Raw genomic sequence first — 63,592 nt, forward strand, 5'->3', positions numbered from 1 at the left:
CTAAATGGACCTATACAACTTATGAATAATAATCTTTATAAATATGTTAGTCAAAAATGTTCCCAGCTTCATTATTTGAAAGTGCTCGAGCGCTCTTCCTCAAGACTATATTCAGGAAAGGTGTCTCCTCAGATTACCTCAGATCAAAGAGCATGCTGGAAAGTAGTCACTTTCACAACTTCTTATTAAAAGGTTTAAATGTAGTTTAAATGTACTGAAAAGTAGAATATTTAATTGTCTGAAGTAACAGGTTGTATGACCGTGGTTTTCAAAATATTTTAAAATATCAAATGATAGGCTTTTTATTTTCTTTATCACAGAATTATTTAAAGTTAATTTTAATTACAATATGTAGCCAGTTGGTTAATTCATTATGTAGCAAATGTAATGAATTGTATTGCATTTCTCTTTAATTAACCGGTTTCATTCTTATATATAGGCTTAGTGTGTGAAGATGCCACAGAAACAAGTTTTTTTGTTAGTATTCCTAAGACACTGAATTAGCCTTAACTATAACTCAATGGCTACAGGACAGGAGGGAACTTATAACTCATTACTTAAAAAGTGCACAATACTGACAAGATTACAGTTGTAAGAATTAATACTGCTTGTATTTATTGAATGCCTTGTAGTTTAGTTATTTTTTGTTTTTCGGTTTAGAATTGATCCAAGACATGTCCAGAGGATTCCTGTGGTTCAGTTCAGGAACTCAGTCATTGAGAACTTAGATCAGAAGTTTGTTGTTTATTCTTTTAAATGTTACATCGACTATTTGTGAATACAATTGGTGCTTATTATTCCTTAATAATGCCTCGTAAAGTAAATATTTCAAATTAATTAAAATTAAAATTGTAAAAAAACACATTCCAAAATTGCAGAGACCTCTCCCCAACACAATTTTAAAAGTATGCAGAAGAAAAAAGATTCAGAAAGAAATGCACGTTTAATTAAATTACAGAAAACAATCAGTTTTTCATGCCCCAAATGTTTTAAACCTTTTTTTTATTTTTTTTATAGAAGGCACAGAAGTCTGCCAGGAGTCTAGAAGAAGTCAGCAGCACAAGGTCTTCTTTTCACTGCGGAGGCAGTCATGGTCTTCAGCTGAGAGCTCAACCTAATGGCTGGGGACTTGAGGACTCCAAACAGGGGCTTCTGCGTGGGGTCAAAAGCAATACGTGATGTTCCCTCTGGACTCACTAAAATGCTTTTGTCTGTTTTTTTGAACTCTGTAAGAAGGAGAACAAAGAAATGGTTTCAAAATATACACAGTGATTATAGAAAAAACATGAACATTTTGGATTTTCAATTTCCATTTTGTTCCTCAACCCCCAGGTGGTTAATATGAAACCCCCATGGGGGTGTTGCAAGGAGAATTACTATATATTACACAGCAAATCAAAATTATTCTTCCAATTTGTTGGATAATGTGAGAAAATGCATCCATGCCTGAACTATAATTACCTAAATATCTCAGCATGTAATGGGTCATGGCTTTGCAAATGTTTTCTACTACAATACTACTGTGATACCCACTAGTTAATTCCTAAATTTGTTAGTTAACCCTGCAAATATAAATCACCCAAGAATGTCTGTGTTTTGCTGGCAGTCATTATGCTAGAGCCATTCCAATCTAAATCAGTCTATGTTGTTATTCTAATTTCCCCAAGCAAGATGTTCATTCTTGCCATCTGTAGGAAGTTTGACACAGGATGAGCTTACATTTCCTTTACCCTATGACCAGCAATGTATGTGTACATATCAATACCTATAACACATTAATTCCATTTAGTGGTCATAATCTAAATCATTGATCAAGCATCACAACCCCTGTCAGTATAAAAATCTGAATTTTAGTCTGATCAAATATTTAAAAACTTTAGGTAGTATAAAGAAATCACTACTTAAGCTGTGCTAAACTCAAATAGCCCTATAATAAATAACAGATGCATTCACTTACACATTACATAAACCCTCAATAAAGTTAGTAAATCATAAACAGATACAGCATGTATTCATTAGCTACACAAATAAAACCTGCTCACTTACATTCTTGTTTTTATTTTGAAAAATTGAATTGATTGAAAACTTCTGAATGTCCTACAACGATTCAAAAACAGTCTTATTAAATCCTAAAGTTACCCATGACAGTTGTAGTCTTTCCAACTCTTGAATCGCATCCCTTTTTATAACTGTGGCTACATGGCTGTAAGCAAACTTCCTTCAGGAAACTACCAGGCATCACTCTGTCAGCTTGTTTACATGGGGTGCTGTTCATGTTGCACAGACTTTTGTCATTCTGCACAGAATCTAACCATTTAACTAATGAATGCTCAGACTTCAGGCAGATTCTGTGCAGAAGTCTGCTTGTCGCATCCTATGTAATACATAGCTCTCAAGTTTTCAAACCATCAATGCATGAGATTTGTCTTTGAGATTGCGATGTAAGGACACATAAAATAGACTGAATAATCCTAATTGTTTTCACATATTTAGTTAATTTTAGCCTACACATGGGCTACATCTCTGAAATTGACCCATTACTAACTGCTAATGAATTAAGATCTACTCCCTAAAGCACCTAGGCTGTAGGGTTATCTGTATGAATTTAATGCTATTGTGTTAAGAATAACTTCATTCTAACAATCATTTCAGCTGCAACCCCAGTGGAAAGTGCACCTGGCAACAAGTCCGGATGAAATAGAATATTTTTATATCAAGTAGTGTGCATTAATACTTCTTATCATTAATACACAGTACAGATGTGGTGTGTAGCCTACACTTATAATAGCCTATTCATGTGTTCACCGCAAACAGAAAAAGGTAGAGTGAAAACTGGAGGAGGGCGGAATATCCGGAAGTCATGGGTTGAAGTACCTAATATTGCAGATAGTTTGTGTTGCTAACAAATACTGAATGTACAATGTCGGCACAAGGTAGAGGGAAGGCTGAAGCACGTAGAGAGAGAGGACGGACGGTCGGTGTGGTATTTGTCCTGCCCCTCCTCCACTGTGATTGGACGGCTAGGTAAAAAGTGACAGTGACGAGGGCTGCGTTTTACCCAAAGTTGAACATTTTTCAACTCTGCGACCAGAAAAAAACACCTAGTGCTCAGCGTGAAAAAGACGCTCAGCGCCACGTCATGCTGCCGGCGATTTTAAAAACGTGGCGCTCCCATTGCAAACAGTTGAAATAATACGCCGACTTCGGTGGACACATGGCCTAAAAACTTACCCACCTTTCATAGTACGGGTTAATTGGGAAGTTACACACAACTTCACAAAGTTACTCCTGAAGTTACCTGGATAAGCCAGTTACCTCGCTTCGTAGTACACCCCTCAAGTATTGCCCCCCCCCGCCCCCCGCCCCCCCTCGAATATTCATAATGTGGGGGGGATGAAAATGTTGTGGGGGGAGAGATTTTTTTTTTTTCTTCCTGCATCAGAGAATGATTGACAGCATTAGAGCTATGAGTCTCAGCTTTTACTGTATACCAGTCACTTGGCAAACAACAGTTTGTACGGCAAACAAGAGTACACTTCATATTATACAAAAACACGAGTTGGTACAATTTTTTACAATTCCTTGAGTAAAAAAAAAAAAAAAAAAAAAAAAAGACGAAAAATATTAATCAATTACCTATTTTCAGTGACAATAAAAAGACGAAATACTGTAAAAAATAAATAAATAAATAAATAAATAAAAAATAAACGCCATTTTACTTGGCTAAAATGCGTCAAACCGAAAATTAAACCAGACTAATAGACATAAATTACAATACTTTTCTGGTCAGAGCTGTTTCATGTTCTAATAATCATGCATGTGTTGACTCGGTCATCGTGTTCGTGTAGCGCAGCTTAATCGCAGTTCTGCGTAGCTATGTGCTCCTACACCAATGGGATCAGTGGGATTCTGCAGATCTGTGCAGAACTGGGGAAATCTGCACAACAGAATGGGACAGAATTGTACCCAAGCCTGTTACGCTAAACGTTGAACACGCTTGATGTGGTTTTCTGTATTGGGTTTAATGTGAAGTTGATACAGATTGTGTGAAGTTAAACACCTGTGTTTGAATACAGGACTGGTAAGTGCAGGTAATCAGTAAAGTTAGGATCTAATTGGTTAACTTATAAGTTATACAACATGAAGAACAATTCACGCTGGGCTACAGTAGGGCTTAACAAAATGAAAAGTGTTTGAAAATTATATGTAAATGGAAAAGCCATTTTAAATTTGAATAAATATAAAAATACATATTGGATGATCATATTTGCATTTTGACAAAAAAAAAAAAAAAGTGTGTGGAATGTGGAATGTTAGGGCTGTGGACTCTGGAGTGGAGGCTTGTGGGTTCAATCCCAGCTGGGGGACACTGCCGTTGTCATGGTCCCCTAGCACTCCCCCTCTATCCCCACTAGGGGACACCATTTCCCTGCCTTCTCCCTGCTCTCATCATTCAAACAGTCTGTTTACATTCTGTACACCCTTGTGCACTCTTGCTTCCACCCTCTGTTCCCATTTGCCCTGCACCTCCCAAGCCTGGTTTCCTGTTCCCTTATAATCCCCTCACTTCCCTCAGTCTGGGCAAAGTTTTGCCAGTAGTCACTGCAACTCTGAGCCTTCTCCTTGTGTCTGCTCCCCATAGCCTTGTTTCCCCAGTGTCTGGCATTTTCCGTGTTCCCTTTACCTCCTGCCTGATTTCCCAACCACGACTCCGTCTCGCCTTTGCCTGTCTGTACGCCTGATCCCACGACCAACGCCTGTGACCACGACCACGTTTCTGCGTTTCCTGTATTGCCCTGATCTGCCAGCACCCAACCCGTGCCTGTCTGACCATCCCGCGATCCAGCACTGCACTTGTTAGTCCCCAGTTCTTGAGTCCCCCCGGGAAACGTGACAGCTGTTGTACCCTTGAGCAAGGTACTTTACCTAGACAGTTCCAGTGAATGCCCAGCTGTATAAATTGGTAAAATGTAAAAAGAATGTGATATACTGTAGTCTAAGGGTGTCTGCTATGAAAATTGAGTAATAATAATAAAAAATGAAAATGGGATGACATTTGCATTTGTGTAAAGTCCACTATATGCTTCTATACTGTTCTTGTAACTTATTATTTTCAAAACATTTGAATTACAGTAATTTGTGACTTGATTTCAAATACATTTCAAGTCAAATCAATGTTTATGCTTTGCATCCATTCACTAATTGATGTAAACATCTGGCATCAGACAAAATGCATAACGGTCATAATGAAGTAAAAAAAAAAGTGGACTTAACCGTGACAAATTACATTGACTGAAACTAGACTAAAATTACAGGAGTTGTCATCAAGTAATATTAACTAAAACTAATGAAAGATGAAATGACTAAAATGTGACTAAAACTGATAAGCATTTTAGTCAAAAGACTAAAACTAAATAAAAAATAGCTGCCAAATTAACACTGGCTGAGTGTTCATTTTATCCTTGCATGAGTTAACCTTTGAGGCAACTATTATGTCTTCCCCCGGGGAAGAAAGTAACAAATTACAACTACTCTCGTTCCTGTAATTGAGTAGCTTTTTTGTGTACTTGTACTTTCTTTAGTCTTAGACAGACAGGGAGGAGATCAGCTACATTATGTCGGAAGATATAATCTCAAGTGCCATGTGGGATCACAAAGAAATTAGTTTTATTAGCAGCATGGAGTGAAAACCACGTACAGAAACAATGACTGCTTACTGTTAATATCCGAGTGTATTAAAAACTTGCCGAACACTGGTTTCAGAGGACCCTGGTGCAGTGCCGTGACTAGTTAAAAATAAACTGAAGGATAATAATCGGATTGGTAGCAGCCAATTTTATTAACATTTTATGAACAACTGGACGCTGTTTCAGACTGTTGTCTGTGGATGATGTGCAGTCTGTTGTATAACAGCCCCGCAGAGACAATCAGTTTGAAGGCAAACACGTTAACATGTGTCCATTGACAATTTAAATGAATTAATAAAAAAAAATACAGCAGATCTGGGTTTCCCTATAAAACATTAAGGACTGGTTTAATAAATGCGTCCATAAACACCAATAATTGAAAGATGCACACTTTAGTTAAATTAACCTGCTATATTGTAGCTGCTGTTACTGTATGATTAATCCAGAAATGTGTATTTTGTATTTTTGTTAATTTACTGTAACTTGCCCTGGTTAAGGACATCTGCTAACTAAATTAAAAATACAGCAAAAAGTGTTGTTTGCAGTTAGAAATCTGTAAGAGTAATAAGTTAAGGGAGTCAAGTTGTGCCGTTTAATATGCATATCTAATAGCACTTAATGATCACAATAATAACAATAATAAATAGCAAATATTTATTTTATTGTTGCACATGGAAATGTTTTCTTACATCAACGTAATGCTTGTCTGAATATAATGTTGTCTATACACGTTTAGTTCTTCTTAATATCTCTTAACAGAAAAGTGTATATATTATGCGGTCTCCAATCACGTAAAGCATAAAGAATAAAATAGACGCAAAAGTCCTTTCCACATCAGGCTCTATCGCACGTAGTGTTGTTTTCGGTCTTTGTTTTTAAAACGAAACAGTTCTTTCATTGACGTTTTTTAATCTTTAAAAATACAGACTGTTAATAAATGGATATTTAAAAGTAAATGTTTTAAAGTTAGTTTCTTGCAACTTACTGTAAAAAAACTACGTTATGAACTTGTCTGTCTGATACACACATATATACATATATATATATACATACACACATATATATATATACACATATATATACATACATATATATATATATATATATATATATATATATATATATATATATATATATATATATATATATATACATACACACACATATATATATATACACACATATATATATATATACATATATATACACACATATATATATATATACATATATATACACACATATATATATACACACATATATATATATATACATATATATACACATATATATACATATATACATACATATATATATATATACATATATATACACATATATATACATATATACATACATATATATATATATACATACATATATATATATATATACACATACATACATACATACATACATATACATATATATATACATATATACACATATATACGTGTTCCTTCCCCACTCATTTCAGATAACAAAACAGCAGACCGTAAATATTTCAGCGTATGTGATTCTCATGTTTATTCATTCTTATATGTTACTAAATAATTTAATTAAATACATACACCATGTTTCAGCTGTAAACTGCCGAAATTTATAAGTTATAAACACTTCTCCAACCACGGAACCTGCAGTTTATAATCTGGGCGAATATTGTTCGTGCTTTTGTTAAAATTGGATTAATCCATATCGATGTCAAAAAAAAAAAAAGGCTCCGTGCGAGACTCTTTTACCGCCAGTCGTTTGTTTGTGACTGGGAGGGTTTATGCAGAGCATGAAATAGATGGGCCTACATTAGGAGTCATGACAGAGAGGATGACTGAAAGGCTACTGCCCACAATCAGGAAGCAAGCACAATTTCTTAAAGTCCTGGAAGAGCTCAAGATTAGTGCTGCAGTTCCTGTTGTCAGGTAACAGACGTAAGCCAATAGATGTTACTACGTCATAAATTGTAGTCTCTTTTGTGACTATTTTCTTGTGGAACATAATTTAAAAGTCTCTGATTGCACACAAGATTTGAATCATGCTTCTAACAACTTTAATTCAGTGATGAATATTTTTGTTTTTAATTTTGATGCACAATTATTTGTTATGCTTTAGAGTCCTGCCAGTGACTTATAATGAAAACCTGCAAGTTCCACTGCATGGTGCAGGTGGAAATCTTGAGGTTGTAGGAGCTTTGCCCACGTTTCCACCTTTGCTGAGGACTGCCCTGCAAAATCAGGATGCTGAATTGAAGTCTGCCAAAAAAAACAATCAAAATGACATTGCTGCAAGTGCTGTTTGATCACCTCAGCCATGCCACAATGTAAGTTAAAATACATTATATGTTAATGCACAGAGTATGATCATGTTGACAACACAACTAGTAAAAGCTTTTTCTTTTCACGTGACCCTTTATATATATATATATATATATAAATATATATATATATATATTTATATATATATATATATATATATATATATATATATATATATATATATATATATATATATATATATATATATATATTTTTTTTTTTTTTGCAGTAATGTTATGTTTAGGGTCTGTAAGCATACTATATATTTTAAAAATATTATTATTCAGTAAACTAAAGACTGAAGAATAGCAAAAAAATCAGATATGTGGCAATGTATAATTATATATTATACATTGTATATGGGCACCACACTTCAAGAAAGACATCGCTGCTCTAGAGGCAGTTCAGAGGAGAGCAACCAGACTTATTCCAGGTCTGAAGGGAATGTCCTATTTGGAGAGACTGAAGGAACTGAACCTTTTCACCCTGGAACAGAGGAGACTACGTGGGGACTTGATTCAAGTCTTTAAAATCATGAAAGGCATCGACCACATCAAACCAGAGGAGTTTTTCCAGATCAGCAGGGACACACGGACCCGGGGACACAAATGGAAATTGGGCTTCAAGGCATTCAAGACAGAAAACAGGAGACACTTCTTCACACAGAGAGTTGTCACAATCTGGAACAAACTCCCCAGCAGAAAATTTGGAAACATTTAAAAATAGACTGGATAGGATCCTTGGATCACTCAGTTATTAATGGACACCAAACGAGCACAATGTGTCGAAAGGTATCCTCTCGTTGTAAACATTCTTATGTTCTTATAATCCTTAGTAGGTAAGTTCTTAAGTTCTTGTTTTTGTTAATTGAAACAATGAATTTGTAATCTAGTGCATTTTTATGTATTTATTTTCTCCAATAGGATTCACTTCATGAATCTTAAAAAAAATACATTTAAAAAGGAGAGACAGTCTCTTGTAAATGAAATAGAAGTGCAAAAAATGTAAAATAAATTCAAAGTGGCCGGATCAGGTCGAAAGCGGCAATCATCCAGCCATGAGCCAGTAACACTCAAGCGAACTTGCAGGCTAGTCGTAATGGCATTGTTATTAAATAAAATTTTGAATGGAATGAGCATGTGGGAGCTGAACATTGAGACGATAAATGTTTATTCATTTTAATTATTATCATTATAATTTTACTTAATCTGTACTTGCTGTAGTTGTGAATTTAAATTGTTTATTACAGTCAAGAGGAGAGGCCAGTGACTTGGGAGAGGATGAGAGGAGTATTGCAGGCCATATCGGAGCAATGGCAGCTGAGGCTGAAAGAGCAAGGCCCAAGTCTAGAATTACTAAAGGAAAAGATGAGGAGCACTCATGGATTTCACAGACTTTATAGTCATAACACCGCTGAACAAGATGGCACCTCAAAATCTGAAAATAGCGCTTACATCGAAGTTGAAGGATCAGTGTCTTTACCTTCTTCAAGACTGTCAGGATGAACGTGAGCAGAAAGGTTAATGTTTCTGATTAGTAAACCTTATAATCGGTCTCATACATTCTGAATTACATCATTGCACCAGTTTGCCTTTGACCTATTCAAATTACTTATGAATGCTGAAAAATTACTTTTTAAAAATGTATTTTAATATTCATGTCAGACTTCATTTTTGTGTGTAACTGGTCTAAGCTACTCAATCTTTGCGATATAAAATACCAAGTCTTTTACAATTGTTCATGTTTTAATTTAATTATACAACAAATATTGAATGTATACTCACATTTTTTGCCAAAACCAAATTTGTTACCTTGTATCAAGGGTATGAATTATCCTGGAGGGCACGTGATAATGACAAAATTGTAATACAGTACATCAAAATATGACGAACTACATTTACATAAGAAGGGATATCAAAAGTGCATTTTTTGTTCTAGTTGATTGAATCATATAGCCAGTTTACTAACTGACAGATCAAATATTACCAAAATCAGAAGACACTGTAACCCATGTAGACTGGATTTGGATCCCATGTAAAATGTCCATGTGTTTTAAATATGTTCTGTATATTGCCTTTCAGGACTCCAATTGGGGGCTGCGATTTTACTCTTGCCATCCCTCTTCAGAGAAGATGAGTCTCTGTTGTTTACAGTTGAAGAGGTACATATCAAACTCAAATTAGAAATAATTCAATAGATTTGCACTGTTTTAAAGGTTATCTTGGGCAAAAAATATATATCATAGGTATATAAAATGAAAACTATTGTATATTTTAAAAAGATATAACTTTGTATGTTTTTTTTCTCTAAAACACATTCAAGCTTACCTTTAAAGCACTATACATTATTTTCAATTACCTGTAAATCTGATCTGTATTTTGTCTTCTTAATAGAAGATGGTCTCAATGCATCTCAACATTATTTACTAACAGACATTACTCTTATCTTAGTTGTATTCTGTGTATTGTTTTATTGTAGTGCTACTGCCTTTCTTGATCAGATTTTACTTGGAAAAGTGATTTTATTCTCAAATGTGTTCTCAAAGTCACATAAAGTTTAAATAAAAAAACATTATTCAAACAAGAACATGATTTATTGGTTTCTTAGGTGCCAGATGTGCCAACCCCTATAATGAACCTGTGTAATTGTGCTGAAGGACATCAACTGAAGGCAGAGAGAATTTAGCTGCACATGGACAGCATGCAGGTTCTCAGTGAGGACCCAAGCATAGACATCTCCTTTGCATTGAGTGCAGTCTTCACACTGTATTATGTGTTTGGCATTGAATACCCAAAGGGGTTAAAGAAAACTATGCAGTTTTTGGAAACTTTCATATTTAAGATGAATGATGGCAAAAACATTCCAATCACTCTAAAGAGAGTATACAATTCACTGTGTGAATAAGCAACCCATACCAGATGGATTTCCCCCTGAATTGAATATAAACATATAAATGTGCTGTTTGTTTACATTTTTACTTCAAATTTCTTGTTTTTGTGTTCCAAATTGAGTCGTTGCTGCATACAATTTGTGGAAATGTGTGTTCTGTGTTCCCATATTATGTGTGTGTGTGTATATATATACACACACACACACACACACACACACACACACACACACACACACACACACACACACACATCTATCCATCTATATACACACATACATATCTATCTATCTCTATATAAATATACACATATATATCCATACATATATATATACACACTCACCTAAAGGATTATTACGAACACCATACTAATACTGTGTTTGACCCCCTTTCGCCTTCAGAACTGCCTTAATTCTACGTGGCATTGATTCAACAAGGTGCTGAAAGCATTCTTTAGAAATGTTGTCCCATATTGATAGGATAGCATCTTGCAGTTGATGGAGATTTGTGGGATGCACATCCAGGGCACGAAGCTCCCGTTCCACCACATCCCAAAGATGCTCTATTGGGTTGAGATCTGGTGACTGTGGGGGCCAGTTTAGTACAGTGAACTCATTGTCATGTTCAAGAAACCAATTTGAAATGATTCGACCTTTGTGACATGGTGCATTATCCTGCTGGAAGTAGCCATCAGAGGATGGGTACATGGTGGTCATAAAGGGATGGACATGGTCAGAAACAATGCTCAGGTAGGCCGTGGCATTTAAACGATGCCCAATTGGCACTAAGGGGCCTAAAGTGTGCCAAGAAAACATCCCCCACACTATTACACCACCACCACCAGCCTGCACAGTGGTAACAAGGCATGATGGATCCATGTTCTCATTCTGTTTACGCCAAATTCTGACTACCATCTGAATGTCTCAACAGAAATCGAGACTCATCAGACCAGGCAACATTTTTCCAGTCTTCAACTGTCCAATTTTGGTGAGCTTGTGCAAATTGTAGCCTCTTTTTCCTATTTGTAGTGGAGATGAGTGGTACCCAGTGGGGTCTTCTGCTGTTGTAGCCCATCCGCCTCAAGGTTGTACGTGTTGTGGCTTCACAAATGCTTTGCTGCATACCTCGGTTGTAACGAGTGGTTATTTCAGTCAAAGTTGCTCTTCTATCAGCTTGAATCAGTCGGCCCATTCTCTTCTGACCTCTAGCATCAACAAGGCATTTTCGCCCACAGGACTGCCGTATACTGGATGTTTTTCCCTTTTCACACCATTCTTTGTAAACCCTAGAAATGGTTGTGCGTGAAAATCCCAGTAACTGAGCAGATTGTGAAATACTCAGAACAGCCCCTCTGGCACCAACAACCATGCCACGCTCAAAATTGCTTAAATCACCTTTCTTTCCCATTCAGACATTCAGTTTGGAGTTCAGGAGATTGTCTTGACCAGGACCACACCCCTAAATGCATTGAAGCAACTGCCATGTGATTGGTTGGTTAGATAATTGCATTAATGAGAAATTGAACAGGTGTTCCTAATAATCCTTTAGGTGAGTGTATATATATACATATATATATATATACACATATATACATATATACATATATATATACATATATACATATATACACATATATACATACATATATACATATATACATATATATATATACACATATATATATACACATATATATATACACATATATATATATACATATATATATATACACATATATATATACATATATATATATACACATATATATATACATATATATATACATATACATATACATATATATATATACATATACATATATATATATATATATATACACACATCTCTATATACCTATATCTCTATCTATATATACAGTGAGGGAAAAAAGTATTTGATCCCCTGCTGATTTTGTACGTTTGCCCACTGACAAAGAAATGATCAGTCTATAATTTTAATGGTAGGTGTATTTTAATAGTGAGACAGAATAACAACAAAATCCAGAAAAACGCATTTCAAAAAAGTTGTAAATTGATTTGCATGATAATGAGGGAAGTAAGTATTTGATCCCCTATCAATCAGGAAGATTTCTGGCTCCCAGGTGTCTTTTATACAGGTAACAAGCTGAGATTAGGAGCACTCTCTTAAAGGGAGAGCTCCTAATCTCAGCTCGTTACCTGTATAAAAGACACCTGTCCGCAGAAGCAATCAATCAATCAGATTCCAAACTCTCCACCATGGCCAAGGAAGTCAGGGACAAGATTGTAGACCTACACAAGGCTGGAATGGGCTACAAGACCATCGCCAAGCAGCTTGGTGAGAAGGTGACCACAGTTGGTGCGATTATTCGCAAATGGAAGAAACGAAAAATAACTGTCAGACTCCCTCGGTCTGGGGCTCCATGCAAGATCTCACCTCGTGGATTTTCAATGATCATGAGAACGGTGAGGAATCAGCCCAGAACTACACGGGAGGATCTTGTTAATGATCTCAAGGCAGCTGGGACCATAGTCACCAAGAAAACAATTGGTAACACACTACGCCGTGAAGGACTGAAATCCTGCAGCCTCCGCAATGTCCCCCTGCTCAAGAAAGCACATGTACAGGCCCATCTGAAGTTTGCCAACATCTGAATGATTCAGAGGAGAACTGGGTGAAAGTGTTGTGGTCAGATGAGACCAAAATCGAGCTCTTTGGCATCAACTCAACTCGCCGTGTTTGGAGGAGGAGGAATGACTCCAAGAACACCATCCCCACCGTCAAACATGGAGGTGGAAACATTATGCTTTGGAGGTGTTTTTCTGCTAAGGGGACAGGACAACTGCACTGCATCAAAGGGACGATGGACAGGGCCATGTACCGTCAAATCTTGGGTGAGAACCTCCTTCCCTCAGCCAGGGCATTGAAAATGGGTTGTGGATGGGTATTCCAGCATGACAATGACCCAAAACACACAGCCAAGGCAACAAAGGAGTGCTTCTTCTTGAGCCACATTAAGGTCCTGGAGTGGCCTAGCCAGTCTCCAGACCTTAATCCCATAGAAAATCTGTAGGGCGAGCTGAAGGTTTGAGTTGCCAAACGTCAGCCTCGCAACCTTAATGACTTGGAGAGGATCTGCAAAGAGGAGTGGGTGAAAAATCCCTTCCTTAGATGTGTGCAAACCTGGTGGCCAACTACAAGAAACATCTGACCTCTGTGATTGCCAACAAGGGTTTTGCCACCAAGTTCTAAGTCGAAGGGGTCAAATGCTTATTTCCCTCATTAACATGCAAATCAATCTACAACTTTCTTGAAATGCGTTTTTCTGGATTTTTTTGTTGTTATTCTGTCTCTCACTGTTAAAATACACCTACCATTAAAATTATAGACTGATCATTTATTTGTCAGTGGGCAAACTTACAAAATCAGCAGGGGATCAAATACTTTTTTCCCTCACTGTAAAGCCCGTACATCATGCCATGGTGGGTAGCCAGCATCTACCGCACAGACCTGCGCCTGTTCAATAAACCCTTAGATAACTACACATCTTTTGAAATTCACTAATAGTTAGTAGGCTTCATCATCCTTTTCAGTTGATAGCGTTTCTTAGGCCACCATGCTTCTATTCAATTTTTATGACTAAATTTAGCGAAAACTTATCTAAATTAATATTTTGGGGGACTTTAACATACTGATATTAAAGAGGACCCCCTTACGGTTTCCTGTCCCTACAAAACCCACAAATGTCCACTAAAAATATATATTTTCAAAATGTCATGTACACATTGGAGGAAGGAGTGACTGTTTTCAGTAATGCTTCAGTGTAGAATTCCATAGAATTTAAAAAGTATGTATTTTTCACTCAAAACCTTTTCGCAGGTATCCATACATGTTGAAGATTGTGTTTTGTATTCAATTATAATGCTTAATTCCTTAAAAAAACAATGTTGCTGTTCTGTAACAAATTACCTGCTTGTGAGAAATTATATTTTGTTATTTACTATGGTGTTGTAGTTTTATAGTTAGTTTTTTCTACCCAGTTATCAGCATAGTGTTCAGTGTTTGAAAAAAGAAAAGAAAAGCCCATGGGTTATTCTATATAATTTATGTATTCATTTATTTGTCGTGGTATCGTTTTGGTATCAAGTTTAATTTCGTTATTGAGTATTGTGATATTAAATCTGGTATCGTGATGACAATATTACCCATCATTAAAAAAAAAAAGTGAATTAAAACCTGCAGCACTAAGAAAAAAAATTGCAAAGTGTACCGACTTGCTAAACTATAGTGTGAGAGGTAGGGCTGAAACGATTACTCGAGAAACTTGAGTAACTCGATTATTAAAAATCATTGATGCAAATTATTTGCATCAAAGCTTTGTTTAATCCGTACTGCTCAGTGTTCACCGTTTTGCACAGATTATTACTGTTGCACAACGCACTTACGCTGTGGATACGTGAGGTAATCGTGATTTGATGGTGCAGATTGCAAAATGGAGGAAGGGAGAGAAAATACCAAGGAGCGAGGCAAAGACACAGGCCATAGAAAACGACAAAGTGTCCAAGGTTTGGGATCATTTTATGCTGAAAAAACTCTGTACAGTGTGTCTATTGTTAAACCGAACTTGCCTACCACAATAGCATGACATCTCAGCAGAAAACATCCAGTCTACGCGTCCAGTCCACAATGTGGACTAGAAACAAGGTAACGAGAACATTAGCATTTCAATATGATTGCTAGTTGAGATAGTGAAGAATGTGCGTTAATTACGGCTATATGTAATGGCTAGTTAAGAACTTAAATCAATATGTTGGCTAGTTATGATGTCCCTAAGTTAGCTAAGTTTTGCTCAAGAAAATAACCAGAGAAAATAAAATGCTGCAGTCAATTTGTGAAAGTCTGAGCTTCATTCATGTTATTATGATCTCACACACACACCATATCTACCTCATCCAGTAGATACGATCCTGCCAGAAGTTTTTTTTGGGCCTCCTACAAATGCCACAAAGCCTTCTAAGACAGTAAAGGGTTATGCCTGAGCTGTAGTTAGGTTGAAACTTGTAGTTCTGAAAGTTAAGCTAAACCAACTTAAAGCAATGTTTATGTATTAATTATTTAAATGTATGCCTTAGTTTTAGGTTGTGTTTAGGTTAAAGTATTTGTTTTTGCATTTCAGAAAATGTTTTCTTTAAAACCCAGAATGTTATATGACACTTAAATGCACTAAATGGGTTTAGTTTTGACAGATATTATATGCAATTTAAGCAATACAAATTTAGATTTTTCTAAAAAGGAAACCAATACGTTGTTCATTTTAAGAGATCCGTCTTTTCCCTTTTGTACATTTACTATTGCTCTTTAAGAAGTCAAAAGTATTTCTTATCCAATTACTTGATTAATCGATGGAATAAATCAGTAGAATACTCGATTACTAAAATAATCAAGCAGCCCTAGTGTGAGGTACTGTACACAATTTATTTAATCACATGCTGCAATCTGATGGATCACTGTGCAGAAGAAAACCAACTGAGCCACGTGTTCAAAGACATCTTTGAAAAGACCATTGGTGACATTAGTCAGAGGCTGCAGAGTATGAAATTTGCAGATATGAATAGCAACAGTAGTGAAAACAATAGTGTTGGTCACTTTCATATTTTGAAAACATACATTTAGAATTCATTCTGAATACACATTAACATAACACAAAATGTCAGTACCCACACAAAGCAATTGTTTCATAACACAAAATCAGTCAAACCTGCGGATAAAGGTGGAGCCGTTGTTGTAATGCAAGTTGTAGTGCAAAATAGATTTTGAAAAATTTTAGATTAGATAACATTTCTAATCTGAGGGATGACAACTTCTATATTGAGTTAAAAGCTGCCCCTACCTCTAATGTTAAGGAAAAAAACAATCTAAGCTTAGATCAAGCCTGTAAAAATTGTTGGATTAGTAAAACTCAAATTTGATTTCTTAAATGTAGACCATCCAGTCCGACCAGCATTCTGTTAACTCCTGAAAATACATAAAGATCCAATTGACCCCCATTATCATGTGAATTTCCATGTCTTGACACTTTTAGGGAAGGAGGTAATCATTACTATATTGGTAACAAACCTTCCTGTTTCTGAGAGTCAACCACAAGGTTACAGTAGTGGTGAGGTGGAAATGGACTCATTAGCTATATTGTTGATAATTCAGTAGCCAATATAATCTGCTAGCTTTGCATATTAATCAGTATTTAATGCATATTCAGTTATTGTTCCTAATTATTCCCATATAACTACTTTTCTTTGTTCGCTTTCAAGCTCTTGACCTATTAACCGCACATATTTTTACCCAGAACCTTCGCTGTCGCCCTACAGCCATTCCAGGAAATACCATTTGGATGGTTCAATTCAAGAAATCACAGGGAATCTAAAATATCAAATGTACCTGCCGTTTTGTTATTCTTCAGCCCAAAGGTGACTTTCTTAGACTCTGACTTTGGCGTCTGAAATCCCTGCAGAAAAAAAAAACCTGTTAACAATTTTTGTAATCAAATACCTTCAACAAAAATAATTCACTGCATTCATCATATTTCAGTAGTGGAGTGGACTTGCTCTGCAACAATGTATTCTGTCAATCTCTATCTTCCACCAAAAGCCTACCTCCGAGGGGCTGACGAGTCATCCCCACCTAATGCCCGATGACGTACCATTCCCTCCAGAGGGCCGGCAAGGCGGCCCTCCTAGAGGCAAGACTGCACAGCACCACCTAAGAAATTTCTTATCTTCTTGCTGCAGTCTCATAAATTATACTGCCCGGAGCAGAGGCAACCATTAGGTCTCAGCCCTACGCCATGGACCCCCAGAGGTTTATTTTGTCCTATAACAATCTGCAATCCTATAGAAGTTTGTTTTTCTCTTCTCCATCTCTAATGGTTTATTTTATCGGTTTATTTTCAATCTATATATATATATATATATATATATATATATATATATATATATATATATATATATATATATATATATATATATATATACACATACATACACACACACACACACCTATACATATATATACATACATACACACACACATATACATACATACAAAAGTATTTGATCCCCTGCTGATTTTGTACGTTTACCCACTGACAAAGAAATGGTCTATAATTTTAATGGTAGGTGTATTTTAACAGTGAGAGACAGAATAACAACAAAATCCAGAAAAATGCATTTCAAAAAAAGTTATACATTGATTTGCATGTTAATAAGGGAAATAAGTAGTTGATCACCTATCAAATCATCAAGATTTCGGTCTCCCAGGTGTCTTTTATACAGGTAATGAGCTGAGATTAGGAGCACTAAGACACCTGTCCACAGAAGCAAACAATGAATCAGATTCCAAACTCTCCACCATGACCAAGACCAAAGAGCTGTCCAAGGATGTCAGGGACAAGATTGTAGACCTACACAAGGCTGGAATGGGCTACAAGACCATTGCCAAGCAGCTTGGTGAGAAGGTGACAACAGTTTGTGCGATTATTCACAAATGGATGTATGTGTGTATATATATATAGAATACATATATACCCATATCAAATCTACTGCTAGATGAAGACCTTCCCAAGATCGAGAGAGATACACAGGTGGAGATCTATAGATACACACACATACCTGTGTTTTTTTTACTGCAGTACAAGGGCTTCCTTTGGCTTTTCTGAAGAACAATGGTGCAGGTATGGAGGGAGTTTCAAATTTCACAAAATCAGTCTCCGGTTTTGACTTGGGATTTTTGAGTGACTTTTTGGCGTTTCCGGAGATCAAAATGGATGGGCTGTCCTACAACAAACAAGAGAAGATTTAAAATATCTGTTTGCAAAACAAACCTTGACACTCACCATCTATGTTTTCTGTTTCTACTGATTTCAATAATTTATGAGAACCACGTCTAGAGGTGGGGATATATTAAAAGCTGTAGTAAGTGAGCTGCTTGGACAGCCAATAGTGACTTACAATTATCTTTTTGTTTTTCTTGCCCTTGCTTCCTCTATGGCCATTGAGATTGCTGGGCTCAGTCTCCACCAGCTTCCTTTTCTTTTTCGATTTTACTTGGCTCATTTCCTCCTGCTCTGCTGTTGCTGATGTGAACGGAACCATGTCTTCTGCACCTCTGTGGTCTGTAGAGATGTGCACCTGTGTGCTCTCCATAGCTGTCTGAATCATCTGCCGTTGCTTCTTCTGCGTTCTCTTAATTTCAGAAGAAGTCAACTCCTCAGGGACACCTTGTTGTTTGTATTCTTCCTGGGTCTGCAGACACTCCTGCATCTTCACTTTCTTGAGCTTCTCTGTATTCTGCTTTTCTCCATTCCCTGTCTGCCCAGTCACATCACAGACATAATCTTCGGGGCCAGCCTGCTCCAGTTTCCGTTTCTTCTTCTTGTTGGCCTTTTGAACTAAAGGTTGAGCGTGCACTAGCTTTGACTCAGTAAACCCTACAGGACCTGGTTCTTTGCTCACCACAGGAGATTTCAGTAATGTATTCTTATCCATCTCAGACTTTCTCCTGCCTTTTTTCTTTCTTTTCTTCTTGGTCAAGGTATTAGTTGCCTCAATCGGCTCCATGTCCTGCAACATAGATTCATTTTGTTCCTGCAGCATGGATGTCTTCACAGCAGTTTTCTTTTTGCCTGTCAAAAAATAAAATGTCATTCTTCATTATGGGGTATGGACAAATTAATGGTTTAAATAACAGTATGTGCTGGTCACTTGTGTAGACAGGGCTCTACAGTGTGAGCAAAAAAATGTTGTGCGAATGCATCTCATTGGAATATCCAGTGCTAAGTAAAGTTAGCATTCGGATGCTTTTGCCTTTCACAATGACTTGTAAATGCGATATGGGATTTTCCATTTGGCGAGTAAAGACAAAGTGCAGAAATAGACTGAACTCTGTGCCTGATATGCGCGTTGCCCTCTCATCCTGCACACATGACTGGACTGCGATATTGAAAAAAAAACAAAAACAAGCAGCCCATTGTCCCATCAATTTTGTAAATACATGCACACATTTAGACAGGGCTCACCAGTGAGCAAGTGTGCGCAGCCACACAGGACAAGACGTCTCCAAGGTTACAAACCTGTCAAAACTAATGTCTTATACATCTTATACATGTTCTGACCCCAGAGCAGTTCTATCCTACCAGCGCTGGTTTCCAAAGCCTCACTTCAAGCGGAAGTAAATGTCCCAATCAGTGAAGACAGGACTAAGTAGAGTGACAGTGCAGAAAGCCTCTGAGAGGTTATAATTATTTTAAAGAAAAAACCAGGAGAAAGTAATTATAACGTTTGGAAACCTTGTGGAAGCAATCTGAATTTAACGGAGTCTGTACTCGACTTTGCAGGAGAAAAGCCAGGCGGGTAAACTTTCAATAGTGGTAAGAATATACTTTTGCTTTCTTGCAGTCTGGTGAATATCTTGGGGGAGTTAGGTCTGTGCAAATTAAAATGGTCTATATTTTGTCTATGCAGATATAGAGATTGAATCGATGCTCAAGTTTCATAAAGTCAAAGACGTGATTACTTTGTTTAATCTCCGACCATGGTCAATGGCTGAACCGTTTCTGGAATAGTGAGGAAACACTGGAGGGGGGGCGAATAGTGCGGTCACACAGGGTGCACAATTGGCCAGGGTCAAAGTTGCATTTAGCCCTTTGAACAATGGATCTGATGTTGCATCCAATATTTACCATCGTGAAAAGAGAAAAAATAACTAGTGTGAATCCGTATCCCACCTTGCACACTGAGGCCGTCACTGTCATTCTACAGAGGTGCGTCAATGAGTTCGATTCGATCTGATCCGATCCGATTCCACGTGCGTTAAAAATTACATTGACCAATGGAAACAGTATAGATACATGTGGATTGATGGAACAGCTTATCATCTGCTTGTCTAACCATGAAGAATGAAGTTTACAACAAAGCAAATAATTGGACCGAAAATATATGGCAAGCTATGATGGAGGAGTAGGACACTACTGATGTAGCTAGAATTCTCCTAGAAAGTGGGAAAGCACAGATAAATCTAAAATGTGACTTACATTATTTAGAAATATTTGCACTTTCAAATAAACAGTTAAATGTTGAACCATGCATTCTGCTTATGTTTCTTTATGGTCAGGTGTCCTTTAGAACATAAGAACAAAGTTTACAAACGAGAGGAGGCCATTCGACCCACCGTGCTCGTTTGGTGTCCATTAAATCTGAGTGATCCAAGGATCCTATCCAGTCTGACTTTAAATGTTCCCAAATTTTCAGCTTCTACCACATCGCTGGGGAGTTTGTTCCAGATTGTGACTACTCTCTCTGTGAAAAAGTGTCTCCTGTTTTCGGTTTTGAATGCCTTGAAGCCCAATTTCCATTTGTGTCCCCAGGTGCGTGTGTCCCTGCTGATCTGGAAAAGCTCCTCTGGTTTGATGTGGTTGATGCCTTTCATGATTTTGAAGACTTGAATCAGGTCCCCACATAGTCTCCTCTGTTCCAGGGTGAAAAGGTTCAGTTCCCTCAGTCTCTCCGAGTAGGACATTCCCTTCAGACCTGGAATAAGTCTGGTTACTCTCCTCTGAACTGCCTCTAAAGCAGCAATATCCTTCTTGAAGTGTGGTGCCCAGAACTGTACACAGTATTCCAGATGAGGTCTAACTATTGCATTGTACAGTCTTAACATTACTTCCCTTGTTTTAAATTCTACACTTTTCACAAAATACCCTAACATTCCGTTTGCCTTTTTTATTGCTTCCCCACATTGTTTGGATGGAGAAAGTGAGGAGTCCACATAGACTCCTAGGTCTTTCGCATGCATTACTTCATCTAGTTCTATTCCTCCCATAGTGTAATTATAGTGGACATTTTTTATTTACCTGCATGCATTACCTTGCACTTGTCCACATTGAATTTCATCTGCCAGGTGTCAGCCCACACAACTGAGTATTATCCAAGTCCCTTTGAATAGCCTGTGCTGCCGAGATTGTATCTGCTGAGCCACCTATTTTAGTATCATCTGTAAATTTGATAAGTTTGCTAACTATCCCAGAGTCCAGATCATTAATATAGATTAGAAAAAGCAAAGGCTCCAATAGCTATGTTTCTTTCTATTTCCCCTCTTTGCTTTCCTGATCCCTTTCTTAAGATCTCTTTGCAGCTCAACATATTCTTTGTATTTTGTTGTCTCCATCCATTTTGTATGCGCCATACAACAGTTTCTTTCTCTTCATGTTTTTTTGCATACCTCTATTAAACCATTTTGGCTAATGTTTGGTCCTCAATTTGCCAAGTTTTGGAACAACTTGCTCCTGAGCCTCAAGTAGTATATTCTTAAAATATAGCCATTTATTGTTTTGTTTCTATACAGAAATTCATTAATTACAATGCCGTTTTTAATAATTATTTTGCGGTACGAGTGCAATGCATTGTATTGTTTAGTGCTTGCTCGCTACTGTTTTGCTGAAGTTTGTCAGATTTACAAATGTGTATGTGGTACAGTAAGTTTTGAATATGAACTTACAAAACATCCAGTAAAGCTGCCGTAGTCTTATGCAAATATACTATGATGTGTAAATTAACAATATATGCTACATACTATTCAGTACAGAGGCATTGCATTTTCATTCACAGTACTGTACATAACTATTTATTTTAACAAACCGTATTTAATACTGTACATATAAAATACGGTTTTGTGCAGCACTATAACATGAAGTAATAGTTTCTAATGCAATAAACATTTATACTACTTTACATACAATGTATATGTACTAGATTTTACAGTACTGTACTTTTTTAATTTGCTGATGTTGTGCAGCTACAGTACAATACCTGGTTATTGCATACCTCGGTTATAACACATTTTATGGTCTCAAGGTGCTATGCTGTATGAAAGTTTCACTGTACTTGATGTTGTACATTGCATGTGATTTGTTTTTCAAAGCCTAGTTTTGAAATTCCTCACAAGAAACTTGTTAATTTCCGATTTTAACAGTTTTGGTGACATTTGCCATGTCAAATATGTGGCATTTGAAGTTTGATGATGGGTAGCTGGCTGTTATGTTCTCTTAAAATCCACATGAACAACAGCCTAATAATATCCGGACCAGATTATATAAATGAAAGCTTTTATATTTTACTTTGGGTAATATTATATGGAAAATGGTCTTAAAGGCATTCAAGACTGAAAACAGGAGACACTTCTTCACATAGAGAGTCATCACAATCTGGAACAAACTCCCCAGCGATGTGGTTGAAGCAACAATTTGGGAACATCCAATGATCAGATCCAGCCTATTTTTGAATCACTTATCTCAGTTATTAATGGACACCAAACGAGCAGGATGGGGCGAATCCTCTCGTTTGCACACTTTATGTTCTTATGATAGTAGAAATCGTATGCGAAAAAAAGGGACACAGAAGCTGAAAATCACCCGATCTGGTTGCAACTCTGCTCCCCCATCCCCTTCATACAATGAAGTATGAATCTATACATTTTGAAAAAGCTCATTATTTACTTACATGTGCTTCACATAAAATGACCCCCCGTTTCTCAAATGCAGTATATATTTTTGGGAATATAATTTAGTGAAGTACAAATTGGGTTTAGTGTATTCATTTATATGCAAAATTATTGTATACTGTATATTTTGAAATGTAGAATTTACACAGTGACATGTTTAAAGCAGAAACCGATAAACTTTCAGACATTGACAAATTGAAAATATGGAGATTTAAGTGCCATAGCAGATTCGTGTGGTGACGCTGCTTTCAATTTGATTAATAATAATAATAATAATAATAATAATAATAATAATAATAATAATATGCACAAAACATAATAAACCTTTGATGACGCATTGTTGTTGAAAAAAAATGTGGTTTTGAAATCAACAAACTTTCCTGCAAACATACTGCAATTCTTCTGGAAATAATAAGCAGTTTTAATAACACACAAAGATGACCAATAAGTTGATAATAAATAAACCTTATATAAACCATATACATGTATGTATTTATTTACTTTTAAGGTATACATCAGTATTCTGGCCGCCCTGCTGCTGCATTCCAAACTGAACACTCTGAGGGGCTGAGCGGAGCTGTGTTTCGTTGCCGCTTTTCACCAAATGCTGGATTCGCACCATTTGACAATGTTTTGGGGTGTAGATCATACAAATCGATAACAACGTAATCAACTATATGATCCAAAGGTCAGACAAGGGTCTTGTACTATGTTAAATACAGTGGTTAATTATATTTTTACTTTTGTTAAGTTTTAAAACGTCATTTTAATGACGCTAGGTAAAGAAAATCCAAGATGGCGGCAAGGATGAAAAGAAGCGACGTATTTGGTGCTTAAAAGCCATTTTGGTGAGGGGTAAAAGCTCAGTTTATTTATTTATTTATTTATTAACAGTCCAAGTTAGTATATAATCTTGCCTGATGACAAGTCAGCGGTGTTATTTAAAAAAATTAAAACACGTTTGACATCCCTAATAGAAGCGCCGACATTTCGAACTACCTACAAGCGCCAAAGCCGGTCATTGTAACCGATAGCTCTTTAACAGCTGCGATATGATAATCAAAGGCAAACCATCGTATAAAACTCAGAAGTTTTATTCATGGACATCAAATCCAACATTTACATAGCACAAACCGAGTATTTAAACTGAAATATGATCATAAAACATTGTTACTATCAATAACATCAATACACTTTTTTTCTAAATATGCACACTGCAGTCAAAACAAATAACTATATAGCCTACAATAAGCAAAAAGCTCAAAAACTGCATACAATAAGGGAATGAAACAAGTGTAAACGTAAATATTGGAATAATGTTCAAAAGCAATATTTTATAGTTCAAAAATAACTATTGCCTTTATCAAAACAATTGTACACTAAAGAAAACAATTTTCAACACCGTGTAAACAGTTTTCAACATACAGTGCATGTATTCACTATAGCTTTATAGTTCAATGAACTATTTACTATATATTTAGCCTGCACACCTGACAGCTCGGTACAGTCCATGTTTCTCCACTTTCCCTGCATGAGTGCGTACCACACACTGCATTTTGACAGCCCTCTCCAGGTGAACACTTTTGCTCCACGAATATATAGCATTGCAATAAATGCTCCTCCACTCATAATGTCCATGCATCATTATTTTGCGTGCTATGTGCCTGCGCTATTGCACTCTGTACTATGTGCAGTAGCAATCGCGTATTGATCAGTAGAGTGATAGCACTCGGTGCCATTTGGACCTGGCGTTTCACTCGCAATGTTTTCACAACACTGAAAAAACCCACGAATGATCACTGTCATTCCCAGTATCACTGATGCCCCCTGAATCAGTCATGTTCATATACACAGCATTTCCAAAACTAGCTCCCTTCAGTCTCAGTTTCAAATCCATGTTTATTTGCAGGGTAATCACTGTATCCACTCAATCTGACTACATTTGTAAGAAAACACCTGCTGTACAATGAGTGTGTTTTTCAAACACATGAAAGCCTGTAGACAGGTAGAGATCACCACTTGAGTGCCAGACTGACTGTATTGTAAAGGACAGGCCGGATTATGCATTATTATTTGAGTTATGCATTTAAATGACCGGTCAAAATAAATGTGTTTAACTTATTTATGTTTATGTTTATGTTATGTTTGCGTTAATGTAGCTAAAACGTTGTAGGCATGTTTAATACATATAGTTAGGAAAAGTCACAAAAAGTATGTGCAGTGTATTTAGGAACACAGAGTAATTCAAATTTGAATAACCAAAATCGGTCAAATTGACTGGCTCTGCGCTTCTATTGTTAAACGTATTCAATGTGCAATGCTCTGGTTAAAAGTGTACTGGGATTGTGGGGCCAGGTAGCAACCCTACTTAATGAGAGAACGAAAGGTCTGGTGACATAATAACAATATTGAACTTAACACTAGAAGTGCTGAGCTGGTCAATTTGACCGATTTGGTTATTCAAATTTGAATTACTCGGTGTTCCTAAATACACTGCACAAACCTGTTTGTGACTTTTTCTAACTATATGTATTAAACATGCTTACAGCGTTTTAGCCGCATAACTACAAAAATAAATGTTATAAACACATTCCTCTAGAATTGCCAAAATCGGGTTAGTACAGAGTGCAATAGCGCAGGCACATCGCATGCAAAATAATGATTCATGGACATTATCGGTGAAGGAGCAATTATTGCAGTGCTATTATATTCGTGGGGCAAAAGTGTTCACCTGGAGAGGGCTGTCAAAATGCAGTGTGAGGTATGCACTCACACAGGGAAAGTGGAGAAAAGTGTCCTGTGTGGACTGTACCGACATGCAGGCTAAATATATAGTAAATAGTTTATTGAAATACAAAGCTACAGTGAATACAAGCACTGTATGTTGAAAACATTTACTTTAGTGTACAATTATGTTTTGATAAATGCAATAGTGATTTGTGAATGATAAAATATTGCTTTTGAGCATTATTCCAATATTTACATTTAATTTCCTTATTGTATGCCGTTTTTGAGCTTTTTGTAGGCTATATAGTTATGTTTTGACTGCGATGTGTTTTTAGAAAAAAAAAAAAAGTGCTTTAATGTTATTTATTGCAATACTACACATTTTGTATGATCATATTTCAATTTAAATACTCCATTTGTGCTATGGATATGTTGGATTTAATGTTCATGGATAAAACTTCTGAGTTTTATACGATGGTTTGCTTTTGATTATCATATCACAGCTGTTAAAGAGCTATCGGTTACAATGACCGGCTTTGGCACTTGTAGTTAGTTTGAAATGTCAGCGCTTCTAGTGTTAATGAGAGACTGGGGCATATAGACTTTGTCTGATTGCATATTCAGTGCTTTTTTGTGTACTCATTGTTAGTTGGGTCGCGAAGGTTTGTCATTCTAAAAATGTGGGTCTCCGTGGGGAAAAAAGGGGGCACTTTGCTAGCTGCCCCACTGGAAAAAAACTGCCCTTTTTTGGTTTGAGCCACTGCCCCCCACTGTACTATTTAAATGTCTTGAACATTGTTGCATTTGTTTTTCATTTTAGCATTAAATATTAACCATTTAAGATTATGTGCATTTTTTTTTTATTTTTGGAGTGTGCCGATAAACTTTGGACTGTGCACCAACATTTTTAGGGGCACAGTGCTCCTAAAGACAAAATAGGCGTAGAGCCCTGGTAGGCAACTTAGCAATTCATTGAAGGAGAATGGGATAAAATAAGTATTCCGTCTATGATAAAAATAAAATAAATTAAGCACTTAAAGAATTCCTAATTGAAAAATATTCCTCTTTCGATACACTTAACTGTTAAAGTGGTACAGTTCCAGTACCTATCCAGATGTAAAAGAAAATTACAGAATTGTCACAATTGTCTCTATATATTGAGGGATACATCATACTTAGTCTAGTGACTTTAATCAATTTCACGAGACTGGCTTCACACACACTTTTACACTGATAAGCAGGTGACAAGATCCTGGGAATTCTCTTGAGTAAATTAATGATTGTGCTTGCACAATTCACTTTAAGTTCTTGACCTTTGGGAAGCAAATGCTACTCTCTAGCAGGAGTGCAGAATGTTAAATATACCTTTCCCCTTTCCTTTTTCTGTATTATCCATCACTACTACTTCATTCCTCCTCCTCTTCAACCTCTTGCGACTGCCAAACATCTCATCATCATCTTCATCCGTTGACACTTCCTCTGGGTATTCATCCTGGGGGAAGACACCTTGTAGTGAAGAAAAAAAAAAAATTGCGACAGCCAATTAATCCCAAAACATACACAAAAGCTCCTCTAAAATGTAACATTGGACGCACTACATTAGTTATGGTAAGGCCTGGCCACATTGCTCAACAGTTCATAGGTCTTTTCAGAACACCACCTGCTTACAATTAATAAAATGCTGACTTAAATACATGCTTCAATTAAGAAACAGAGCTTAGGAAGGAAAAAACTCTATAGAGCACAAGTCAAAACGTATTTGGAATACTGCATCAGGTTCATCACATTAGGAGAAGGGTATCCCTGTTCCAGAGGCAGTTCAAAGGAGAAACCAGACCACTTCCAGATCTAAAGGGAATGTGGTATTTGCACAGGCTGAGGAACTGAATCCTTTTATCATGGAAAATAGATTATATGGGGATTTGATTTTTGGTATTCAATATCATGCAAGTCCAGGGACAAAAATGGAAAATGTAATGGTACTGAGAAGACATTTAAAAAATGAAATATGTAGAGTGAACATGTGGATCAAATGTCAAGCAATAAGCAGCTATAAAAGAGAATGTTTCTGAAAGAAGATTTTACATGAATTCAAATATCAATTTTAATAAGAATACAATTATCCAAACTGCTAAATACAATAGATTGTGGAGTTGTCTTTTAAACTACAAGAGACAAATCAGTTTTTCAAAGAATTCAGGAAATTTGCCTTCTCCCAAAATCCCTACAGTTAGTATGATTCTGTACTTCACAATTAAATTATTACCTTCACTTAGGTCTTGGAATCTGCCAAATAGAGAGAACAAACAAACATTAGTTTTATTAAGCTGAATAACAGCAAAAAAGTTGCAAGCAACATTCAGGAAACTGGCTTAATACTGAACAGCAAGAATTAATGGAATATGCATCAATACTTCAATAATCCTCCCACATATACACACCAGGAGATTACTTAAAATATCAAATTCAAACATGTAGCTTTTGATACAGTCTCTCACAACCCTGCCAAAGAATATAGAAGTAAACAAAAAAAAAAAAAAAAAAATGTATTCTATGATAAAGCCAACTACATGTCAGTAATCATTTACCGTTGTCAAATGAGACCCCAATTTAGGTGTAATTTCCAGTAAAAGAATAGGGAGCCGTTAAACCAAATCACATAAAACCACAACTCAAACCAGGCAGTTATAACTAAGGCATTACTTTCTTAGGCTTGAAGATTATTTATAAATAGGATGGTCATGAAGTCTGCTTAATTAAACCACTGAAGAAAGTTGGTTGTGTAATTCTCTGGGCCCTAGTTATACCAAGTACAGTTTGGTTCTATATTTTTCAAGCACTTTCATACCTAATTCAAAATTGTGTTTAACTTGCACACTACATTTTTTTTATTTTTGTTTGGTTTGTTTCACACCAGGAAAATTGACCTGACCTTGAATTTCTTTTAAATTGAAATCAAGTTTGTGTAATCCACTTGCAAGCTTTATGTGGTAAAGAATTCAATTGTTTTCGATCGCACTTTTCCAAACCTGCTCGGTTCTCTTGCAGTTTACTTGTGCAGACGTTCAGTCTATATTAATAGTAATAAACAAATTTTTTACATGTTTTTACATTGTGCATTTATTGTATAGCCTTAAAAGAAAAGGTGAATACAGAGAGATTATTATGTAAGCTTTTTCCAGAGAAAACATGCACGGTCAGCTAGAAGTTTATAAGGCTTGAATTAATTGTCAAGGCTAGGCAGCCTCTCTGCATTATAATATGTCAATCCCACAGCTTGGTTCGTGGTCTGGATTGGATCACTTCCAAGCAAAGCTGAATGAATTTACTTTCACAATGCAAAAATTTGGCAGAGCAATATGGCAAACGTACAGAGTTTGCTTTCAAAATAACTGAGACAAACCTCTTTCTTGTGGTCTGTCCATTTGGTTAAGTTGAAACCTTAAGTGGGCTTTACCTTTGTTTCTCAAATCTAAAAATATATATAGTCCTCTCACATTAAAGGTCTACAGCTAAAGTACTTACTTCTTCACCAGACGGTAAATCCTCTTTCGGTTTAAATGAGGGGCGTTGGTTCGGCTGGCCAGCTCAAACAGACGGTTGGCAATGGACTTGTAGTCAAACTGCAAGACAAAAGGAGTTCTGTGAAGACTTTGCAAAGCAATTCATTTATTGAATTGTGAATTTGTAAAATGCATTATGCCTTGAATTGCTCTGTATTATTGCACTTTGTATTGCACTTATTTCGTAAGTCGCCCTGGACAAGGGCATCTGCTAAGAAATGTTATATAAAGGTATCTAGCAGCAAGATCTTAAACATCTTGTTTATACCTATTGTTTCTCATTAATATTGTTATACAGCATTATATTCCGTGTATATTTAACCCCCAGAGTACTACAGGGCCAATTATCGGCCCGCACAGGCATGTTTCTAGAGGACTGGATAGGACTATCAGTGCAAACTTAAGCCCACACTTTAGCCTTAAAAAGGTTATTGGACAATTCTGCATAGCAACGAACTGTCTTAACCAATAACAGAGATTTGTTGTGAGAATTAACCAATCCAATTTTTTTTTATTTTTTATTTTTTAACCAATAAATCTTAGGGGAGATGAAAATGGCAGCGCACTGAAATTGCTCACTAAATGTTTTGAACTTCTGAGACCGATAAAACTTAATTTAGCAATTGTAAACTTAATTGGGCACATTGGTCAGTATCGTAGACAGTTATGACTAGGGCCCAACAGTTGCATCAGAGCACCGATATTATCGGACGATACTGGCCTCTGCACATATTCCTCTGATAATGCACAAATTCATTCACTCAAACTATTGGGTAAATATATTTTTCAAATTACCATAAAATCCATAGACAAATACAGTTTTTGGGGGTTTTACAGTTATTATAATGATTTACCATCGTTTAACAGTTATGGTGTTATAGTTTTCTGCTGGAAGACTCCACAGAGCCGAGGACACACTACTGAGCACCATGGTAATACAAAAGCACACCCATTGAGAATCATAGGGCTTATTAACCAATAAAAACAAGTTTTACTAAAACAATAAAAATAACGTTTTTGAAAGCTGTGCTGCATTTGAGTATCCATGGTTTTGGTTAGTGTTTATTCTCGACATGACTGAAGATTACAGTATACTATGGCATAGAGGCGCATTTTTACAAAAAAGTGAATTAAAATCTCTTCAAAATTCAAAACAACAATTAAAATAAAGTGCACACTATTTATGAAATTTAAAATCGTACATTGTGTTTTGGCTATTATTTGTATTGCAATAGTTTTAACATACCCAGTAAATAAATTACACTTGAGAGTATTTTTAGATTAAAAAAAAAAAAAAACTGCATGTGAAAGTATTTTTGAGTATAGTAAGCAGTACGTTTAGGTGTACATGTAGTACTGTAGAAGTATCTTGTACTTGCAGTATACTAATGTGTAATATGGTTTACAACAGTATATTATAGTGTATATTATGGTATAATAAAGTGTACTACAGTGTTTGTTGTCACAAGCTAATAAAGTAAACTATTAGAAAGTTACAGCGAATCAATTAAGATGTGTAGGTATGAGTGGTGAATAATATAAAGCAGTATTAAAGCGCTGTGTATATGAATGAAATGTAGTATAATTAGTGGTAGAAGTGGAATACGTATTAGTAATTAGTAAATAATCACAGACATCCGCAAGCTCTTCAACAGTCCCCCCCCACCTCTCCCAAGTCTCCCACCGATCAAGCATCCTTTTCTTCCTTCTCATCTCGGACTGTGAACTTTCCTCTCTCCTACCATGTCACAAACCCATAACATGTGCCCTGGACCCTCTCCTCACTCGCCTCCAAGCGACTGCTCCTGATCTACTCCACTTCATCTCCTGCCTCCTAACACCTATCTGGCCGTTTCCCCTCTGCTTTTAAACAAGCTGCTGTCATCCCACTCCTCAAGAAACCTACCCTTGACCCTACCTCTCCTCAGAACTACCGCCCAGTCTCCCTATTCCACTTCCTCTCAAAGACCATCGTCAGCTCTCAGCATTTCTTTCCCATCATTCACTTCTTGATGCTCTGCAATTCAGTTTCCGCACATCTTACTCCACCGAGAGAGTCACTCTCCTGGCAGTCACTGACTCCCTCAGCTGTGCTCGGCCGGCCTCCCTCTCCTCAGTCCTCATCCTCCTTGATCTCTCTGTAGCATTTGACAGTGTCGATCACTCCATCCTCCTCTCCTGCCTCGCTTACCTTGGATTCTCTGGGACTGCTCTCACCTGGTTCTCCACCTAACTCAATGACAGGACCTACCAAGTGACATGGCAAGGTTTCTCATTCACCCCCCAACCTCTCCTCACAGATATTCCCCAAGGCTCTGTCATGGTTCCCCTCCTGTTCTCTCTACACTCGCTCCCTGGGCCCCCTCATCACATCCCTTGGTTTCTCTTACCACTTTTACACAGATGATACCCAGATCTTCAGTTTTTTTTCCCCTCCTGCAACACTCTCATCCCATCTCACATCTCTTCCCCTACCATCTCCGCCTAGATGCACTCACACCACCTCAAGCTCAACCTCTCCAGATCTGATCTCCTATCCCCCCCCCCTCTTCATCACCTTCTGCTGACCTCTCCATCTCAACACTCTCTCCCTCTTCTTTCACTAAGAACCTAGGCGTCACATTAGTCACCCTCGATCCTGCACTCTCCTACACTCAGTACATCATCACGCTAACACGCACCTGCAGATTCTTCCTGAGCAACATACGCTGAATCAGACCCTTCCTCACCAACTACTTGACTCAGCTGCTCGTCTAGTCACTGGTCAGGGTTCTCAAGGAAATCCTGTTTTTTTTTTTTTTATGACTTTTCCATGATCATTTTCTGATTTTCCTTGACTAAATGTATTCATTTACAACAAAAATGCTGGAAAGTTGGAAATGTACACAGAAAATAATGAAGATATTGGTAAACACAAAAGGAAAAAACTAAAATCAGCTGTCATGATGGCCTCCTCCTCCTCCCCTTACAGCCATCCAATTCACCTACTTTAATAAAATATGCTAACATCAACTAATAAAAAAGTACACAAAGATGTAAATGCAAAATTAAAACTAGTACTATCTGATCAATGTATATGTAGTATAAATGTTAATTACAGTAGAAACTACACAAAACATTAACCAACTTTATTTAATGATTTTAGCAGTAATTCTGAATTGCCTTGAATATAAACTACTATAAATCAGTTTAATAAAAACATACATTTCAAACATTATGATATACAAATGGTCAGTTCAGTAGAGGCCTACAGTAAACCTTTCCCGTACGCTGCTTTTAGACTGCTTTGTTTTAAACTTTAAAGCTTTTAATTATTTTTTATCTCTTTGAAAGAAAAAATATATATATTTTCACCAGATTACCAGATTTTTGTGTTTGAGGAGTTTGGATTTTACAGATTTATAACCATTTTAAAACACGCTCAATATTTTCTTTCAGTTTCTTATAAGAAAATATTTTTTTATGAAATACTACTTCACAAGCTTGTTTGATATTACAACATTATCTTGTCAGTACTCACATCAAAGCTGTTCTGCAGTGTACAACTCACACAGATGCTTGCTGGAGGTCATGCGTTTAATATCACGCACTAGGATTGGCTCACATACAGAGGTCAGTAAGCACTGTGGCATTGAGGACAATGCTCGTGCTGACAGAATAAAGCAGTATGTAGAAAGCAAAGGGCACAAGAAACTTGGCAAAAGTGAGCTTTGGGATAAACAGTGTATATTGGTGACTTTTGTAGAACTTGTTTGTGGTTTTTAAATAAAATTTAACAAAAAAAGCTTTTACTATAGACTACATCAGTGGTTTTGAAATCAAATTTAATTTGTTGAATAGAACAATATGTATTTACTTGACTTTAAATAAATACTTATCATACATTTGGCTACTTAATTTAAATGCAATGGACAGTTCATAAAGTTTGAGCATTTAATGTAGGCTGGGGTTCTCAACAGTGGTCCTGGCGAACCCCTGTCTGCTGTTTTTTGTTCTACCAGAGCACTCAGTGGTTTGTCAGGACCTGGGTTGAGAAACACTCCCTACATTAAATTCTCAAACTTTATGAAATGTCCATTGCATTTAAATTAAGTAGCCAAATGTATGATATGCATATTTCAAATCAAGTAAATAATAACAATACATATTATTCTATTCAACAAATTAAATGTGATTATTTCAAAACCACTGATGTAGGCTATAGTACATAACCCGATAAAAAAAAACAATTGCACTGATTTTCACCCAGTTTTAGTGTTAGTTTCGTTTTTTCTAAAACAGTTTGATAATGAGAAAACAACAATTAAAACAGCCTTATTTCACAAAAACAACATTTCAATCTACAAGACATCAGAATCCATATCCTGAAGATAGTGTGTAGATCGAAAAGTTTTTACTAAAAACCTGTGAAGCATGGGTTACATTTTATATTTGTGCATTGGAGCTGTGGTAAGCGTGCAGGTATTTCTTTCTACTTTATATGGATTTTTTTGTACCCTGCATCTACCAAGTAAGTTGGATGTGCGTATGATTAACTTTTACTATTAACTTTATTTCACATAAAAGGCCGAATCAGTCTGGCAGATCCTGACCAATTTAGTCATGGATTTACGTCATTCTGCTCAGAAACTACACAAATACTGTCCATTTACTGGATGAATGATCAGATTGTTCAGAATTACGTAAACAGACTACTGTGTGCCATGACCTTCATAATAACCACATGTATTACAGAGTATGTACTAAAAGGAAAATTTAAACAGGATATAATACAATTTTATTCTGCACCATGAAACTGTTACTTTGTATCAGAGTGTACATTATATCCCATGTATGTTATAAATGGGTTTGAGAGTGTATATATGTGTAGCTATTTCCCATTAATTGTTTGGTCATTTTCCATGACCATTTTTTTTTCCCATGACCTTTCCATAATTTTCCATGACCATGGGAAGCCTGACTGGTCCTCTCACGCCTGGACCACTGCAACTCCCTCCTAGCCGGCCTGCCTGCAACTACTACCCGCCCACTACAGCTCATCCAGAACTCTGCGGCTCGTCTGGTATTCTCTGCCCTGATTCACACATGCTACTCCACTGCTCTGCTCCCTCCACTGCCTCCCGATACCGGCACGCATTCAGTTCACCTACCCTCACCTACAGTGGTCTCAACTAGACTGCACCAGGTTTCCTTCAGACCCTCGTCTCTCCATACATCCCCTCCAGACCACTGCCGTCTTCCAGTGCCAGAAGACTAACCCTACATCCTCTCCACTCCCTTTCCTCCAGAGCTCGCTCCTTTTCATCCCTGGCCCCTAAGTGGTGGAACGGCCTTCCCACTGAAGTCAAAACTGCAGAGTCTCCGACCTCCTTTCAGAAATTACATAAGACGCATCTTTCCAGACAGTACTTGTAATTTACTCTCCTATAAGATTGCAATGTAAGATTATACAACAATTTGTCATACTTATTGCATTGCATTACTAGTACTCGTATTGTATATTTTGATTTCCCCTATGCTTCTTTTCCCTTCGCCCTTGACTGTGACTTAACATGTTGTCTGCACTGATCAGCTTTTACAATCTAGGATGACATTCTATATCGTTTACTGTATATCTCATATACACTTGTGTAAATTTGAATTCGTAAAATGTATGCCTTGAACTGCACTGTATTATTGCACTTTGTATTGCTCTTATTTTGTCACCCTGGAGAAGGGCATTTGCTAAGAAATAAATAATAAATTAAGTTAATGTAGTATATATAGGCTATTAGTAGTAGAAGTGGAATAAGTATCTGTATACAATACAATATTAAAAGGTGAATGCACACAGTTAAATTCTTAAAAGCATGATAAAATCATCAAAAATATGCTATATTATAGGGAATTAACTGATGAACAGCCGGGTGACAAATTAAAGGAAAAACATGAATAAATGGAGTGGAGGAACACAACAAATGCAGATGCCTCCAAACAGGTGTACTACATGATACAATGAAGCAATTAATATCTTACCATGGAAAGCGGAATTATATCCACATTTAGATCTATGGGAAAGACATCAGTAAATAGGGTTGGAAATTGTGGTCGCAAGCGCACATTCGATGACTGATGCTCGTGAATTACTGGGATACGTAAGGAAAAACAGAAGAGCAACTCTTTCCCACGTGACTGAGAATGTCAATGCAGGACGTGATCAGACTGTCAGCAAGAACAGCCCATTGAGAAATACAAAGCAGGATATTATAGTAGGGTTGCAGTGCATAAAACCCTTATTACAAAGACAAGTACACTGGTCTAATGAGATATGGGAAAAAAGTGATATGGTCAGATAAGTCACCCTTCACAACATTCTCGACTACTGGGCAAGTCCATGTGTGGTAGACCAAGAGAACGGTACAGGCCTTACTGCTTGACCCCAACAGTGAGGGGGGTCCAGAGGCTCTTTTATGCTGTGGGGGGCATTTTCCTGGCATGGTTTGGGTCTAATTGTCCCTTAGAGGGAAGGGTCACTGCAAATCATTACAAAGTTATTCTGAGTGATCACCTTTATCCTATGGTGAAACATTTCTATCCTGATGGGAGTGGGCATGAGGGGTCACAACGGTTTGATGAGTATGGAAATAATTTGCTATGGCCTTCGCAGTCTTCAGATCTCAACCCAAATAAACACCTACGGAAGATTTTGGACCAGCGTGTTGGTCAGCACTATCCACCACCATCAAAACACCAAATGAGGGAATATATTTTGAGGGAACATGTTTTCGGTGCCTAATAAGTCATATTTTATTAGGGATAAACTCACAATTTAGGTTTTTTGGTATTACATACATCTATGTTAAGGCACAATCTAACCATTTAACTGTATAACAGTTTTAAATATAAAAAAACACCCTACTATTACTAGTCATTTTACTACTTCTCAGGGTCCATACAGCTTTTCAAAAGTCAAATTCAAGCTCTTTCAAGGTGCATTGTCAAAGCTTTTCCAGCACCTCACAGCTTTGGTAAACTAAACCTAATCTAAAATGCACACTTCTCTCTGCTGTAAAACCCAAAATGTTTAATGAGAGCCTTCATGTAGACTTGGGATTAGCGTTGTCAAAAATACTGATACTTGGATACTACCGCGATACCAAATTTCAGAAACGGTTCTGAGCTATGCATTTCGGTAATATCGAAGTATGGGAGCAGTCTACTTGTATAACGAACAATGTGCGTCTTTCACTTAACAAATAAAAAGGCTTTATGTCCGCGAAATGACACCATACACCTCAGGTGGAAACAAAGAAGAGACAGCCGACGTTGTAACCAATGGACTTTATTCATGGTCCCAGTGAAAACAAGGCTCTGAAAGCATCAGTTCCGGAAATGCGATAAACAAACATGCCTCACTGTTGTGTTCCTAGTGTGTGAGTGATCCCCTTTATGACAGAAATAAAGCCCCGTCATTTCACAGATTTCAAGTAGATAAACAAACGGGAAAGCCGGGATTGTCACAATTCGCCGAAACATTTCACCACTTTGTTGCGGTTGTTCTACATTTATTGCTGTGCGAGTCAATTGTGTTGTCTACTTTTGGACCACCACACCACACACTATGTAAAGGACCACTAGTTTACTTTGATATTCTTATATATATATATATATATATGCAAATTATTTAATATAACTTTGTTCATAAAGAAATGTTAACACGTTGCAGTGCTCAAACATCCCAAATTATTTGATATTTTACGGTTTACTTTATAGAATCTCTTGTATTCATTTTATCGGGAACACTATGCAGATCATCGATTTGTTTTGACAATGTGGCTAGGTGTACGTTTATAGTATTTTACAATGGATGCTGCCCTCTACTGGTGTATTACTGCTATTGTCAGTCCATGCAAATATTGGTAGGAAACCCTGGCTGTGTCAAAAAATCGCCACTTCTTCACTCATTCCCTATTCCCTACATAGTGAATGGCATTGAGTGCACTATATTTCAGCAGTGAGGAAACTAAATGAGTGAGCGATTTCATACGCTGACATCAATTCCTTGTGCCAGAGAGCACTCGGGAGCTGACGCAGACATTAATGCCCCGTTTCCACTGGCGGACGCGTCCGTGTTTTGTGGACGGTTAACTTGCTGGTGCTAGACGTGTCCGTAAGCGTCCGTCCCGCCCATTGAAATTCGCTTTCAGAATTGGAGGTGTGTGCTTGACTTGAGACACAGGGTGCCGTGAAGTGCCGTGTGCAATCACGAAGAAATTACATGTTTATTAGCAGCATGGAGTGAAATCCACGTACAGAGACAATGACTGCTTACAGTTAATATCCGAGTGCATTAAAACTTGGATTTCACAGGACCGGTGCAGTGCCGTGACTAGTTAAAATAAACTGAAGGATAATAATCGGAGCGGTAGCAGCCGATATTCTTCATATTTTATTAATAACTGGCCGGTGTTTCAGGCTGTGTTGTGTGAATGGTGTGCAGGACAATCCGCAGAGACAGTCAGTGTGAAGGCGAACACGATTTAGTTAGTGTCCATTTACAATTTAAATTAATGAATAAATTAATACAGCAGATCTGGGTTCCCTCTAAAACATTAAGGACTGGTAAAATAATTTCGTCCGTAAACGCCATGACAGAAACGTGCACACTTTAGTTCAATTATAACCTGCTATATTGTAGCTGGATGATTAATCGTGAAACGTGTGTATTTTGTTCCAACTGTAATTTGCCCTGGTTAAGGACGTCTGATAAGTAAATTATAAATAATACGGCAAAAAGTATCGTTTGTAGTTACAAATCTGTAGTAAGAGTAATACGTTAAGGGAGTCACGCTGTCCCGTTTAAAATACATATATATTAGCACAAATGATGACGATAATAATAACAATACGTATTCGCTATTTAGTATTATTGTTGCACATGGAACCGTATTCTTATGTGAACATGTAATACACAGTCATTGTACAGACCAAAAAATACAGTAAATAACAGGCAAATATAACTTCCTGTGCTTGTAACACAGTCTTAAACCATAGTTGATCTGTTAAACAATATTAAGCCTGGGCATAGCATAGACAAAGCCACGCAGGTTAAGAATTTTAGAAGGCAGATAAACCGAAAATAAAAAACGAAAACAAGCAGCATTACCTAGACCTATACATTATGAATATGGCATTAGATGTTATTTTGTAAATGGTTGTGAATCACTTTGAAATAGCCACATTTTGGGCAGCTTTTGCAATACAAAAGTAAACCTCTTCGTATGTGAATTTCTCCCACTTATCTGTTCTTACAGGTTACTAAATATTTGAATTAAATGAGTTTACAGCAAACGCCGAATAGGCATCTAAATGTAATAATTTATAAATACTTTATTCAGCCATAGGCTTGAATACAATAAAGCCGACTAACTGGGCTTTGTAATGAACGCAGTCATTGTGATATTTCTTATTGTGTTGAGAGCTGAAACACGTACATTTCTACACATTAGTATCACTATCAATTGAAGAATCACAACTGCCGGCAAAGTGAGGTCTGAACGGCCCACTTAACTAAAAAATGGCCCAGTCCTTCTGGCATTTGCCTATGCATACCCCCCAATTCCGAAAACAAACCTAGGCCACTGGTATCAGGCTTTGTATCCGTCATAATGGGAATGACTCGCATTAGTGGGAACACAACACTTCTTGAACTGATGCTTTCCAAGCCTTTTTTCGCTGGGACCGGGACTAAGGTCCATTGGTTACAACACCGTCTGTCTATTCATTGTTTCCACCCGAGGTGTATGGTGTGAAAAAAAACTTTTTTTTTTTGTTAAGTGAGAGATGCAAATAAAATTTGGATCATATTGAACAAATTAATGGAGTTGCCTCACGCATGTTGCAATGGGTAGACACAAATATTTGACATAAATTCGAATTTAAAAGATTTTAGTTCAGTATTCAACAGAGTTCAAATTTGAAAAACAAAAAAAAGTGCAAAGTTTGATGTCAACTAATTCAAAATTCAAATTTCTTCACAACCCTGGTGTATATGTGTGGTTGCTAGGGATGGTGACAAGTATTCAATTTTTTGAAGGGAAGTTAGTATTCGATAACTTGGAAGAATAGATCAATTCTGTGAAAAAGAGTGAAAAACCTGTCTAAATGAAATGAAACATTTTTGCTGGTCAGGCTAGTTTTTGGTTGAAATTGTGCTTACAATGGGATACAAATGACTAGTAAACAGTATACCACCTCACCGCAGTGACACGCACTCACCGTGGTGAAAAATTATTGATTGTCAATACCGGCTTTTATTATTGTCATTATTAATATAAAACTTTAGAAAATACACATTCCTGCTGTGAGAAATTGGAATAGCTGTCTGGCAGATTGTTCACAGCTATAGCATCTACACATTTCCATAACAGCAGTCTTTGAACTAACCTCTTTGAAAGACCCTGCTGTGGCTGCAGTCAGCTCTGGCGCTTTCAATCATAGGAGCAAAAGAAGCCTTTCAGTCATTCTTTAGGGCCATTAAATGGTGGTTGTCTGTACAGTTACCAAGCCACATTTAAATTATGTTGATTCCATGAGTGATGCAAAAATAAAGTGTGACACCTATTAAATGGGAACTGCACCACAATTTTATATATCCAGATTCAGTTAGCTGTATTGTTTTAAATATGGCAGTCAAAAATAGTCTGAAGTGAATATATATTGAGGAAAACCATGATTTATGAATGTATAGTTGGCTGCAATTTTCTCTGTAGCAGACAATCAGTGACGTCATTGCGGCCACACAGTGCAGTGACAGTGACACGTTCAGTCAGATAAAAGGTCCAACAAATTCAGTTTGTGTAGCAAGCACTTCAATTTCGATATGTTTCAACAGGATCTCAAAGCAGAATTAACCAGTGATTAACAAAACAATTCAAGAAAAGAAAGTCGAGTCAAATCAAAACTTGCATACCATGAAAAGCTCACAAGATAAAACATCTCGTCTGATCTGGTCTGATTTGTAATTTGTGATTAGCGGTCAGTGTTATTAGGTTTATTATAAACTAAACTATTTGTCAGTAAAAATGGGATTTACTATGAAGGAATATGAGCATTTTTCCAAAGCTAGCTAGCACTAAGGCAGAGAGAGCATGACCGTTTAGCAGCTTAGGCGCCACTCACTCAGCTGTTGGTAACAGACATTGCAACGACATCAACCCTACAGGAATGACAGCAAGAAACAAAGAAATATCAGCCAAAATAATGGAATTCTTATGCCTTGATCACCAGCCGCTGTCTATTGTGGTACACGAAGGGTTCTGGCAATTCATGTCCTACTTGGATTCAAGCAACACTCTGCCAGGGCATAAATATTTCACTGCCACAGTTATACCAAACAGTGTTTACACATGTCGACAGCCTTATGAAGAACAACATCACAATCAGTTTCACAAGTGACATTTGGAATTCGAGTGTGTGTCCCATGTCCATTTTGAGCCTAACTGCGCAGTTTATTAATCAAAACTTCGAACTACAAAAATGTGTTCTTCATTCTCAAGAGTTTTCAGGGTCACACACCGCGGAGGCTCTTGTTGCCGCATTCAGCAACATGTTTCGGGCATGGGAAATCCAGAAGGAAGAAGTGCATGCTATTCTAAGGGATAATGCCAAGAACATGGTAAAGGAAAGGCCATGAGGGATGCGGTACAGAAGAGATTCAGTGACATTGAACCTGAGCGCCTGTATACCATTGCTACAATGCTTGATCCGAGGTAAGAAAACTTAATTCACAACTTCTTCACTTTGCCGTGTGTGTGTCTCCAGCTGTGTTGCCGTCAGAGCGAATTAAAGAGCAGGCGAGAAAGCAGGCAAATGAGTATTGAAAACGTTTCAATTCAGAATCAATATAAATTGAAAAACTCTAGTAGGCTCCTCAATTCATATTCAAAGAATATCTAGCTTGGCCTAAATGATTGATAAAAGGAGCTATTGCTGAAATTTTCAGCCTGAAATGAATACAGTGTTGTGTTTTTTTTTGTGTAGGCAGTAGGATGGCTGGCATTTCCTTCAAATTCAGCTAAATTTGCTGTAAAAATAAGCATTTGGAAGAAGAGTTAATAATAAGACTACAGAATAATAACACAAATTTGGAGTATGCTATGAGGCCAAGACTATGACTAATCAAAACAATAGCCAAGCACAACCTAAGAAATACATTAAATTATAGAAAATGTCTTATTCTTTATTTTATTTTTTTCTTATAATTTCTCTATGCTGTTACATATTTATTTTCTAGAATGGAGCAACTGTATCTTATCCCAATTTCCCCTCTGGGATCAATAAAGTATTTCTGATTCTGATTAAAAAAAAAAAAAAAAGTTTTGTTTTTCTTGTTAATAAAAAGGTATAAAGACATTTCCACGACGCACTCAAGCCCCAGATATGTGGGCTGCTTTATGATGTCCTGGCCACTGGACTGGAGCGGAGCAGCAGAATGGCGAGGCAAGTTTGGCAGCCGGTGGCTACGAGCCCCCAGAGAAAGTACAATGAGCTGGCTCCTTGCATGCTATGTATGCTGAGTTGTTGGATGAAGATGGTGAACATGGTGGCGGTGACATCAGCAGCTCAACATCATCGCAGATGAACCTCTTACCTATCGGAGCCAGTTATCCCAGGGAGCGGACAGCCGATAATTTTTTGGCAGGACAATAAAAGCAGTTTTCCCACTCTCGCACAAGCAGCACGCGCCTAACTCTGTGCACCGTGTACAAATGTAGATAGCGAGCGACTTTATAGCACAGCAGGGAATATTGTAGATCAGAAGAGGAACAAGCTGTCTGCCAAAAATGCAGAGATGCTTATATTTATAAAGAAAAATCTGCCTTTGATGCTTAAGAAGCAAGCTTTGGGAGATATGAATGTATTAATCTCCCCCCTCTGTTTCTCTACCCCACTCTCCTTCTCTCTCCCCCTCTACTCCTCTCTCTACCCCTCTAAAAGCCCACAAAAACTGCCCGAGCTTTCCAGAACAAAAAGCGGCAAATCCAGAGTTTATCATTGACTCATGATGCAAAAGCCATCATGACAGTGCAGCTGTGGATCTGTTATTGTCAGCTGCGTTTCTTGACATCCCAAGAGATGTGAACTTACAATGGGCCTGGCTTGTTAGGCCTGCCCTGAGAAGTGAGATAAAGTGACATATAGATAAATACAGATATGAAGGTACAAGTTTTTGTTTTTTCTCCTCCGTTCTGTTTTTGTAATGTATTCCACAGGAAAGCTATATTTGTTAAGCTCTAAGCTGTTCTCAACAACCAAGCATAGGCTGCTATGGTTTAAGTTGCATCTCTAAGAGAGTGTCTCTAAGAGAGGGAGTGGAATATGTTGCACGTTTCCTGCCAATAAATAAACAGTTGTCAATTCATGATACTTTATCATCTCTTAATTGTAATATTTAATATACACTGTTGTTAAAAAACATTAAATAAATAATGCTACATGAGAAATAGAAGGCTTCAAATAGACCCATGATCGGTAAAGTCCGATACTGCTTTCAGCGATCGGTGATCAGCCCCAAAAATCCTGATTGGAGCACCCTTAAATTTACTATGAGGTAGTGAGTGTCCAGTAATACTGTATGAACTCGCTGCACTGAATAAACATTGAGACAGGTTCATTTTTGAACAGGGAAAACAGGAAGTACAGAAGAAAAGGACCCGTGTTTTCAGTAAACGTGAAATAACAGTAACAGAACTAAGCATCCTCCTCACTGATGTACATGCAAAAAAAAAAAAAAAAAACACAAGACACTTCCTGGTTGCAATAGATTTGCTTTTCCTACTGCAAACATAAGATACTTTTCATTTACATCCTACATGGTCTATAAAAATGGGGGAAAAAAAAACCCAGCTAAAATGCAGTCAACCAATAATTTCTCTGCTTCTCCCTCACTGGAACAAAAAACAAGTGCTTCCAGTACTATAATTTAAATATTTTTTATTTTTTGAAAGCAAACTCCGTCTTTATTTGTTTATTCATTTGGTCATTTATGCATGTATGTAGGCTAGGGCTGGGCGATATGACTTCTAAAAATATCTCGATGTGTGTTATGGGATTATTTATATATATATATATACATACACACACACACACATGCATATATATACACACACACGTTTAAAAATAGCTGGCGTTACAATAGTTTTAATAAATCTTAAAAGCGGGGTGCATTATCCCAGGGATTTTATATAGAACAGTTATCCGGTCAAGGAAGGATGGACAGCAGCTCCCGTCTAAAAACAGTCCATATTCACAGATGTCTAAAAAATTATGTATTCGAGAAAAAGTGAACATCATAATGCTTACGCGTTTCGACTTGCTCCTCAGACAGAGCACATATATACATATACACATTATGATTTACTGTCACATAACAACAATAACACAAGTAATAGTAATCACGCAACACATGCGCTGTAAAATGGTATAGATTCAGGTAGATTTACCACAGCAGGGTTTATAGTGGCGTATTAACATCTGCTAGACAGACATCTCTTTCTGACTGTTGCGTTTCGATTCTACTTACCCGTACAGCACGTTGTTCATACAAAATAGTTATAATAAAAGTAATAATAATACAACTGTTGAACCACTACATCATCTTAATAAAATGATACTTTCTGCATGTGTTTGCATTGCTTTCCGATTTATTAAAATGCAAACAAACGTTATTATTAATTTTATACAAATTATATCAATCTAAATTAGTGGGGGTGGGGGGTGCCTGCAGATCGAGTTTAGCCCGGCGACGAGAGTGGGGCAGAAAGTGTGCGCTTGCGCATTAAAGTATCTCTTGGTTATGTTAGTCTGTGTCATTTCACTCTCCTCCATGTTTGTCTGCGTTTCTGATGCACATTTCTTGCCGCACCCAACACGTGTGGAAGAACCGGGGAGAACGCAAAGCGTCCTAATGACGAAAAATACTGCTGTAAAGATTGCAATTTATGACACCACGATATAAACGATATACCATAATATGAAACGATAGACGTTTTTCTATCGTCATACGATATATATCGTCATATCACACAGCCCTAATGTAGGCTATGTATATACATTTTGCTGGATTCTCCATCCACATTCAATTTATTTAATATACAATGTTATTACTGTTTAACATGGAAAATAATTAACTGACTCTATTCAGATATTTTCTTCCATTTATCCCTGTGATGAACAGAGGAGTTGAGATGCTTGTATGCTCCTGAGTCACGGTAGAGGATTTTAAACATATTGCTCAAAAGGTTAAAACCTGACATGGTCACTATGGCCTCATATATATTAGAGAGAATATTAAGAATATAAAAGTCACTAAAACCAGCTTATCAGTTTATCCAAATACATTTACTATTTTTAATAAGTTTTGCCTTGTAGACACCAGGCTAGCCTGCAGGCAGTCTAGGGCCACAACTACTTTACGTTTGTTTATGGCGTTGCCCAAAATGAGTCGGAACACATGCAAAATTGTGAAATTCTTCCAAATGGAAAATATCCTGGGTCAGACACCTAGTAGTATGTAGTGGTAATATATACAGTTAACAGAATTAAGATAAAGGTTGGGATACAGTTCCCTTTTAATAGTGTAGTTTAATAACATGGCAGATTAAAATGAACTACTAACCTGAAGCACTGGCCCTATTCCGTCACTGTCATCTTGTGGTTCAAAACCATCTTCCAAATCAGATTCCTCATCTTCAGATTCATAATCTTTTTCATTTTTATTTCCTGCCATGTAGGGAAGAGAATCTTTAGTGTCACATTTCGATATTGCCACTATTGGGCTAAAGCAAATGAAAAACAGACAAATCACACATTCATTGATCTATTCCTTTAGGAATTATTTAACTCCAAAATCACTGTGATTAAGAAATTGATGGTGTGAATAGAACCGAGTGAGGTTTGTTTTACATTAGAAAATCAGAAGTTAATCAGTGAAGACATTAGCGAGTCTCCCTCAGCAGTATGGTTCACTAGTCTTCCTTTGAGTCTTTGTTTTTCCATTTGATTTGCTAAACCTACTCAACACTTTGAAGAGGCAAGAGAATTTTCATTATTAAACAATTATTAAAAAAAAAAAAAAAAACATATACATGATTCTAGGTGCCCACCATTTACTCGCGGTCCTTTGATTTTCTTGGAGGTGCTTGAAAGATCTAAATGTTCAACTTCTTCAAAGTCCAAATCATTCCCCTTTTGATTGAGCTCCTTCATTAGGTCCTCAATAGCAAAGGGAGCCTGGTCCACAATCTCATTGAAGATGCTTCCTGATATGGCCTGCAGGAGGAGGTGGCTGCAAGAGGGGACACACATGATCAGAGCTTTAGAACTTCACTACAAGTGATAGGGACAGGTTTTATTGGCAGACATCCTTATCCAGGGCAACTGGTGACCACTGTTCTAGACCATCAGATCATGCTTAAAGTGGGGGTGCACATGCTGAAGGCTCATTAACTGCCAGCCTTGATTCCTTCTCTGTTTTTGGTTTGTTTAGTATGCGTTATATGGACATGGAGTGGGACTGTAGCATCTACACATATAACCGTATCATTCTGGTTTATCATCAGTATTCTCATGATAAATAAGAGGATTGAAGCATACATAAAAATCAGCAAATATACCTATAAACTGTACTCCTGATCAGAAATGTACACAATTTTTATTCATAGAAGAAAATACAAATACAATGCAAATTAAGTAAAATAGAAATGAAGGTAAACACAGGGAAACTGATCTTGCAACTAGTAAGTTTCCTTCCTGGTTAGACAAACCTGAAAATTTAAACTAGGGATGATACCAATTACTGATTAGTATTTAAAAGGTTTACATAAACATGAATATTTGCCAATTCATACAAGTAAAAACCTAAAAATGGTATTTATAAGAAATGGCATTAAAACAATTCAAATAAAACTGGCAATACTCATTAATTAGTTACAGGGAAGCAGGCATTATTATCATGGTCTGCAATTCATCAAGATTAAGTTTTTGCATTAATTGAGCTGTGCATCACCCATACTTGTTTTCTTGACTTAATTAACTATTGCTGGGTGTTCCCCCATTGTTATTCTCCTAATTCGAGTGCCTATGGATAGATATGCAATGTTAATATAAGATTTAATAACTAACGCGTTATTTCTCAGACTACAGTGTTCATAAGTAGGGCTGAACGATTAATCGAAATCGAATCGCAATCGCGATATGAAACGTTGTGATTAGCTAATCGCAAAAGGCTGCGATGTCCCAGAGCAAAAGCATGACTGCCCTCTTTGTGTGGCAGTCTTACTAACCAATTGAGTGAGCACACCTCCGTTCTCCCCAATCAGCACTGCCCTTGCCAACTGCGTAAACGCCCACCATTAAAAAACAAACAGGAGAGCGCGGTGGAGTGGGATTGTGGCGTCTGCAGAGTCAGAGCGATTTAATACCCAAGAAAAACAGCACTTCAGTAATATGGGATTATTTCGGTTTCGAAGTGACAGACATCGAACAAAAAAAAGGTAATTTGCAAGAGCTATCGTGGAATTCAAGCAACAGCAAAGTACAATTTCAGAGTTGTTTGCGGCTGTTACACCATATGAAAAGACCTCACGAAGGCACCAGGAGATAACGTCATAACCCACTATCTCGCTAAAGACATCGTGCTTTTTACTGCAGTGACCAAAGAGGGGTTTAAAAACCTCATACGAACGCTAGACATGAGATATAGAATTCCCTCTCGCACATAATTTAGCTGAGTTTCAATCCCACAGCTGTACATTGAATGTAGGAATAAAGTTGAGATGGAATTGACACACATGGAATATTACACCACAACAACAGACTTGTGGTCAAGCAGGACGACCGAACCGTATCTTAGTCTCACTGTGCAATTTATCAATGATGACTTTGAGCTGAAGACTCGCTGTCTGCAAACGGCATACTTCCCTGTAGACCGTAGAAGGTTTGGGGGGTTTCAGCAAGTGATTGTAAGACTGCGGTTGGAGTCAAGATTTGTTCTGCACTTTATTTTGTAATGCCACATACTGGGAGCCTTTACTGTGTGAAGAATATGTTAACAAGTACAAAGTATTTGTTAAAGGCATTTTGTATTCTAATTTAGAGTGTCTTGCACACTATTGAGAATATTGAGCTGAAGCGTGACTTTTCAACATTAAATCGTAAATCAAATCGCAATCGCAATATCTGTCAGAAAAATCGCAATTAGATATTTTCCCCAAATTGCACAGCCCTATTCATAAGCGCTATATTTGGGAACTCTGATAGATCCAAATTAATGTGTAGGCCCAAAATACTAATTTGGAAAATGATGAAGCAAGTGCAAGACATATTTAATACCTCATTAGTACTTACTCCTTTGTTTTAGCTGCCATTTTACAAAATGGATCGATGAATGTCAGATTCTGTTCAGCGGAGAGCTGAAATGACAATGTGGAAAACTGTTATGAATACTCTCCAGGAAAGGGTTGGGGACCATGCCTGTAGCCTGTGCTGGTTATACTCAAAATGTAAATTGTAACAAGAATGTAAGTGCAAAACCAAAAGGGTACAAAGTTAGCTTTAAGGTTTTTATACCAAGATTACTATATCCAGCAGTAAAACTCACTCCTGGTCCTATATAGATTTGAAAAACCTTGATCCGATAGATCAATTAAAGTACATAATTGTTATACTTCATTCATTAAGAATATGCAAAACAAAAATCAAGTGGCATTACCATTGGAGGAGTACTTTTACTGATAGTAATCAATAACACAAAAGCTTTCAATCAGGTAGACCAGGGGTTCCCAACATTATTTAGCAAAGGTCTATTTACCATATGTAATCTTCGTTCTGGGGACAGGAGTGCACATGTGGGGTGGGGGAGGAAATCGGGGGTAGGAGTGTTCGCAGCATTCACATTGTACTTGATCGCTATATATATGTAATATTCACCATTATTTCCTTTTATTTTTGTGATCAGTATTTTATTATGATTGTTACTTTTAACTTTTCTGTGATTTCTTAGTGCTTTTTTCTTGTTTTACTTTCCACATCTCTCGACCTGAATGGTTTGCTTCTGCATTTTTGCTGGATTGGATACACGTTAAGATTTTTTTTTCTATAGTCCTACCAACAAATGAACATATCTAAGGCAAGACATGTTATCCTGTAGTACTGTGTATGTTGATGATCACTGTTCAAAATGTTGAACAATGTACTCTGGAACTAAATTAATGAAAAGGCAATAAGTTTGTTAGTGCCAGTTTTTATTTTATACAAAATGTAAATATATAGAACTGTAGGCAAAATTTTACTTATGCTTCATGGTTTTGCAATGATCTTACAGACGATCCCTGCTTGCACAATGTTTCCAAACTTTCGTATTACTTTTTCCCAGTTTTTGCTTTAAAATATTTCTAACCTGTCAATGGCTATCTGGACTGTCACCCTGCTTAGTCCCGCCTTCAAGCGGAAGTAAGTGACCTAATCACTGAAGCAAGGTTTCAGAAACCAACTCTATTCGGAAAGAACTATTCTGGGGGCCGAATGCATCCGATACATCCAATTGATTATTTCCCTATTGAGTCTGGATATACATGATGCAAGTTTTGAAAGGTTTATACACATTGAGTCCATGGAGTGCATCTCTAGTAATAGTATAATTTTGAAAAAGAAAAGATTTCTGTCCTCCAAGTGACAAAGCATGCTGTATATTACCTCTTGTGATCCAACAGTTGCAAGCTCTGCCATGTAAATATCAAGGACGTGGAACTGAATCCCTGATGGGCAGCCACTGGTACTGCGAAGGATCTGAGCTGTAAGCAGTTCAGTGAATCTCTGCACCAGACTGGAGAAATATAAATAGGATTAATGGACAGTTCCTCATTCTCTTATAATCACATACAACACACATCTACGCTTGTAAAATTAACCCTGATCAGACTATTGTGATATACTTAATTCTCTCAAGTATGAAAGAGAATACTCTTTGCAGATGTTTTGATTGTTCTCTCTCCTGATGCGCCTGATTTTTGTGGACATAATGTGCATCAGTTATGTATATTTTATTTATAGTAAATTATTAAATATCACATTAAAAATATATCCTCCATTCAGTCCGAAAGTGCATTCAACATGGCAGAAATAGCTTAAGGAAAACCACCAAAAAGTCAAATTTGTTTTCATTATAAAGTTGTGTACATAACTATCCAAAAATAACATACATTTAAAGCATTACAATAATATATTTTTTAATTATACAATTTATTATAAGATTACCAGATACTTAGTCAAAATATTGAAATCTTATTCTAGTCAAAATGCAGGAGTAAACATATAAGCCCATTTCCCGATGCAGTGATCATCTGGAAATTTATAAATGCAGGGGACTTAAGAGAGATTCCCATTTCATGTAATTTGTTACTGAACTCAATTAAAATCACTTGCCTTGGTTCCCAGGCCCTCCTTTTCAGCATTTCAAAAGCCTGCCTTAAAACCATTCGGACAAGCTGTATGTGGAACAAATAAACAGCTGATAGATTGCATTTAAAACATTTTTACAAGTTCAATGTGTGGAAAGTAAACCATAAAATGTGTATGGCAATATTAGGCATACTTTTCCAATAAGTTATTTCCCTGGTATAAATACAGTAATGCATTACATTCAGGCTATAATACATTACACATCAAACCTTTTCTGAGTTACATAGTCAATATCAATTTCAATTTAGCAACTGGAAAAGTGGGGATTTCCTATGCTAGCATTGGAAACCCCTCGTTAGGAGCTTTACCATGTAAAATTTATCCAAACGGAGTCTGTCGATGCCAGTCCACTCACGGTTCATAGTCTGCAGAAATGTCTCAAGATATACAAATTCTGAGAAAAACACAAAACAAAGATGTAATATTGACATGAGATGGTTTCTTAAGTTAGGAATGGGGTTTTCTGGGTTTGAGTTTTTCCAGTTTATTGTGTAACTGCTATCCCTGTATTATTAACAAGATAATCAGCAGACTTAATGCAGCTGTAAGTGGTAGCATTGAGAGCAGTGTCCTCCAGACAATGCTAAAGCTCTTGTGCAGTGTGACTTTTCACAATAAACTGGGCAAACTAATTCAAACAGTCCACCAGTAAATGTATAGGGCCTACATATCTCCTGCTTTGGCACAGGAGTCACATTACTGAATAAAGTTGGTCAGGTATTGGTATTGGTATGACCCACCCTCCAAAGAAGTTGTTCATGAATAATACTGTTGTACAATCAGATCAGGAGACAGTGATTCGTCCTGATTGTTTCTTATCCATGCAATTTTACACATTTCCATGCATTCCGTTAATAATCTGAATAAAGTCCATTCTGCATATAATTCCTTCATATAAATATCTCTGTCGCAATATAATAACCTGAATGGATCCATTCTAATTAAAGGACCCGGTATATAACGTTGATAAAACGTTCAATAGGAGAAAAGGATATATATATAGATAGATAGATAAATAGATAGATAGAATTTGTGATCTGTTGTACATGGTCATGACATTTGAAGTAAATACCTCTGCTTCATATCATATCGTCGCCGTCTGAACAGTAGTAAGATGAGAGTTTGCAATTGCTACATCTGTCTTAATCGCAAGGGTATGACTAAAGTCAACAAGATGCACAGAGATGAAAGTGTGTTTTATGCTAGAAAAGGCAGACTGCTCAAGTCACAAAGTAGCATATTCGGGTTATGATTGACATGTAAACAGGTACCCACAATAAACCTCATGAATGTGCGATCACGTAAATAGATGGTATCAATTAAGAATCAATTAATTCGGTAATGGACAAATATTGATTCCTGATGACCAAATATTATGCATGTAAACGTAGTCGATGTAATGAGCAGGGTACTGCTATAGAACTAATTCTGCGTAGTTTGAGTATGAAAAGTTACAAGCTCAAACTGCTCCATTGACATTAAGTAGTGCTTGACTTACGGGTATCCACATTCTGCAAGGCATGGATCAGATTGGATATGACAGCAGAGAGCTCTTCCTATAAACCAAAGCACAGAAAATATAAATGTAAACATGCACCTCAGTGTAAAGCAACCCAAATAACCAATTACGATTAATTACATAAATTGCGCAAGTTACTTGTCAAATTGAATAAATATTGTGAGGAAACTCGCAGATCAAGCATAATACAAAGCATCTATTCTTCCAATATTAACAGCTTTTGTTATCTTAGTTTTTAACCATTCCGAAAATGAAAACTACACGTTTTAGTTAACAATTAGGTTTCTATAAATAAAATAAAACATTCAAATTTACATTTAAGAGGTTCCACCCCCGCTCCTCCCCTCCCCCTATTTGCACTGCCAGAGTGTTTTCCTGTATTATTTAATGATAACGCTAACAAATTAATTGGATTAATGGACAGTAAAATAAAATAAAAGCAGATATTTAGAAAAATGAAGCCAACACTCGCCTGTAACAGTGGTTTGTCTTGCATCCACATGCAGTAGAAGAGTCCCTTCCATATTTTGAGTAGTTCATCATTCGTAAACGCTCCTGCAAGAACAGGAATGTTCAGGTAATTACACCCATAAATAACTCTTGCTATATAATTGTAAAATATAAGTAAAGAATCGAAGATGCAGATATCTTACACCAAAAAATGCATATGCCCCAAATTATATTGTGATTCAAAAGACTTATCAAAGTAAGGTTAACGCTAGTAGCAATATCAGTGGAGTTTTTTTCATGGCAAATTAAAATCTTGTCGGGAAAAATAAGTATAAAACAAGTAATGCAAGTAAACACAATCCGTTGTATACACGATATTGGACAGTAGAACAATTTTCAATACAAAACGTAAATGCAGTACACGTTTACTTTCAGAATTTAAAAAAGGAAGACAACCACACAGTTTTAGAAAGGATGACTAAAATATCCAATACTGCTATGGGCTTTAAACGAATGTAAACTTTCAGGACGTTCGTTTTGATCAGTAACTTTAATGAAGTTTATAACTTCGTTCAAGGCATCACAACATTGCAAGACTGAAGTAAGTATCCTGTCCATTTTTAGATTTAATTTACTCTTTTATTTATACAAATACAAGTGTGTGTAAACTGTACTAATACATTAGGTTTTCAAATACTTAAATTAACGCATGCTTGAATTAAATAGGATATGTGACGGTTCTGCGATTACTTTAAGGACCATAGCATTACCTTTATCCTTTTGTGTTCGAATGCTGAGATACTTCCTCAGCTTCTTAATGGCTCTCGTACGTATAGGTTTTTCATTAGAAGCTAATCTCTGCGCGAACTGAACTTCTGGTTGTTGTAGCATAGGCGCCATCTTCCAGTATGCTGTTAACATGTGGAACACCTCACCTCCTTAAACACGTTGTTAAAAAAAAAAAGCGACGCAGTTTGATGATGTCACTCTCGGGCTCCAGCCATGACTCACTAGGGTGAGACTATACGGACTTTTCTGGCGAACATTTCTCATGATGCCTCGCTCATGGAAACAGCCGAGAGCCGCCGAAGGTGACTCCTGCTCGTGGAGACAGCCGAAATCCGCCGAAGGTGACGTCACAACAAGATTCGTGGCGAAGCCAAATTTTGCGAGTTGATTGATAGAAAGATTGCGGATTCTTTGGTGATTGTGTACAATAATAACTTATTTGTTACCTATACAAATCCGTACCATGCTTGAGTATGTCATTCGAGTTTGTAATCCCAGTTCAAGTTACTGGTGTAAACGTGTGTGAGGAGTTTATTATTCTGCTTTATCTCCAGGAAGAACATCACATAAGAACATACGAAAGTTTACAAACAAGAGGCCATTCGACCCATCGTGCTCGTTTGGTGTCACTTGGATCACTTAGTTACTAATGGACACCAAACGAGCACAATGGGTCGAATGGCCCTCGTTTGTAAACTTTCTTATGTCCTTATGTTCTAAGGGAAGCCTAGCCTGGGGAAGGCATAAACGGAAAGGGTGCTGATCTGCTGGAAAAGACGAGGCTGAAGTTGGCTTCTTATTCCCAACTTCGTATTCAGTGCACACATTTATTTATATAAGTCGCATATTTAGCAATTCAATTAACATGGTAAATCACCATGGCCCATGGATTAAAATAATTTACATTGAAACTAAAAGTAACCGTTTAAATAGTAGCCTAATTGTTAAATCGTATTTATTAAATCACCTCTTGTTTATGTTTACTTTTCCATGAAGTCTTAATAGTTCAGATTTTTTTTTTGTGTTTGTTTTTTGTTTTCCATAACACGTGTCCCACTTTATCATGCTTATTGATCTCTACTGATGAGGTCGTGTAACGTATTGCTATTAATTGTTTCCATTTTATTATTTGCACTCTGACGTAATGGGATTCATTTGTGTCTTTGTGTACAGTTATTCTTGAAATATTATTGAAAAGTCGTGTTGTATCTCAGGCCTGACTGCTTGACCCCTACAGTGAGAGTGTCCGGAGGCTCTCTTTTGCTGTGGGGGGCATTTTCCTGGCATGGTTTGGGTCCACTTGTCCCCTTAGGGGGAAGGGTCACTGCAAATCATTACAAAGTTATTCTGAGTGATCACCTTTATCCTATGGTGAGACATTTTTATCCTGATGGGAGTGGTCTCTTCCAGGAGGACAATGCCTCTATCCACAGGGCATGAGGGGTCACAACGGTTTGATGAGTATGAAAATGGTGTGAATCATATGCTATGGCCTTCACAGTCACCACATCTCAACCCAGTTGAACACCTATGGGATTTTGGACTGACGTGTTAGACAGCGCTCTCCACCACCATCATCAAAACACCAAAGGAGGGAATATCTTTTGGAAGAATGGTGTTCCGCCCCTCCAGTAGAGTTCCAGAGACTCGTAGAATCTATGCCAAGAGCATTGAAGCTGTTCTGGCACTTGCTGTATGTTTTGTGTCTTACGTTGACTTTCATGTAAATATAAAATTGATCTTGGGGAACATGCCCTATAAAATCGATTTTGTAGTCTGCAATTTGACTGATATTATAAGGACTACTTTGAACTAATGTGTTAAATTTAACACATTATGATTGTTTATGGACGTCACAATTTTGTGTCACAATAAAAACAATGTAATTCCCACACAGACTTGTGTTAAAAAGACACATTATTGTGCTGTGCATTTGCAAATTGTATGAATTTATATTTATTTATTAATGTTGTGTTATATGTATGTATTTATTTATTTATATTTACAACAATACATGTGTCCTGCAGTACATTTGTGTCTTATGTCTTATATATAGAAAAATAAGACAAATAAGTTACTCAAGGTATTTTGTCTGTTAATTTCAGGGCTAATCATTCCTTTGTTGGTGGGCATATGTGGCATGTATACACATTATTTTCCCATTGACCACATTGGCCCAGGCTAAACACACGTCGAACTGGCAGAGGAAATGTCCCTCGATCATCAGGACTGCACAGAGACATAAGTGGCCTGAGGTGATTTAACCCATTACTTTCAATGTAAATTATTTCACATGTATAAATAGGTTGGCATATGTGGCATGTTTCCCTACCGTTATGCCACTGTGAACCGCGTTGGGCCAGGCTAAATACACTGGGACCTGGCACAGACCTTACCCCTCGTAAGGAAAACGTAGAGAAAATAGTGGCCCAACGTGAATTAACCTGTTACTTGTTACTTGCTGTTTTGTCAATGAAAACCACATTGGGCCGTGCTAAATACACTTGGACCTGGTAGAGAAAATGCCCCATGTCAAGAATCAGCAGAGACATCAGTGGCCCAAGATGATTTAACTCATTATTTTAATTGGTAAATATGTACATTTGTGCACTTTGGACATAAGAACATAAGAAAGTTTACAAACGAGAGGAGGTCATTCGAACCATCATGCTCGTTTGGTTTCCATTAATAACTAAGTGATCCAAGGATCCTATCCAGTCTGATTTTATATGTTCCCAAATTTTCAGCTTCAACCACATCACTGGGGAGTTTGTTCCAGATTGTGATGACTGTGTGAAGAAGTGTCTCCTGTTTTCAGTTTTCAATGCCTTGAAGCCCAATTTACATTTGTGTCCCCAGGTGCGTGTGTCCCTGCTGAAGCTCCTTTGGTCTCCTCTGTTCCAGGGTGAAAAGGTTCAGTTCCCTCAGTCTCTCCGAGTAGGACATTCCCTTCAGACCTGGAATAAGTCTGGTTGCTCTCCTCTGAACTCCCTCTAGAGCAGCGATATCTTTCTTGAAGTGTGGTGCCCAGAACTGTACACAGTATTCCAGATGAGGTCTAACTAGCGCATTGTACAGTCTTAACATTACTTCCCTTGTTTTAAATTCTACGCTTTTCACAATATACCCTAACATTCTGTTTGCCTTTTTAATTGCTTCCCCACATTGTTTGGATGGAGAAAGTGAGGAGTCCACGTAGACTCCTAGGTCTTTCTCAAGCATTACTTAATCTAGTTCTATTCCTCCCATAGTGTAATTATAGTGGACATTTTTGTTACCTGCATGTATTACCTTGTACTTGTCCACATTGAATGTCATCTGCCAGGTGTCGGCCCACAACTGAATATTATCTAAGTCCCTTTCAATAGCCTGTGCTGCCGAGATTGTATCTGCTGAGCCACCTATTTTAGTATCATCTGCAAATTTGACAAGTTTGCTAACTATCCCAGAGTCCAGATCTTGAATATAGATTAGAAAAAGCAAAGGCCCTAGTACTGATCCCTGTGGAACCCTGTGTTTCCTATACATTAGCCAGTTCATAATCCATCTACTTACATTACCCTGAATGCCCACAGCTTCCAATTTTGAGGATCAGTCTTTGGTGTGGAACCTTAACATATGCTTTCACATGATCTACAGCTGCAGTTGCATGTTCAAAAAATTCTAATAAATTAGTAAGACACTGTGGAGTACTGGTTAGTAGTGGTTGTGAGTTCAAATCCCAGGTGGGGGCAATGCTGTTGTACCCTTGAGCAAGGTACTTCACTTAGATTGCTCCAGCAAAATACCCAGCTGTATAAATGGGTACAAATGTAAGATATGAACACTCATCTTGGACTTGTGTCTCTCCTTGCTTAAGACCACTCTCCCATGTTTACTGTGTGACACCAGGACAAGATTAGTCATATTTCAGCAGCTCCAATAAACACAGGGCTACACATTTGCTGTAAAATACAATCTCTGCATATATATATATATATCATGTTAATTTATTTCATTATATTTATTTATTTCTAATGGTAAGCTATACACTCACCTAAAGGATTATTAGGAACACCTGTTCAATTTCTCATTAATGCAATTATCTAACCAACCAATCACATGGCAGTTGCTTCAATGCATTTAGGGGTGTGGTCCTGGTCAAGACAATCTCCTGAACTCCAAACTGAATGTCTGAATGGGAAAGAAAGGTGATTTAAGCAATTTTGAGCGTGGCATGGTTGTTGGTGCCAGACGGGCCGGTCTGAGTATTTCACAATCTGCTCAGTTACTGGGATTTTCACGCACAACCATTTCTAGGGTTTACAAAGAATGGTGTGAAAAGGGAAAAACATCCAGTATGCGGCAGTCCTGTGGGCGAAAATGCCTTGTTGATGCTAGAGGTCAGAGGAGAATGGGCCGACTGATTCAAGCTGATAGAAGAGCAACTTTGACTGAAAAAACCACTCGTTACAACCGAGGTATGCAGCAAAGCATTTGTGAAGCCACAACACGTACAACCTTGAGGCGGATGGGCTACAACAGCAGAAGACCCCACCGGGTACCACTCATCTCCACTACAAATAGGAAAAAGAGGCTACAATTTGCACAAGCTCACCAAAATTGGACAGTTGAAGACTGGAAAAATGTTGCCTGGTCTGATGAGTCTCGATTTCTGTTGAGACATTCAGATGGTAGAGTCAGAATTTGGCGTAAACAGAATGAGAACATGGATCCATCATGCCTTGTTACCACTGTGCAGGCTGGTGGTGGTGGTGTAATGGTGTGGGGGATGTTTTCTTGGCACACTTTAGGCCCCTTAGTGCCAATTGGGCATCGTTTAAATGCCACGGCCTACCTGAGCATTGTTTTTGACCATGTCCATCCCTTTATGACCACCATGTACCCATCCTCTGATGGCTACTTCCAGCAGGATAATGCACCATGTCACAAAGGTCGAATCATTTCAAATTGGTTTCTTGAACATGACAATGAGTTCACTGTACTAAGCTGGCCCCCACAGTCACCAGATCTCAACCCAATAGAGCATCTTTGGGATGTGGTGGAACGGGAGCTTCGTGCCCTGGATGTGCATCCCACAAATCTCCATCAACTGCAAGATGCTATCCTATCAATATGGGCCAACATTTCTAAAGAATGCTTTCAGCACCTTGTTGAATCAATGCCACGTAGAATTAAGGCAGTTCTGAAGGCAAAAGGGGGTCAAACACAGTATTAGTATGGTGTTCCTAATAATCCTTTAGGTGAGTGTATAGTGCCTATAGGCTTTGCTGTCTGTCTTTAAATATATTTAGACTATCCATATACTGTATTTGTAATAACTCTCTATATATACAGTTGAGAGAAAAAGTGAATGAACCCTTTTGCATTACCTGTATACCTGCATAAATGGTTCCTAAAATGTAGTCTGATCTTCATCTTCATGTGAACATCTAGGATAATGACTTATTTGAAAGTTGGTAATTGATGAGAGGTGTTTGAATCAATGAGATGACATTCATGTGTGGGTTAGAGGTGCCCTATCATATAAAAAACCCACAAAGTTTGGCTACCAACAAAGTCTTCCCTTCAAAACAAAGATCTGCTGAAGTGGAATATGGCTTGGTCAAAATAATTTTCAAAAGACCTCAGGAGAAGAGTTGTTGAGGTTTATTAGGTTAGAAAATGCTATTTCCATACATTTATACCCCCATGAATCAGACAATCAGACAATCAGACAGATTGTGTATGAATGGAGAAAATTCAGCGCCACTGCTACTATCCCTAGGAGTGTGCATCCAGCAAAGATCACGGGAAGAGCACATAGTATAATGGTAAAGGAGGTGAAGGTTCTGCAAGAGTTAGGAACAAAACTAAAGAGCAGGACCTCCATGGTAGTTTTCTCTGAAATACTTTTGGTACCACGTGCATGGCCATGGAGACAGGCAGAGATTAGAAAGTTTAACATGTGGTTGAAATCTTGGTGTAAGGAAGAGGGTTTTAGGTTTATGGAGCATTGGTCTATCTTCAGGGATAGATGGGAGGTGTACAAACCAGACGGTCTACATCTAAACAGAAGGGGGGCTAATGCATTGGGAGTGCATATGTGCAGAGTAATTGAGAATCTTTTAAACTATGGACCAGGGGGGCAGGGAGTTCTGACAATGGGAGATGTTCCACTAAGGAAAGAAAACCAAGGGAAACTGCTAGTAGGAAAGTCCTGAAGTGTTTGTACCTCAATACCAGGAGTATAAGGAACAAGATGTTAGACATAGAAGCCACAGTGCTGGCGTGTGACTATGATGTTGTAGGAGTGACAGAAACATGGCTTACAGAAAATGATGGGGATGAATACAAGTTGAAAGGATACACACTTAGGAAGGACAGGCAAAATTGAAGAGGTGGTGGGGTAGAATTATATGTCAAAAATTGAGGGAGGGAACACTGAGGCAGAAGAACTCAAATTAGATCCTAGTAATGAAACAGAATCTTTGTGGATTAAACTTTTGAACAAAAGATCCGGAGGATTAGTGGTAGGAGTGTGTTACAGACCACCCAACTCAGATATTCAACAAGATGTTGCATTGTACAGTGTAATCAGGACTGCATTGTAGCAAGCATGTGGCTGTTTTGATGGGGGATTTCAATTTCCCAAACATAGACTAGGAAAGCCCAGTCGGGACTACAGAGGCAGAAATAGAAATGGCGCAGATGGTAAATTATTGCTTTCTAACTCAATTTGACTCAATTTGTCAGGGAACCAACCAGGGAGAGCGCATGCATTGACTTGATATTTTCAAATGACCAAGATAGAGTCAGAGGGACAATAGTTAGAGAACCAATGGCAAACTGTGATCACAATATCACAATATTTTGAGGCATTCTTTCAAAAAACAAGGACCAAGTCTAAAACAATGATCTACAATTTTAGAAAAGCAAACCTTGAAGGTATGAGGCGGCACTTAGAAGAGCTAGACTGGAGCACACTGGATACAGATTCAGTTGAAAATGGATGGTTATATTTTAAGAATATACTACTTGAGGCTCAGGAAAAATTTGTACCAAAACTTGGCAAATTGAGGACCAAAAAACATTGGCCAAAATGGTTTAATAGAAGTATGCAAAAAAAATATCTAGAGAAAGAAAATGTTGTAATAGTGCATACAGGAGACGAAACAGGAGACGAAACAAAATATGTTGATCTGCAAAGAGACCTTAAGAAAGGGATCAGTAAAGCAAAGAGGGAAATAGAAAGAAACATAGCTCTTGGAGCTAAAACTAATGCAAAGAGCTTTTTTCAATACTACAACAGCAAGAGGTCAAAAAAGGAGGAAGTGAAATAAAGGGCAAAAATTGGATCTTGGAAAACTAACAACATGTGGCAAATGTTCTAAATTAGTATTTCACAGAGGTTTTTACAGAAGAAAAAACAGATAACATGCCACAGGTTAACAACCAGTCCAGTCAAACCCTGAGAGAGATCAGGATAAATTAGGAGGAGGTAGTATAGGGACTAGCAGAATTTAAAACAAACAAGTCACCTGGGCCAGATGGTATATTTCCAACTGTACTTAAAGAAATGAGGGAAATTATTTATAGGCCGCTAACTCAAATATTCCAAATGAACTTAGAACAGGGGATGTGCCAACTGACTGGAAGACAACAAATGTACTAATGTATTCGAATTTTTTGAACATGCAACTGCAGCTGTAGATCACGTGAAAGCATATGATATGAAATACTTAGATTTTCAAAAAGCTTTTAATAAGGTTCCACACCAAAGACTGATCCTCAAATTGGAAGCTGTACTTCATTCAGGGTAATGTAAATAGATGGATTATGAACTGTCTGATGTATTGGAAACAGAGGGTATCAATTAGAGGACTTGCTTCTAACTGGAGTGAGGTTGTTAGTGGAGTTCCAAAGGGATAGGTGTTAGGGCCTGTGCTTTTTCTAATCTATATTAATATTCTGGATAGTTAGAAAACTTGTCAAATTTGCAGATGATACTAAAATAGGTGGCTCAGCAGATACAATCTCGGCAGCACAGGCTATTGAAAGGGACTTAGATAATATTCAGTTGTGGGCCGACACCTGGCAGATGACATTCAATGTGGACAAGTACATGGTAATACATGCAGGTAACAAAAATGTCCACTATAATTACACTATGGCAGGAATAGAACTAGATGAAGTAATGCTTGAGAAAGACCTAGGAGTCTATGTGGACTCCTCACTTTCTCCATCCAAACAATGTGGGGAAGCAATTAAAAAGGCAAACAGAATGTTAGGGTATATTGTGAAATGCGTAGAATTTAAAACAAGGGAAGTAATGTTAAGACTGTACAATGCGCTAGTTAGACCTCATCTGGAATACTGTGTACAGTTCTGGGCACCACACTCCAAGAAAGATATCGCTTCTCTAGAGGCAGTTCAGAGGAGAGCATCCAGACTTATTCCGGGTCTGAAGGGAATGTCCTACTCGGAGAGACTGAGAGAACTGAACCTTTTCACCCTGGAACAGAGGAGACTATGTGGGGACCTAATTCAAGTCTTCAAAATCATGAAAGGCATCAACCACATCAAACCAGAGGAGCTTTTCCAGATCAGCAGGGACACACGCACCTGGGGACACAAATGGAAATTGGGCTTCAAGGCATTTAAGAGGGAAAACAGGAGACACTTCTTCACAGAGAGAGTTGTCACAATCTGGAACAAACTCCTTTGTAAACTTTCTTATGTTCTAAAGAACCCAAAGGTAACAGCTAAGGATCTGCAGGCATCTGTTGCACTTTCTAACATGTGTCTATGTGTCCATGAGTCCATAATAAGAAAGACACTACACAAGAGTAATATTCATGGGAGGATAAAATGGAGGAAACCACTGCTCTACAAAAAATAATTGCTGCCATTCTCAGGTTTGCCATAAACCACCTGGATGTTCCACAACACTACTGGAACAATGTTCTGTGGACAGACAAGACAAACATTTTACTTTTTGTCAAAAGGGCACAATGCTATGTTTGGAGGAGAAACAATACTGCATACCAAAAAACACCAAAACTTCATCCCAGCCGTGAAAGCATGGTGGAGGGAGCATCATGGATTGGGGCTGTTTTGCTGCCTCAGGGACTGGACGGCTTGCAATCATTGAGGGAACAATTCATTCAAAATTGTATCAGGAAATTATACAGGATAATATCAGGGTAAGGGTCCATTATGTGAATCTCAAAAGAGGTTGAGTCATGCAGCTTGACATTGACCCTAAACACAAAAGCAAATCTACAACAGAATGGCTGAAACAGAAGAGAATTCACATCTTGGAATGGCCAAGTCAGAGTCCTGGCCTCAACCCTGTTGACATGCTGTGGCATGACCTGAAGCAAGCCATTCATGAAAGACATCCCAAAATTATCAATTAACTGAAACAGTTCTGTAAGGAGGAATGGTCCAAAATATCTCCTAACCATTGCTTGATGTTATTGCTGCTAAAGGAGGTTCCACCAGTTACTGAGAATCATGGTTCACATACGTTTTCCAGCCTACGCTGTTTATGTTTGAACCATACTGGCTGTGTTGCACTCACCAACTTCACTCCTGACATTACAGGATTGGTCAGCCAAAAACAAGTTCAGCAATCTCACTAATTCAAGTCCGGCCCCTGGTGGTGAGTACAGTATTTTATTTGGCACTCTAGTAAAAAAGGTTGGGGACCCCTGAGTTAGACTAACAAGCCTTATGGTGGGGCAAATCTCGACCTCTAGAGTGCAGCAGCCAAACATTGCAATTCAGACAATTTTTTGTACAGATTTGGGGACTAATACCCCGTTTCCACTGGCCACGTTTAGGTGCACCTCCACGTGGATGTGCGGTAACCATACACCTGAACATTGCTGCCAGCATTTCCATATATTTTCATTAGGTACAGCTGCCCTAGGAAAGTGAATGTGAGACACCAAAGGGATCGGGTGTATAGCTGACGTTAGATTATGGTTGGCATGGTTGGACAGCAGTAGATCGGGGAGGTGGAGGATGACCGACATCGGCATATGGTTGGCATGGTTGGACAGCAGTTTACGTTCAGTGAGATGGATCATGTCCAACTAAATGCCGACAGATGCGATATCAGTGCAAGTTGTTTTACTAAATGGACCTATACAACTTTAAAATACCATACATATGAATAATGATCATTATAACTATGTCTGACACTGAATAATAATCATTATAACTGTGTTTGACACTGTCAACAATGCAATGTTCAGCTTCAGTATTTGAATGCACTCGAGCGCTCTTCCTCCAGACCAGAGGAGGCGTGTCCTCTAATAACGTCAAAGCGGAGAGCCACTGGAAGGTAAGTCAACTTCAAGACTTAATATTAAAATGTTTAAATGTACTGTTTAAATGTACTGAGAAGTAGAATATTTAATTGTATGAAGTACAGAGTTGTATGTATGACTGTGGTTGTTTTCAGAATATCAAATGATAGGCTTTTTAATTTCTGTGTTGCGGAATGGTTTAGTGAATGTAAATGACAACAGCCAGCTTGGTAATAAATTATGTAGCGAATGTATTTGAATTTATAACTAATTTGTCAGAAGTGAAAAACAGAAGTGCACATTTTCTTTGCGTTTTATTTTTCTTCAGTGAGCCGG

General features: G+C 37.4%; 1 protein-coding gene across 2 annotated transcripts; it reads right to left on the reverse strand.

The window, feature by feature from the left end:
- Positions 1–724: 724 nt before the first annotated feature.
- rrp1 (ribosomal RNA processing 1) lies at positions 725–53,106 on the reverse strand. Of its 2 annotated transcripts, none has more exons than XM_066707094.1 (16): positions 52,940–53,106; positions 52,192–52,274; positions 51,699–51,756; positions 50,509–50,594; positions 50,165–50,226; positions 49,436–49,565; positions 48,089–48,153; positions 45,847–46,028; positions 45,360–45,463; positions 29,664–29,761; positions 28,405–28,424; positions 27,504–27,644; positions 18,866–19,539; positions 18,527–18,691; positions 17,298–17,364; positions 725–1,226 (listed from the first exon to the last, which is right to left on the reverse strand). In XM_066707094.1, exons 1-16 carry the CDS (start codon positions 53,088–53,090, stop codon positions 1,042–1,044), a joined length of 2,271 nt encoding a protein of 756 aa, XP_066563191.1. In that variant the 5' UTR covers positions 53,091–53,106; the 3' UTR covers positions 725–1,041. The 2 variants fall into 2 exon arrangements, with proteins under 2 accessions (XP_066563191.1, XP_066563192.1); XM_066707095.1 differs by having other exon boundaries at positions 986–1,226; positions 17,302–17,364.
- Positions 53,107–63,592: the final 10,486 nt, after the last annotated feature.

The sequence above is a fragment of the Amia ocellicauda genome, chromosome 6 (assembly GCF_036373705.1).
Source record: "Amia ocellicauda isolate fAmiCal2 chromosome 6, fAmiCal2.hap1, whole genome shotgun sequence".
NCBI lineage: Eukaryota > Metazoa > Chordata > Actinopteri > Amiiformes > Amiidae > Amia > Amia ocellicauda.

Coding starts and splice junctions, on each gene's coding strand:
- rrp1 (XM_066707094.1), bottom strand. CDS start 53,090: ATGTTAACAGCATACTGGAAGATGGCGCCTATGCTACAACAACCAGAA. Junction 49,566..50,164: donor AGGAGGGCCTGGGAACCAAG/GCAAGTGATTTT, acceptor ATATTTCTCCAG/TCTGGTGCAGAGATTCACTG. Junction 18,692..18,865: donor AGAAAAACAAAAAGATAATT/GTAAGTCACTAT, acceptor TGTTTGTTGTAG/GACAGCCCATCCATTTTGAT.